At 33.3% G+C, this 70,816-nt stretch overlaps 8 protein-coding genes and 1 non-coding gene across 11 annotated transcripts; 1 reads left to right on the top strand and 8 right to left on the bottom strand.

The window, feature by feature from the left end:
- The first annotated feature begins 11,176 nt into the window (after positions 1-11,176).
- On the top strand, positions 11,177-13,222 carry LOC120075893 (uncharacterized protein At2g39795, mitochondrial-like). The gene is made up of 3 exons (XM_039029632.2): positions 11,177-11,506; positions 12,396-12,742; positions 12,875-13,222. The coding sequence occupies exons 1-3, from the start codon at positions 11,240-11,242 to the stop codon at positions 13,032-13,034; spliced, it is 774 nt and encodes a 257-aa protein (XP_038885560.1). The 5' UTR covers positions 11,177-11,239; the 3' UTR covers positions 13,035-13,222.
- A 782-nt stretch (positions 13,223-14,004) lies between these two features.
- On the bottom strand, positions 14,005-20,265 carry P5CS1 (delta1-pyrroline-5-carboxylate synthase 1). Its single transcript, XM_039030675.2, has 20 exons — positions 20,001-20,265; positions 19,611-19,682; positions 19,368-19,471; positions 19,126-19,228; positions 18,794-18,955; positions 18,336-18,613; positions 17,829-17,979; positions 17,599-17,763; positions 17,354-17,431; positions 17,030-17,119; positions 16,841-16,927; positions 16,677-16,763; positions 16,105-16,201; positions 15,887-15,990; positions 15,686-15,761; positions 15,180-15,330; positions 14,956-15,024; positions 14,722-14,788; positions 14,570-14,640; positions 14,005-14,451 (listed from the first exon to the last, which is right to left on the bottom strand). The coding sequence occupies exons 1-20, from the start codon at positions 20,058-20,060 to the stop codon at positions 14,358-14,360; spliced, it is 2,166 nt and encodes a 721-aa protein (XP_038886603.1). The 5' UTR covers positions 20,061-20,265; the 3' UTR covers positions 14,005-14,357.
- A 5,584-nt stretch (positions 20,266-25,849) lies between these two features.
- On the bottom strand, positions 25,850-30,147 carry LOC120076741 (Integral membrane Yip1 family protein). Its single transcript, XM_039030642.2, has 6 exons — positions 29,825-30,147; positions 28,619-28,664; positions 28,390-28,473; positions 27,327-27,489; positions 26,830-27,103; positions 25,850-26,466 (listed from the first exon to the last, which is right to left on the bottom strand). Exons 1-6 carry the CDS (start codon positions 29,876-29,878, stop codon positions 26,275-26,277), a joined length of 813 nt encoding a protein of 270 aa, XP_038886570.1. The 5' UTR covers positions 29,879-30,147; the 3' UTR covers positions 25,850-26,274.
- A 129-nt stretch (positions 30,148-30,276) lies between these two features.
- On the bottom strand, positions 30,277-30,350 carry TRNAV-CAC (transfer RNA valine (anticodon CAC)). Its single transcript has one exon. It is a non-coding gene; the product is annotated as a tRNA-Val (tRNA).
- A 942-nt stretch (positions 30,351-31,292) lies between these two features.
- Positions 31,293-36,998, bottom strand: NEDD1 (Transducin/WD40 repeat-like superfamily protein). Its single transcript, XM_039030370.2, has 10 exons — positions 36,452-36,998; positions 36,078-36,190; positions 35,614-35,874; positions 35,408-35,512; positions 34,737-34,802; positions 34,371-34,592; positions 33,479-34,033; positions 32,204-32,827; positions 31,825-32,001; positions 31,293-31,728 (listed from the first exon to the last, which is right to left on the bottom strand). The coding sequence occupies exons 1-10, from the start codon at positions 36,615-36,617 to the stop codon at positions 31,615-31,617; spliced, it is 2,403 nt and encodes an 800-aa protein (XP_038886298.1). The 5' UTR covers positions 36,618-36,998; the 3' UTR covers positions 31,293-31,614.
- Positions 36,999-38,696: 1,698 nt separating this feature from the next.
- GIF3 (GRF1-interacting factor 3) lies at positions 38,697-42,598 on the bottom strand. 2 transcript variants are annotated; one of them, XM_039029383.2, is made up of 5 exons: positions 41,834-42,598; positions 41,202-41,309; positions 40,475-40,551; positions 39,595-39,679; positions 38,697-39,515 (listed from the first exon to the last, which is right to left on the bottom strand). In XM_039029383.2, the coding sequence occupies exons 2-5, from the start codon at positions 41,277-41,279 to the stop codon at positions 39,102-39,104; spliced, it is 654 nt and encodes a 217-aa protein (XP_038885311.1). In that variant the 5' UTR covers positions 41,280-41,309; positions 41,834-42,598; the 3' UTR covers positions 38,697-39,101. The 2 variants fall into 2 exon arrangements, with proteins under 2 accessions (XP_038885311.1, XP_090168850.1); XM_090312724.1 differs by having other exon boundaries at positions 41,202-41,313; positions 41,834-42,293.
- Positions 42,599-48,628: 6,030 nt separating this feature from the next.
- LOC120075682 (serine/threonine-protein phosphatase PP1 isozyme 4) lies at positions 48,629-52,440 on the bottom strand. Of its 2 annotated transcripts, XM_039029287.2 has the most exons (4): positions 51,831-52,440; positions 50,574-51,133; positions 50,288-50,482; positions 48,629-49,258 (listed from the first exon to the last, which is right to left on the bottom strand). In XM_039029287.2, the coding sequence occupies exons 1-3, from the start codon at positions 52,030-52,032 to the stop codon at positions 50,324-50,326; spliced, it is 921 nt and encodes a 306-aa protein (XP_038885215.1). In that variant the 5' UTR covers positions 52,033-52,440; the 3' UTR covers positions 48,629-49,258; positions 50,288-50,323. The 2 variants fall into 2 exon arrangements, with proteins under 2 accessions (XP_038885215.1, XP_090168849.1); XM_090312723.1 differs by having other exon boundaries at positions 48,629-50,482; positions 51,831-52,257.
- Positions 52,441-62,328: 9,888 nt separating this feature from the next.
- LOC120075209 (ras-related protein Rab2BV-like) lies at positions 62,329-64,197 on the bottom strand. The gene is made up of 2 exons (XM_090312722.1): positions 63,858-64,197; positions 62,329-63,126 (listed from the first exon to the last, which is right to left on the bottom strand). The coding sequence occupies exons 1-2, from the start codon at positions 64,020-64,022 to the stop codon at positions 62,641-62,643; spliced, it is 651 nt and encodes a 216-aa protein (XP_090168848.1). The 5' UTR covers positions 64,023-64,197; the 3' UTR covers positions 62,329-62,640.
- Positions 64,198-66,468: 2,271 nt separating this feature from the next.
- LOC120076581 (Bifunctional inhibitor/lipid-transfer protein/seed storage 2S albumin superfamily protein) lies at positions 66,469-68,536 on the bottom strand. The gene is made up of 2 exons (XM_039030452.2): positions 68,136-68,536; positions 66,469-67,901 (listed from the first exon to the last, which is right to left on the bottom strand). Exons 1-2 carry the CDS (start codon positions 68,479-68,481, stop codon positions 67,885-67,887), a joined length of 363 nt encoding a protein of 120 aa, XP_038886380.1. The 5' UTR covers positions 68,482-68,536; the 3' UTR covers positions 66,469-67,884.
- Positions 68,537-70,816: the final 2,280 nt, after the last annotated feature.

Below are 70,816 nucleotides of genomic sequence, written 5' to 3'. Positions count from 1 at the left end.
TGAGGCTTGTGATGGGCCTCATTGAAGGTTAATTTACATTACAACGAGCGACTAGATATGCTTCCAAGCACCCAAGGTAAGGCGTTGAGGGAGGCTGCCAAACACACTAAGGACAACCTAGGCACTGAATTAAATGATTGTTGGTGTGTGGTGCGATGAGTAACTAGCCAAAGGATTTGTGCTTGCAAGGGTTAAACTGAAGGAACTGGTTTTACAGAGAACCTATGAGCGGAAGTGGATCGTCCAAATGCCATTTCGATTGAATATAAACTTTTAGAGTAAAACATATAGATTATGCATCATAACATAAATTACAATATGCTTTTGAATAAGAAATAGAGTTCAAGTGATTATACCTGTGAAGAACTCTTCTTTACAAAAATTCCTCGAACAGCAACGAACTCTCCTCGAACAAACAGCAATCAAAACACTCGAACCAAAAGTGAAGGACACTACAACTTGATGACTTGGTATTCTCAGGGTGAGAACCCAAGAGTGGTGGGCTCTGGCTATTTTGGTTAGGAGGGAGCTTATGAGTTTGGAGGAGGAAGACGATTGAAGAAGAACTCACTATCACATAGAGAATTGTTTCAATCATGTAGAGGACAAAGTCTATTGCATAGGCTCTGAACAAATCGTGTAGATTGCTTGCTAATCGTGTAACTTGTCATTGGAATAATAAAATCATATTTTATTTATTCCATTTTGCCATAAAAATAGCTTAACTTCCCACTAAGGTGGTTAGAAAGAAAAGGGGAATTAATTATCAAATAATTAATAATATAAATAAATATGATAACTAACTTATCATATTATATTTATAACCTATAGTTTTAATATTGCATCATATACAATATAAACTATAGTTCTTTTTCTCTATTTTATGGTATTTAATATAAATCATATTTATATTAAATTTAATAACTATGAATCTTATTCATAGAAAATATATTTGAATCATACTCAAATATTTGTTCCTCCAATTAAACTATAATGTATCATATACATTATGTCAATTATATCATATATAATTAAATTTATTTAAATATATCAAATATAATTAATTCCCTCTTATTAATTTGAACATTTCAAATTAACCCAAAAATTGATTCTCAACTAAATTCTTTTGAGCTACCAAAGGGATTTTATGGACCTGTTGCTTAAAGCTCCAACGGTACGTGAATAATTAATTAAACTTTTTAATCACATTATCCACCATCCGTTAGCTGTCGGGTACTCCACTAAAAATCGACAGTTGCACTCTTCTTACTATAGATATATTTCTGTGTCAATTGGATATAACCAATCAATAGTACGATGACCCTTCACAAATTGCTCGTAAGTATAGTTGGGTCAAATTACCGTTTTGCCCCTGTAGTTACATCTAACTCCTTAAGTACCACCGATCCCTCTAATGAATAATAGATCATAGTCCCACTATGACTAAACCCCTCTCGGGCCAGGAGAGGGTGGGGCGCCATATTGTCCAAGACCCGGAATCAATCCTTAAGGGAGCAATTTATCTACTTACCCCTGTTTCGAGGAAGGAGTGAATTTCATCTTGTGTAGTTGAGTTCTCAACTCCCCAATTAGACGAATCCCCAAAAAGGTAGGCTTGTTGAGTCGGCAATTAGACCACTCTCATCCATACAAATCAAAAGACCGCCTTCATAGGCAGGAGTTCACAACATATTCAGGATTAAGGCCATGTTACCTATAGTCATCCTAGTGAAATGAAAATCTCTATTATGAGCGGCATTATATAATGAGACTAAGCATTTCATGGTCTAATCTTATACAAACTCCTTTGTATAGAATATCCCCACTCGCATGTTTAATACATGATGATCAAGACCATATCATTTGTATCACTTTACAACATTTGTAACACCTACAAAGCGGATCATACTCGTAGTGTTACCAGGATAAGGTACCTAGTCTTATCCATATACTACAGACCATTTAGGTTATCATTTAAACATGATCCACTTGTATGTCTCCACATGTTTAAGTTACAACGATAACCTTGGATGTTAGTTTATTGGTTTGTAGTTGATGTAACTAAAATATCATATATTTCATAGACAAAGTGAATAAAATATCAAATATTATTAATCACAGAAATGTTTGTTCATACAAGGTTTACAAACTATAGAACCCTATGAGATTTAAGGCATCAACCCCAATATAAACCTCCTCATACATTGAAGAGTTAATAAATAATTTATTAAGCCTAATTAGTGGGCTAATTGGCAGTATTAGTGAAAGAACTTATATGAGAGAACCTTGAGCGGAAGCGGATCGACCAAATTCCATAAATTATTGAATATAAAGTTTACAGTAAACAAACAACTAGATATGCATTTAAAACTAAATTACAACTTGTTTTACGAGAAAAGCTTTCAAAAAATATCACTTTTGTAAAACCTTTTCTTCACGATTCTCCCTTGAACAAACACAAAAAACTTGAAAACATTTTTCAAGATAACATCGAACCAAAAACCCGGACACTACCATAATAGAAACCTTGGTATTCTCGGGGTGAGAACCCAAGGGTGGTAGGCTCTGACTATTTTGGTTAAGAGGGAAAGTTTTAGGGTGGAGGAAGAAGAAGATTAAGAACTTTCACAAGAACACTCAAAGCTACAGAACACTTCTATCTTTTCTTAATCGTTCGAAACCAACAGTAACGTCAAGAACAAGAAGAAAACAATTTTCCTTTATTCTCTTTTTGCCAAATAAAATAACCACCCTAATGTGGGTGGAGAGAAAAGATGAGGAAGAGACTTGTAACTCCCTTCCTTATTATCAAAATAATAATAATAATATAAATATAAATATGATAACTAACTTATCATATTATATATATAAAACTATATGTTATATCAAATATAAAATATAATAGTTTTAATATTGTATCAAATACAATATAAACTATAGTTTCTTTTCTCTATAATATGGCATTTAATATAAATCACATTTATATTAAGTTTAACAACTATGAATCTCATTCAAAGAAAATATATTTGAATCTCATTCAAATATTTATTTCCTCCCATTAAGCTATAATGTATCAAATACATTATGAAAATTATATCACATATAATTGAAATAATTTAATTATATCATATATAATTAAATCCCTCTATTAATTTGAACAATTCAAATTAATCCAAAAATTGATTTTCAACTAAATCCTATTGAGTTACTAATGGGACCTCATGGACCTATAGCTTAAAGCTCCAACGGTACATGAATAATTAATTAAACTCTTTAATTACATTATTCAACATCCGTTAACTGTCGGGCACTCCACTAAAGATCGAAGCTGTACTCCTCGCACTACAGATATATTTCTGTGTCCATTGGATATAACCAATCAACAGTACGATGACCCTTCACAAATAGCACGTAAGTACAACTAGGCCAAAATACCGTTTTTCCCATGTAGTTACATCTAACTCCTTAAGTACCACTGATCCCTCTAATGAACAGTAGATCATAGTCCTACTATGACTAAACCCCTCTCAGGCCAGGAGAAGGTGTGGCGCCATATTGTTCAAGACCCGGAATCAGCTCTTAAGGGAGCAATTTATCTACTTACCCCTGCTTCGGGGAAAGAGTGAATTCCATCTTGTGTAGTTGTGTTCTCAGCTCCTCAATCAGACGAATCCCCAAAATGGTAGGCTTGTTGAGTCGGCGATCTCGCCACTCTCACCCATACAAATCAAAGGACCGCCCTCATAGACAGGAATTCACAACTCACTCAGAATTCAGGTCATGTTACCTATGGTCATCCTGGTGAAATATAAGTCTTTATTATCAACGGCGTTATATAATGAGACTAAACATTTTGTATAGAATATTCGCACTCGCATGTTTATACATAAGTGATCAGGATCAGATCATTTGTAGCATCTAACAACAATTATAACACCTATAAAACGGGCCATAATCGTATGTCACCAGGATAAGGTACTCAGCCTTATCCATCTACTACAGACCATTTAGGTTATCACTTAAACATGATCCACCCGTATGTCTCTGTTGAGGTTGATGCCCTAAATCGCGTAAGGTCCTGTAGTTTGTAAACACGTTATGAACAAACATTTGTGATGTAATAATATGAGATATTTTCTTCACTATTATCTATGAAATATGAAATATTTTGGTTGCATTAACCACAAACCAATAAACTAAGATCCTTGGATATCGTTGTAACTTAAGCATGCATGTGGAGACATACAAGTGGATCATGCCTTAAGTGATAATCTAAATGGTCTGTAGTATATGAATAAAGAAGGGAAACCTTACCCTGGTGACACTACGAATATGGCCCACTTTATAGATGTTATAAGTTTTGTAAAGTGCTACAAATGGTCTAATACAGATCATTCTTATGAAGACATGCGAGCGGGGGTATTTTATAAAAAGGAGTTTGTATAAGATCGGACCACGAAATATTTAGTCTCATTATATAACGTCGTTCATGATAGAAACTTTCATTTCACTAGGATGACCATAGGTAACATGACCTTAATCCTGAGTGAGTTGAGAACTCCTGATATGAGGGTGGTCCTTTAATTTGCATGGGTGCGAGTGGCAAGATTGCTGACTCAAACCTACCACTTTGAGGATTCGTCTAATTAGGGAGCTGGAAACTCAGCTACACAAGACGGAATTCACTCATTTCCCAAAGCAGGGGTAAGTAGATAGATTGCTCCCTTAAGGGCTGATTCTGGGGCTTGAACAATGTGGCGCCACACCTTCTCATGGCCCGAAAAGTATTCACTCATAGTAGTACTATGATATATTGTTCATTAGAGGATTCAGTGGTACTTAAAGAGTTAGATATAACTACAGGGAAAAAAGGGTAAATTAGTCCAACTGTACTTACGAGAAATTTGTGAATGGTCATCGTACTGTTAATTGGTTATATCCAATAGACACAAAAATATATCTGTAGTGCGAAGAGTGCAGCTGTCAGTCTGTAGTGGAGTGTCTGGTAGTTAATGGATGGTGGATATCATGATTAAAGAGTTTAGTCAGTTATTCACGTACCGTTGGAGCTTCAAGCTACAAGTCCATAAGGTCTCCTTGGTAGCTCAATGGATTCAAGTTGAGAATCAGTTTTTGGGTTAGTTTGAAGTGTTCAAATTAAAAGAACAAAGTGCTAGCGCTATCTCAAACATCATATATTGACAAGATGTTGATCAAGTACTCGATGCAAAACTCCAAAAGGGGCATACTGCCTTTTCGGCATGGAGTTACATTATCTAAGGAACAGTGTCCTAAGACACCTCAAGAGGTTGAGAAAATGAGACGGGTCCCTTATGCATCTGTCATTGACAGTTTGATGTATGCAATGTTATGTACTAGACCTAACATCTACTACGTTGTGGAGATAGTAAGTAGATATCAGTCTAAGCCAGGACAGGGTCACTGGACTGCCATTAAGAACATCCTCAAGTATCTTCAGAGAACGAGGGACTACATGCTTATGTATGGATATAAAAATTTGATCCTTACTGGATACACGGACTCTGATTTTCAGACTGATAAGGATTCTCGAAAATCCACTTCAGGATTAGTGTTCACTTTTAATGGAGGGGTTGTAGTATGAAAAAGCACTAAGCAGGGGTGCATCACTGACTTCGCCATGGAGGCCGAGTATGTAGCGGCTTATGAAGCTGCTACGGAGGTCATTTGGCTCAGGAAGTTTCTGACTGATCTGGAAGTTGTTCTAGACATGTCTAAGCCATCATCCTTTATGGTGATAATAGTGGTATTGTGGCGAATTCCAGGGAGCCTAGGAGTCACATGCGCGGCAAGCATATAGAGTGGAAATACCATCTCATCTGCGAGATTATGCATCAAGGGGACGTGATAGTCACGAAGATAGCTTTGGAGCACAAAGTTGTTGATCCATTTAGGAAGGCTCTCACGGCTACAATATTTGAGGGTCACCTACAGCATGGGTCTATGGGACCGTTCGCAGATGGACTAGGGCAAGCGGGAGATTTTGTACTAGGCCTTAGTGCCCTAGTTTATCGTTTTGTACTTGTATTTATCTTGTATACCCCACTAGCTTTAAGACAAGTGGGAAATTGTTGGGTTAATGCCCTAAATCTCGTAGGGTCCTGTAGTTTATAAACACATGTATGAACAAACATTTATGATGTAATAATATGAGATATTTTCTTCAATATTGTTTATGAAATATAAGATATTTTAGATGCATTAACCACAAACCAATAAACTAAGATCCCCGATCGTTGTAACTTAAGCATGTATGTGGAGACATACAAGTGGATCATATCTTAAATAATAACCTAAATGGTCTGTAGTATATGGATAAAGGAGGAAAACCTTATCCTGGTAACACTAAGGTACAGCCCGCTTTGTAGATGTTACAAGTGTTGTAAAGTGCTACAAATAGTCTGATCCTGATTATTCATATGGAGACATGTGAGCGGGGGTATCCTATACAAAATAGTTTGTATAAGATCGGACCACGAAATGTTTAATCTCGTTATATAACACCGTTCATGACATATACTTTCATTTCACTAGGATGACCATAGATAACATGACCTTAATCCTGAGTGAGTTGGAAACTCCTGCCTATGAGGGCGGTCCTTTAATTTGCATGGGTGCGAGTGGCCAGATCGCCGATTCAAACCTACCACTTTGGGGATTCGTCTGATTGGGGAGCTGGGAACTCAGCTACACAAGACAGAATTCACTCCTTCCTCGAAGCAGAGGTAAGTAGATAGATTGCTCCCTTAAGGGCTGATTCCGGGGCTTGAACAATGTGGCGCCACATCTTCTCATGGCCCGAAAAGTATTCACTCATAGTAGTACTATGATATATTGTTCATTAGAGGATTCAGTGATACTTAAGGAGTTAGATATGACTACAGGGGCAAAACGGTAAATTGGCCGAACTGTACTTACGAGCGATTTGTGAATGGTCATCGTACTGTTAATTGTTTATATCCAATGGACACAGAAATATATCTGTAGTGCAAAGAGTGTAGCTGTCGGTCTATAGTGGAGTGTCTGGCAGTTAACGGATAGTGGATATCGTGATTAAAGAGTTTAGTCATTTATTCACGTATCGTTGGATCTTCAAGCTACAAGTCCATAAGGTCCCCTTGGTAGCTCAATGGATTCAAGTTGAGAATCAGTTTTTGGGTTAGTTTGAAGTGTACAAATTAACAAGAAGGAATTTGATTATATATGATATAATTAAATTGTTTCAATTATATGTGATATAATTGATTTGATGTATTAGATACATTAATTGGAGAAATTAATATAAATATGATTTATATTAAATGTCATAAAGGAGAAAAGAACTATGGTTTAAATATTACATATGATGTGATATTAAAACTATAGGTTATAAATATAATATGATAAATTAGTTATTATATTCATTTATAATAAAACAATTATTGGATAATTGTTGGTAGTTATTTGTTTCTATTTTAACCGATTGAGTGGGAAGTTAATATCAGTTTTAATAACTGAAGAATAAAAGTGAAAAGAGTTTTCATTTTTTAGAATGACAAGAAATTCAATCGGGTGAAAAGAAAAGCTATACGATAGCCTTTGAAAGAGTAAACGACCAGGCTTCTCGTTACCAGACGATTGCTCTTCGTTTGCTAGGCGATCAAGTATCCAACTCTATATGATAGAGTTTTCTCTTTCTTTCACTTACTCGATCGTATACCTCCTTCTTCCCTCTACCAAATCCACACAAAGCCTACACCTTCTGGATTCTCACACCGAGAATACCAAGGCAACCGAGTGATAGTGTCAAGTGTTGTTGTTCGAGGGTCGAGGATCGAGTCTTACTCGATTGGGTTCGAGGTTCTGATAGTTCGTAAGTTTCACTGGTTGTTCAATGCGTTTGTGCTCGTGATCGAGTTTGTCGGGACGTGTGACTAGTGTAGATCGAGGGAATACTTGAAGAAGTGTTATTCAAAGGTATGTCACTCGATTCTCTTTGTTTTTAATTGAAAGTATGTTGTAGTTTACTCGATGATGCATACCTATGGTTGTATGTTTGCAAATGCTTTATTCTTTCACATTGGTTTGGAACGATCTTGCTTCCACTCAATGGTTCTCTTGAACAAGAGTTCCTACAATCTTCACATACATGTTTAAGTTACAGAGATAACCTTGGATGTTAGTTTATTGGTTTGGAGTTAATGCAACTAAAATATCACATATTTTATAGACAATGAATAAAATATCAAATATTTTATTAAATACATAAAAAGTCTGTTCACAATATTTACAAACTATAGGACCCTACGAGATTTAGGGCATCAACCACAACAATTAAGAGCTTTAAACAAAGGTTAATAGCCTAGGTGTCACTTAATTAAATATTCTAAGCATGCAAGGGCAAGTATAAATAAGAGTTTGAGAAGTTGGAATCTATTTTGCCATTTTTTCTCGTGCCAATTAAGAAGACTTGTAGCCACGGTGAAATTCAAATAGTTAGGAAGGTGATGTGGGTTGCTAGGAGGAAATTCCCATGAGTTGATGCTGAAATCTTGAAGGAATTAAAGAGTATCTTGATTTCTAGACCAACCCGAGAAAGCTGTGAAGATCGGTCGATTTTGAGCTCTTTAAGAGGAATTTGAAGCTCAAAATTTTAGATAAGGAAGCTAAGAGGCTATGTAAGAAATTTATAGAAGGAAATTCGTGTTTTGATAAATAGATTTTGAGTTATACGTTCTAGAATTTAAATCTAGAATTTCATGTTGATGAATAAGCTGGAAGTTGCAATGGTTGAAAAAGCAAGCAACTAATTAGGTAGCCTGAAGGTGGGCATTGAGTAGCGTCGGGGCGTGTGTACACCTCCGCATAGGCAAGACGTAGGAGGTTTGAGTGACAGAGGAATTGTCCAATGCCTAAAGGTGTGTGGCGTGCATTACGTGAGGACAAGGCCCATTGCCTACCCCAACGTTGACGCCTAAGTCAAGTGAGCGGGCGCCTATCCTAAGTGTGTGTCGTGTGCCATTTACACGCATAGTGTATTCAGCCCACCAAAGATTGGCATTTTCACCAAGTCTTGGAAACTAAGTTTTGGTAAGTTAAGTGAAGTCTTTAAGAGAGTGTTAAGTTTAATTGATATTAAGGGTGGACGCAAAAAGAGGCTTAAAGTACTAGGTTAGATAAAGTAAGTAAGCTCAAAAGGGAGCCAATGTTGTTAACCAGAGGTTGTTTATTTATTTGACAGGCCAAACAGAGATAGGAAGGGCCTACAAGCCCTTATGAGCTAGCAAAAACAGTGAGTGACAAAGTTTTACAATGTTTTCTTATCATGTTTCCAACGTATATGCTTTGTGTTTGGTTACTCAAATATTTCCAAGTATGTTTATGTTAAATGCATGAGTCTTAAGCATATTTTCCATATGTTGTTTTCAACGCAAGTTTTACCTAAAGTAAATGCATGTCAAACGCATGGTTCACCTTAAAGGCAAAGTTTTCTCACAACTGACAAAGCATGCATTTACCCCTAATGTAGGCGATGTGCTTCAATGTTTTCAAAAGCCTATGATAATCAATAATAGTTTTAAAGGAGAATTTGTAAACCATGAAGCTATGCAACGCCTAAAGCATGTTTTATTTAATGAAGCATTCCTAAAGTGATATTAATTTCTCATGTCATTCAATGTTAAGTTTTCTAAGGAATGCTTAAATATTTAAATGCCTTATAAGTTTAGTATGAACTTGATTTTAGTAGTCTAATAATGGAACCCGATACTCAAGGAGATAAGGTATCCAGGTCCCCTGATACTAAAGGAGATGAAGATGTCCAGGGCATACATTATGTTTATGTTTACATTAGCCTTTGGGGTATATCTACGTGCACATATGATTATTATCGACGTTGTTTATATCGAGATCCCTCTATAAAAGCTAAGGTTTATTATTATTGATGTTGATTGTATTGAGACTTCTTTACATTAGCTAAGGTCAACGACGGTGAGCGAATGAGCAAAAAGGGCTCTTCCTCAACTAAGACATAAGAGTACAAATAAAGTATGAAGGTAGTATTTAATATACTTCAGGGTTTTCTATCAAAATGAAATGTTTAAAGTGCCAGTATCCATATTTAAGTTGAACCTGTTTTTTCTAACCCTGAAATAAGGAAGTATATTTATGTGTTTGAAGTTTGTGATTTATCCAATATATTCTTATTCGAGTTTTAACAGTTAGTCACTCACTAAGAAATTTAAAGCTCACTCTTTTCCAATGTGGTAGCGGTCGATTTTTCGGAGCCTAGCTTACGACTACTAGTCTGCCACAAGTTTATAGACCCTTATAGACTGGAAGCTTCTTAGGTGGTTATCATGTTTTGTTTAGACTTGAAAACTCATGTACATATAATGGGAAGGGTAGAATTCCTAAGTATGTATAGGTGGACGTACTTAAGTTGAAGTAAACCTATATAAGTTGTGCTTGTATCATATACCATAAATGAGTTATGAGTGCCTACAACATTATATATGAGAATATGTTATTAAGATATTATATTTATAAATTGCTTATCATGTTAAACAGGAGCGAGGAAATAAGTTACAGGTACTAGTTAGACATTAGGTGACATAAGAGGGTTGACATATGCTGTTTTCACATCCCTTCTTGGGTTAAGAGGGTAGCCTGGGTGTGTGACAATGCTATATTTAATATAGGGAAATTTTCACAGATAGAAAAAATGTCAAACTATTTACAGAAATAACAAAAAAAAAACTGATAAATACTGATAGACTTGTATCAATTTCTATCACTATAGTATCAATGATAGATTCCAATCAATTTCTATTACTGATAGACTTGTATCAATTTCTATTGCATCTATATGTGGTAGTCATTAATAACAATTCTATCACAACTATCTAAAAGCAACCAGACTCAAATTTAACATCCAACAAATCTATCCCCTTTTAATATAGTACATTCGCAGCTCTCAACATAACTTCATTGATTTTGGTAATTACTTTAGACCAAAATAAGAGATTTGAATCTCATTTCAAAGGTAGAAAAACATCTTGTCCCTTTTAAAGTTTTTATTTTATTAAAAAAAAAAAAAAAAAATCATTTGCATTTCCCATTTTAGCCCATATATTTAGACGACACAGTTAAAACCCTTTCTTAAACCCTAAAACCCAAAACCCTGTTGTTATTCCTCTCTTCCCACCTTTGCATAGAAAAAATGGCTCTTACATCCACCATCAGAAAATCCGCCTACTCACTTTGCCCCTTAGCGGGTCGTCTCTTTCGGGGCCAACGACTTTACAGTACTTCCATCTTCAATTCCTCGAACAATCGCTTCAATCTATGTTCCCGGCCGTTTTTGGGTACCTCGGTGAGTTATTTCCGAGATTTTTCGTCGTTGAAGCGCCCAAGTTCCGATGAGTCTCTCATTCGGGTCATTGACTCCGAGATCAAATGCGCCTTGGAGACTGACGACCACAATCGGGTGAGTTTCACTTTTTTCCCCCCTTCACCTGAGACAACTTCTTCATTCCTCGTATGGTTTAGGAAGTGTTTTGTTTACAAGAATCAGTCATAACGAAAGAAACGGGGATCCAAGAACAGGACCAGTCGAATTATTAAATCAGGTTTTTATTATAGAAAAATTAACCGCCATTACTGAGATATACGAGAGCTCCATTAGATATTACTGGCTTTTCTCTGCGTCTGCATATTCAAAATGTCCGAATATTACTTATCTGAGCACCGCTGCTGCACCGGTACTGTAACTTGTATGATTTTTTTTTTTCTTTTTACAGCTTACGCAGACCTCGACTAATATCTTATGGCCACTGACATACTAACCTCTTAAGAAACTAAATCTGTTAAATTCTAGTTAGGTGGCCACCATTGATGGATACTACAACTTGTAAGGTAATTAAATTGGCCAAGCCACTATTTTGAGAGATAATAATTAAGTGCATCACAATATTTTGAAAGAATTATAATTTTTTTTAGGATTGTACTATATCTATAAATTTAAATTTTGCTATATGCAAAATCGTATGGATCGTACTATATCTACAAAAAAAATTTTGCTATATTGCTATATTTGCGCAGTTAACGTGTATGATTTTGAACCAAGCTTGGAGGTAATTATCTTGGCTCTATTAGCATGGAGAGTTTTCCATCTCCATTTTTCAAAAAAAAAAAAAAAAAATCTTGAGCTAGCAATTGATTTATTCCTTTGAGTCTGATAGGTCTGAGCTGCTTCGACATGAGCACTCTTTTATTGCTCTTGATTATGATATATACACATTTATCATAAGCTGTTTATGTTGCCAAACTATATACATAAATCTCATGTTTCAGTAAATGGGGGTTGTAATCTACAGGTTGAAGAGGTGCCCCAGGGATTCCCATTTGAGATTCAAGATAACCCTGGTTTGCAAACTATAACTTTGAAAAGAACATATCAAGATGAAGTCATTAGTGTTGAAGTTCACATGCCTGATTTGGTTACTGGTCAAAGTGCTGACGACGACGACGACGACAATGAAGATGGTGGTAGTAAGGCAAACCAGTCTAGTATCCCATTGGTCGTTAGTGTCTCTAAGAAAACCGGACCTTCCCTAGAGTTTAGTTGCAGCGCTTACCCTGATGAGATTTCCATTGAGAGCTTGATTGTTAAACATCCAGAGCATTCTGAGGATCAAATAACCTATGAAGGCCCTGATTTCCAGTAAGCATCTTGCACTCTGAGTAGATGGTTATTTGAAATTTCTAGTTTTTTTTTTTTTTTTTCCAAGTTGTTTAATCTTTCATTGGGATATGATGATGGTGGTCATATCTGTCCTGCCATTTTTCTTTTCAGTGATTTGGATGAGAATCTCCAGACGGCTTTCCATAAGTACTTGGAGATTAGAGGTATTAAACCGAGCACAACAAACTTTTTGCACGAGTACATGATCAACAAAGACAGCAAAGAGTATTTGATATGGCTGACGAAACTCAAGAGCTTTGTTGAAGCGTAAGCGTAAACTTCTATAGCCAATGGATCAGTTCCTCTCTTTGTTCAAGTGTGATACAACTTTCAACTTCAATTGCTTGTTTCTTTTCTGCCAGAATGAACATTTGTCATGTAATTTTTCTGTACTTTATAGGAAAGTAGGCTATTATTCTAGTATTTCATATTTTTAATGAATATCGCAATTTTGAAATATAAGACTTGTTCTAACTTCTATCTTCTACCCAATATTTAAAATATGTGGAAATATCAATGCCTTAATTTTACAAAAATTTCGACAGAAATATCGATAAAATTTCAATATCGATAGATACTTTTGAAAAAATTATATAAACAAAAAAATTTCAAAAATAAATTTAAAGTAGTAAATAGATATTTTTAGATTTCTAAACAAGTTATTATGTCTATTATTTATTATTTACATTAGTGATATTTTGTTACTTAATTATTGTGTTCTGTAAATTTTTTTTACGATATAATAGAAATATCGATTCATCTCTTATGTTAATATCAAATCCATGAAAATTTGAAAATATCGACATATTGATGAAAAATTAATATTATACTTCTACCACTCCCCAATTGGTCAAAAATCCCCAACTCATTAGGATTGACAAAATTCTATAGTTTTTAATTTAGTTAGAAAAAAAGAAAAAGAAAAAGTCTCGAGAATCCCCATGAGTACAGGAATGGGGTAAATTCTCCCATCGGGGACGAGGAACTCCACCCACCCCACCCTAACCTTGTTGCCAATCCTACTTACCATATTCTATATTCTATAGGGGTTTATTTTTGTCATAATATTTTCAATAAATCTTAAAATTAGTTCTTACTATTAGTTTATTATTTTATTTTTCGAAGAAGAAAAAACTTCTCAATCTATGAATTTTTAATGTTAAAAGTTAACAATAGCATAATCTTTAATCCTTGTGTTATCAATTTCTAACATCTCACATATTGTAGGAAAAAAACAAAGCTTTAACTTGCAAATTAGCAATAATTGTGAGATTTATTGGAAGCACATAAACAAAATGAGTTTCAAACTACATGGATACCTAATCTATTGAAATGGTAGGTATCCATATGGCCATACTTCGAGATTTACGACCTATGAGCTACGACTAAACTCTGGATTTCCAGTCCTTAAAAGATTTCTAAGCTACTAAATAGAAATGGCCAGTATTATAGGAAAATTAGCCCCTTCTTAAATCTAATTATTCTTAAATCTAATTAAATCTTGTTTCTGAAAGTATCACACTGAAATTCCAAGGGAGAAGACAATAACACTTATTTTATACATAAATAGCCAGCACGAATTCTTGGGCTGGAATCAGTTGAGTAGTTGAGGCTCGATCTTAATGTCCCTGTGTGTGTAAACAACCCCTTTATCACCATCCACGACTTGCCCACTTCCCCTAAGAATCCTGCATATATCAAACGCAAATTCAAATAAATTGCTGATATAATACTTGCATATATATCGACATTTCACAATACATTATATGCTATTGAACCGCTCAGAAGACTATGATTTGTTCGTACCATCTGGTCGTTAATAATCCTTCAACTCCTACTGGACCCCTAGCATGGATCCGACTTGTGCTAATCCCAACCTGTTACAAACAATGGACATGTGAAAACCAAGCAACAAACCTAACGGATTGATATCGGACAATTATAGGAGCATTTCATACCTCAGCACCCAGACCGAATCGAGCCCCATCACTAAATCTTGTGCTCGCATTATGGAAAACAGCAGCACTGTCATTAAGAACATAGAAAACAGCAAAAATAAGCTATCCAGGAGAAGGCACCATTATTCAATACAATCTGTCTCACACGCACAAGTGCTAATACAACGGAAAGGTTATAAAAGAATGGAGGAGGAAGCTGGAAGATTAATAAATAAAGTTAATAGTTACCCTTACCTGTCAACTTGACGTAAGAAAACTTCAGCAACTTCATGATCTTCCGTAACAATACAATCAGTGTGTGCACTGTCAGTTCACGGAGAAACCCTTTTGTGAGCAAAGGATACAACATATGAAGTACTAATTAATAGACAAAATGCATGCTCCCCCCTTCAAACATAGATGTGAATACAGATAATAAGCAATTTGAAATGCTCTTTCATCGAGAAATATTAGCATGCCTTCCATGTTGATGTATATGATCGATGGCAGCAAAAACATCATCCACAATTTCAAGAGTGCAAGCCAATGAGTTGTATTCATGATGAAATGTCCGTGCCTCAGGGATATTCAACAGAGAGCTCGCCCTTGGTCCACCATTCAAAATAACACCTGGCAAAGAGACAATTAGCCATTTTAATTTTGAGTAACAGGGTAAAAATGATCTGTAGATGTTGAACTTATGCCATCTATTATCATCATTAATCTCATTTTAGCACTTTTTTTTCTTAAAAAGAAGTGTTATTTAGGATTGTGCTCTAATAACTTTTTGGTTTAACAACTTCCCTTTCTTACATAAAAATAGTTATAATTAAAAATAAATAAATAAATAAACTTCATTCTTGTGGTGGAATTAGTGACCAAAAGCATAAAAAAGTATGCACAGAAGAAATTGCAGCAAGGCTAGACAATTATCCATTCACTGTGGTAATGCTTGCATTTTGAGGAAGAAGGGGCCAAGTTAGACCTTCAATGCGGAGATTTACAACAAGCTCATTCAGCCCACCCAACTGGACTAAGTCTTTGTGAACAAGAAGCGTTTCCTGCATTAAAGAAATAAGAGAATCATCCAAATCAGAAATATGAAGAAAAAATGCTTCAATTAGGGACAAGATAATCAGCCAATGAAGTGGAGAAGGAACAAAATAAAGTTTGATGAATGATATACCATTGCATTACAGGCTGCTGGATAATCTACTTTAGCATCCAGTACAATTCTCTTTGCCATTTCTAGATCAGCAGACTTATCAACATAAACATGGCAGATTCCATCTGCATAGCATATAGCACATGTTTTTACGACCATTATGGTTTGTTTCATGAAAACCAAAAAGAATCAAAGAGACTAAGATGTTGAAATAGAGTTGTTGAGTCCATCCACATTACCAGCGTGACCAAGAACAGGAATTTTGGTGGAATTCTTAATTTGAGAGACCAGTTTGTTGCTGCCTCTTGGGATCACCAAATCAATAACGTCATCCAGCTGCCATCATTGACAATTAATCATTTCAACTGAAGTATATTATTTAATTACATTTTTATTCCTATTGAATTGAAGTATATTATTTACTTATCTTTGTATTTCTAATAAACTGAAGTATAGTATTATCACATAATCCACATTAATAATAGGGAAGAAACATTTTTGACAATTGTTTCATCTTCACTTTCAGGACTCTTTTCTTACTTACCAAAATTAGTATTTTGATTTTGAATTATATTTATCAAATGATTCCTATATTAATTTTTAATTATTTTTTCTATGATAATACACAACACAAAGGAAAAAAAAATCAATGCTTTACGATAATAAATCATGTGACAATTGAAAAATAAAGGATTTATGAAATTAAAAGAAAACTATCATGTGCGCCCTCTTTTCATTGATCCATTGACCACTAGCCCAACCCATGGTAACAAAAACTAAGAATTCAAGAAAGATTTTCAACCCAATGCACCTTTAGTAGATCAGGTATTTCCTCCCTTGAAGTTACAAGTCCAATAAGGGTCCCACCAACACTTTCTGGAATGGCTTCCGTGATAACCTATACATAGCACAAATGAAAGTTAGCCGATGCATCAAAAATGTCATTGTCGTTTGTCCATGAAAGAAATAGGATACCTTATGCAATATTGCATTTGATCGCCTTGCTTCCTTTCCCCCTTTTAAGAGAAGACCATTACCGCTCCGGATTGCTAATGAAGCTATCTACATAAATCACAAATCAAAGGCACATTAAAGGAAAAAATCAGCATCGTAAACACCCTATTGAAATAATACTTTGATTCTCCACAAACAATTTCTGCTAACCTGTACCAAAGCATCTGGACGAGACTCAAACACGATCAATAGAACACCCAATGGAGATGACGTTTTCTCAAGAATTAGTCTATCTGAAACCTGAGTGCAACAACCATTGTCTCAAGTTGAGGAAAAATTGAATGCCGGAAAGAAATCCAGGCATCCTGAGTTATTCAAAGGATTATATCAATCATTTAATTACAAATTAGTCAAAAGAATATTTTCCAATACTTTGAATCAGAATTACCATCAGAAAAGGTTCAATTCAGTCCACCTGAAAAAGTTATATTGTTGCATTATTTATCAATTAACATAAAGTCCATAATTTGTTACCTCGGTCCTCTTCAAAACATGACCGATTGGATCTTCCATGTTTGCAAGTGTACGGATGGAGTTGGCAAGGCTGGATATCTGTTCATATACAATTAGCATCACTATTCACCAAGACAAGATAGGCATTGATACTTTATAAGACAGTATCTGATGCTATATATTTGAGTAGTGTAATCAGTGCTATGGAAATTGTATAAATAAAAAATCAGGGAATCAGGAAGAATTAAAGAGATCTCATGTCTTGCCTTTCCAGGTTTCAGTGCCAACCGTGATACTAGGGCCTTTTCATATCCACTCTGTTGAGCTTCAGCAACATCAGCTTCATTTTCAGTACTGATCAGTTTTTCATTTGCTTCAAGGGCATCAGCTATATCCAGCAAAATTTTTCTCCTCTCTTGAGAAGAAATTGCCTATGGAATGTAAACTGCGTATAAAAAATCATGCTAACGTTGCATACAAAGCAATGGGCAATTACCTGCAGCCTTCTCGAACTTTCCCTTGCTGCAACAGCCATATCACGAGCACCAACATCCTTTTGCGGGGCCCACAAATGAGCATCTTGATGGAACAGGGTACCAATTCGATCTCCTTTGAGGACCTTAAGGATATTACCAGGAGCATATCCACTGCAAATAAACATGGAAAAAAAATCCGTTTTAAATTGTATCAACATTCATATTATATAAAAGAAAATGAAATTTGAATGGAAAACCCATTCATCCTAGGCTACATTCAGTTTCAAAGAAGCACGATTTTGTAAACTAGGAACATTTCATCCCTTTTTGCAGGAGCATGTGATATAACATTTTTTATTTTGTATACCACCTTCTAAAGTAACCTGCCGCTGTCTTGATTCATGGGGTGGATAAAATCTTGCAGTTCCCTAATTTCGTGGTATAGTGCATGATATTTATGAAACAATTATTAATAGATATACAGAAAGGGGAAGGAGATTCCTGAGGCACTCAGAAGCGAAGCATACCTAGTGATAACAACAGGAATGCCAGCATATGCAGCACCAGTAGCAGCTTTAACTTTAGCAGTCATACCGCCTCTTCCCACCCTAGACTTGTCCCCAAAGGTAATTTCACCTTGATGGCGTTCCTTAACATATGTATGGATTAACTTTGAGTGAGGATCACTTGGTGGCCCGCTATATAGACCGTCAACATCGCTTAACAAAACAAGGAGATCAGCTTTTAGCTCCAAAGCTAAAAGTGCTGCCAAACTGTCGTTGTCCCAAAATATACCAGAAGAATCCTGAGAATAGTTGTCCAAAACATATAGTGTGAGAAAAGTGAAGAAGAAGTTGAAAAGCAAAGAAATAAATTCATTTTGTTTGGAAAAATAAGAGAGGTTTTCAATTATTTGTCACAATCACAAAGAAAGTCTTATTCAAAACTACAAATCCCAAAGAAGATCAAAAAGCAAGTATCAAACCTCATAGGGAGCTTTCCTGGTACTGACTGCATCATTCTCATTGAAGATGGGAATAACCTTAAGAGAGAGTAATGATTTCACAGTATCGCTAAGTTGCCTTCTAAAATCTTTATCCCTAAAATCATTATCAGTAACCAGAAGCTGAGCAGACGTAACATCCAGCTGCCAAAAAATTAAAAAGAACATGTCAAACAAAAATCCATTTATTGACAAGTCTTAAAATTAGCTATCTGGCCAGAGGCAAACAAATAAAGTTACTGAACTAGAAGCAATTCTTGAGTTAAAAAATTGAAAGAAAAAAAAAAAGAAACTGAATTAAGAGTGGTCATCACCTGGCTAAATAATGTGTCATAGAGAGCCATGAGACTATTTTGACCAACAGCTGCGCATGCCTTCCCATCAAGATCAACTTGTGGTTTTTGAAGGTCAGCAAAACTACATTATTCATAGTACAGTCTTAGTTCAAGCAAAAGTTTCATATAAGTAGATCAAAACTTGAATTGATTTCAGGACTCTATCGAATTTCATTGCCCTCATAACCGATTTAGTTGCAACTTATCTAACATATCATTACCTGCTATTAACGAGCTTCCTATATCGGAGCCTTTGACGACCAATGCCAACAGCACCAGATGAAACCAAAATAACCTCGTATTCTTGAGAGTTCAATTCCTTGATCTGCATTTCAAATCCAAATCTTAATATTCGAATAAAATAAACAAATAAAGCCACTCAAACCAGAAGCTTTAAAAAAAAAAAAAAAAGATCTATCACTATAAACTTGTAGAAGACTTGACTTATGATGCAATGTAAATACCTGCTCACACAATGCTCCTAGTCTGCCCAAGGCTAATCTTCCATCACTTCGCGTTACGACCGCCGTCCCAACCTTCAGTGACAAAAACAGATTAAATTATCAATGGTTTCATGATCCAAAATTGAGATTAATCTGCATGTACTGTTCCGGTAGGAAGGAAGGATTGAGAAGACGAATGGATTGCACAAATATGGAGTATTCGTCCAAATCGAATCAAAATGCATGAAACAAAAGATATCAGAATAGAAAACTATGGCATCAACAATCTCCATCCAATTGCAATCAGAAAGGTGAAATTGGAAAAAGAAGAATAAAAACACGAAGTTCCAAAAACAAAGAGAAGCAACATTTAGTAGAGAAATATGAAAATGCTGTATGAAATGGAGGTACCTTGATAACGAGGCGCTTGACATCCCGAAGGAAAGCTCGGGAGCGATCCATGGAGTCCATGAAGAAGAGAGGGGTGAGTCAACTCGACCGAAACACAGAACAACTCAGCAAAGTTAGCGAGGGTTTGTTGAAATAGTGATATTTAAGAGAGTGAGGACATTTATATAGGAGGAGAAAAATCGGAAATGGTAGGCGGAGGTGAAAAATGGGAACAAGGGTTTTTACTTAATTTCAATTGTTTGTATTTTAATTTTGTATTCTATTGTGAATAATTTTTCAGTGGTAACCAATGCAAATCCACGGCCATAATATTCTTTATTGGCTGCATGTTTCTCCCTCAATGGATGAGGATTGACTAAGGCCCACCTTGTCAGTTTTTGTAGTGCTTCTATTTTTTTATTTTTTTTTTGTTTCTTTTTAAATAACAATAATATTTTTAAAATTTATAAATAAATAATTCTAAACAATAATTTTTTAAAAAAAAATTCAAGGACTATGAAAGGTAATTTTAAAATTTATTGGAATTACAAAAACTAAAAAGTACACCCACAAAAATTGTTGTATCTAATAAGGAGATAAACCTAATGTTAAGATTTATAGAGTTTTTTTTGTTAAGAGTAAAATAAGATAAAACAGTGATTTAACATTATAATTTCACTTCTCAATAAATGTGGTGGTGAATAATCTATTTTTAACTTTTTCGTTTAAATACATGATTTACAATAAAAGCTATTAATTACCTAGATCTAAAATAGATTCTCTCACAATCAAACATCAGAAATTTTATGACTTCATGAATCGATTATTGCAAATTTTAATTTTTTTTTTTTATCATCCATCCATGTGTGTTTGAGCCAGTTTAGGTACAAGTCTCACCCATGTTTTGCTATTAAATTCTAGTGGATGACCACAATAAATTTGAACTCATTATTTTCTTATTTTTTTTTATTAAACTAATGATATAGTTCGTCATTATAGTTATTTGGGCATTTTTTAAAAATATTTGTTTAATTTTTTTTTTCTAATTTTCAATCTAAATTTACATCTTATAACCTATATTTAAAAATATATATATGCATATAACTCATTTTAAATAGGTTCATTTACAATCAAATTTATCAAAGGTAAAAAAGAGAAATTTTAATATTTCAAAATCAATCACAATGTGTTTGATTTTTTAAAATGATTTTGAAATAATTGAAATCGGACTCGTCAAATTTAAAATAACTTCAAAACATATCTTTAATTTTCAAAATCAAGTATAATTTTATATTTTAAAAACTTGATTTTTGTAACCCTAGGTCTAAAAATAATAAAAAGGACATTAGTTATTTGAAAATCATTGCAAGCATGTGTTAAATGATAGGTTGAAATATGAATTCAAAGTAAAAAAAATGATATTTAATATTTTTTCGATTTAATACTCAAAATAAATTAGCTAAACAACGTCAATAGCATTCCATCTAAAGTGTTCTTAAAAATCTTTAATGTTAGGCACCAAAAAAAATCCATCTTTTCAAACGATTTTTATTCAAAAAGTTACCCTCTATTATTCCTTCTTAAGTAAATTTGAAAGTGGTTTTGAAATAACTAAAATCATCGTAACATATTTAAAATTATTTTTTTTTCTAAAATTATAATATTTGACCATTATGAAAATTTTGAAGTGTGACTTCAAGTGATTTTTCTGGACTGGTTGTAAGTAATTTTATTTTAAAATGTATTATATTTTAATACTAAAAAAATCTTTTCATATTTCACTTTATTTTGTTCTATAATTTTTAGAAAAATTATATATTTCTTTTTAATTCTATTTTCCATTTGTCTTCATTTCTCTATAATTTTTACACTCTCCTAATTTTCTATAAGTTTTACCTCTTATTTTATTTTATTTTTTTAATGTAATTTTCTCACTTTTTCTCACTTCAATGGTTTTTAACTCTCTTTTGAGTTTTTTTTTACCCTCTAATTTCTTTCACCTCTTACTCAATTTTTTTCTTCACTCTTAAATTTTTTTATTAAATTATACAACATATCCCTAAATTTTATACTCTTGCATCAAAAATACCTTTGAACTTTCAAAACTTTCAAAAAGTACCCTTAAACTTCAAAAATGAGTTAAAAATGTCCGTTATTTTTTGGTGAAAACCCTTAAATGTTGTGTCAAAAATGTTAAAAAAATCAAAGTTTATTCATATTTATTTTATTTTCCATTATTATTTCTTTGTTGGTATTTTCCATTTATGTATTTTCTTTATTGGTTTATTGATGTCTATTTATTCACCTTATATATGGTTGATTATGTACTCTAAGTAGCATGATTTATTCTCTAATATACTATTAGAGCCTTAGGGTTTTGGTCTCATTGAAATCTAGTCGTTACAGTCAAATTCGTTCTCTATCTCTGTCGATCGTTCGACGGAGGTAGACCCATCGTCCGTTACCAAAGGGTTTAGTTTTGTCTTCTTCCTAAAAGTATGTTGTTCGCAAACGCATAGATTAATCTTCGATCCACAGTCTAGCTTTATTTCTGCTTGTCACACAACCTCTATAGCTTTGTTATTCCATTATCCACTAACAAGTCTGTACTGTTGCCGTTCGTTTGCGCCTGCCACTATCCAGCTCAAATTCATCCGTTTGCATCCACGTCGGGTTGCTCCCAGATGCGCCGCCTCCCAACTGCTCTACCCTTCTTCGTTCGTGTCACATCGTCATCTGTTTATACACTACTCTTGTTCGTGTGAATCACATATGTTGCGTGATTTAAGGACCCAGTGCCCCTTATAATTTTTTTAAAAATCTTGGTTTAATTAATTGGTTCACTTGGTTCGTCCAGGCAGACTGCTTTGATTCAACCCTCTTAGATTGGTTCGGTTAGTTTAATTTGTCATTGCAAACTCGAGTTGTTCGCCAATCTAGCACATTGAATTTGAGGAAGGGTATTAAAAGGAAAATAGGGTTTATTCCATTATTATTTATTTTTTATATTTTTCACTTATGTATTTTCCTTTATTAGTTTATTGATGTTTATCTCTTCACTTTGTGGAAGGTTGATTATGTCCTCTAAATTATCCTGATTTATTCGATAATATATAAATTTAACAAAAAATATCTTTGAACCATTAATAGCGTCTTACTTCTCTATTTTTCATTTGTTTTTCTCTCGTAATTTCTTCAACACCCTCTTACCCTAGGGTTGGCAATGGGGATTTTATCCCATCCGAAACGGGTCCAGGGACCATTCAATTATCTTTGGTTTGGGCTTGGACACTTTAGTTGGGCTTAGATTGGGCTAAGCTAAAAACCAAACTAAATGTAAAAAGTTAAATACCTAATATATATAGAGAAAATATTTAAAAATCTAATTATATATATAGAAAAATATTTAAAAACCTAATCAAGATGGGGTCAGGGTTAGGGACGGGGCGGGGACACCTTCCCATCCTGATTTGATCCCATCCCCAATCAAACTGGGGATTCCCAGTCTCGATTGGGGCAGGTCCCTGTGGTAAATTTTGTCAACCCTATCTTACTCCCTCTTTGTTGAACATTTGACATTTGTTTATCTAAAATAAGTAAATTAATAAAATTGCATACTTCATTTAAAGTACAAAGACTATAATAAGAAGAAATATAAAAAAGGAAGCACCAAGAGATTTTATTTAACAAAGTTGTACCTTAGTTGTTTAATGTGTTAATAGCTAAATACATTTTTTTAATATTTACCGTTTTGGTATGTTTTAAGGAGAGATTTTGATTTTAGAATTATGTGAGATTTTGTGTGATTTTATGTTTTCACTTAAAATTTTGGTTCTTGAGATTTTTTTTTTTTTTTTGCAAAGGAGTTCTTGAGAAAATTGATGCAAGCTAAGAATTGAAAATTTAAGGAAATTAAGAGAAAAATGAAGTACCCACATGAAAAAAAATGAAGATATATGTATAACTTGTTTTAAAATCGATTATTTTCAAACTTAAGAAATTTTCAAACAAATTGATCAGTGCATTAACGGTAGAGCATTTTCAAACTTTTTTTTTTCAATATTCAAGTTACTTTTGCAATGTAGTATTAATGATTTTTGTTCATATACTAATGGTGTAAATATTTTTAAACTTTTTTTAAAGCTAAGGATATCTTGAAACTTTTCAAAGTCATGAGTATTTTTTGAACAAAATTTTAATAGTTTCTATCTAAAGCTAAAGACAATTGTATTTTTTAACACTTATAGTTTAATGATATATTTTTCTGAATTTCTCCTATGTTTCGAAAAATTTCTCTTTCAAAATTCTCTTTGGCTCTCTGTTTTTTCTCTCTTACAGTTTTTGTTTCTCTCTATATAATTGTCCTTATTTATTTATTTTTTAATCTTAAATATAATTTTTGTTTAGTAATTTGATATCCTAAAATTACCTTTGAAAACTAGGTTAAAACTTTTAATTAATTGAAGTCTTGTAGCTAACCTTTTGAGAAAAAAAATGTAATTAAGTTGTGCCTTTCATTTGCACAATGTATATCCATCTGAAGAGTCTCTAAAATTTGGAAACCATGAGAAAAAGTTAATGAATGAGAGTTATTGGATATATTATACCTTCTAAGTTTCCACTATAAATTAGTCTACATAAATACTATTGAACTCTATTTATTGCTTGCCATATAAAAGTTATTGGATACCACTTCTATTTATTATTTGTCATATAAAGAAATGTTAAGAATGATGTGAAATAGATATTTATAAATTAATAATATGTGAAATAATCAATAGAGATAAGTATATAATATCAAAGCGGTAGAAATTTGTTCGAAAATTGTGCAAACGTATAGAAAAAAATGCCTGAATGAATAAATTGAAAATTACTATTACCGAAACTCGTAATTAACCACCAAGGGAGAAATAGCACAATGCAAATTGTAACTGAACCGATTAAAACAAAGTGGAATATTGGGAAGGGGAAGAAGTATTTAACTTTTATTGAAGTCTGGACAACATTTGGCGACTAGTTATTCAATTTTGAAACGGCGGCAAGAAGCCTCGGACCCTATAGGATTCCACGCTTCTCAGAATATGCCGACTCACAGTGGTGGAGGCTCACAATCCAAAATTAAAAGTCAATAAATAACACAAAAGGATTCTTAAATTAATGACAAATTGCAGAAACCGCCCTTCAAGTATTTTATTATTGAAATCGAGTCCCCCCACCTTATGTAAAAATTATAACCATATTATAATTTTGAGAATCCAAATTTGTCATTTTAGGATTCAACTTGTATAATTATTTGAAGTTTCAAGCTTCAATTTTACAATTAAAACTTGGTAGTATAATTACAACTACCCTCCTACATCTTTATTTATTTATTTATTATTTTTTTTTTTTTATATATAATTTAGCCTTAAATTAATATGTTGAATGAGAATGAAAGAGCAAAGATTCAATGGATCGTTCCAAAGAAAAGGCAAGGGGCCCAGTTCCAGGCTGCTGACGCTGGGACTTGTAAAGACAATAAAGAATTAAGTCTCTTCTCTGTAAAGGGCCACAATCTTTTAGATCCATTTGAACATATTTTATTTTGACCCTGTTTTTGAGAATATTTTCAAATGGTTTCTGAATTTTTTTTTCCTTTTTTTTTTTTTTTTTGTCAGGTGCTCGTTAACAGAAATCTGGCCAATCCACAGCAAAAATCTTATTCAATGGTTAGCTATCAAACGATTCTTGTTTTTGTACATCCCATCAAATTTTCCAATCATAAATTGTCATATAAAAAATTCTTCCTACTTCTTTTCTAAAATATTTTAATTCTTTTTTCTTTTATGTGAGTTAGATGTATAGAGATGATGTTGCCCAGATACACCTAATTATTAAGATAGGCTAAAGTTTTTTTCAATCACATCACATCAATGTTCAAAGTACATACTTCAACAACTATTTACAATGACATCCATGTTTTGAGTGGAATATACTACTATGAAAATTTATAATCAAAAGGGAAAAACAGATTTCACTCTCCTCAAACAATGGGAGGCCATCTGAGCGCTCTGCAAAACAATACCGTAGGCATGTTAGTGATTGTTGTTGTGATAAAATCATCACTTCCAATCATTAAAACTATCGACTGTCGACGTTTTTCTTCTGTCGATCCTCAGTGATTCATCACACAATTTACAGGGACCAAGAACTTCCAACACCAACCAAGAGGAAATCATTCTTTAGTTAAGAGGTCAGCACTCAGAAACAAAGCTAAGATATAGTTCGAAGACGGCAAAAGACGGAGTGAGCTTGCTCAAGGAAAGAACCACGCTTTGATGAAGATTGCCAAAGCCATTTGCAAGAAAAATGCAGCAACTATCAGAACCGAAAGATCATTTCCGTTGATATAGGACCTCAGGTTCAAAGCAACAAAACTTGCTGAGGCGGCACCAGAAAGGAGTATAATGAACCATCGTAGAAATTCTACCGGGATGAGCAACAGAAACTAGAAAAGAAAAAGAGATGAATAAATCATGCAGTTATATATATTGCCCATCGAAATGGCTCTTTGCTGAATAAAACTCATGCAAGTCTTCCTGAAAATGAAAATTGAAAACATCCTGTCTGGGCAACAGTATTCTTTAGGAGTCGATTCTTTATTCTATATGCTCATTGCAATATCCACTGAGCTAAGAAAGCCAGAAATTCAAAATATATGAAAGTACATGAAATAAAAAAGAAACTAAAGTACCAAAATAAGGAAATGGTAAACATATTAAAAAAGCCAAATTATGCAAATCATGTATGGAATTATGTCTAATGGATTAAAAAAGAGAACAAAACTGCAGTAGAGATTCCAGAAGCTTACAGATGCCAGAATAAAAATGAACAGAGAGTATCCCCACAAGCACCAAAATTTTATGAGGCTAGAATCTGACCCCAAGTATTGAAGTGAAAAGTAAAATGCCATGGGCACCACAATCGCATAACCATAGACACACCCAGCAGCCACATTCATATAGCTGACATCAAAACTCCATGCAGCACCCTGATCACTGCGCTTTTGCATGAGAAAGGTCGCACAGTTTCCAAGTGCCGAAAGGACAAATACTAATGTAGTGGTGATCCACACAAGCCCATATCTAAGTCATGGCAAAATCCAACAAAATGAGATTGATAATCCATTTAGTTTCAAAAACAAGATCAACATCAACATCCATATAAATGCTTGAATGATCAGGCAGGGAGGCACATAAATTTAAAAAAGAAAAAAGACACGATTTAGGCATTGAAAAGTTCACAGATGATTCCATAGCCATCAGAGAGTAAAATTATTAAGGTTAAGAGAGAAAACAAAAATCTCACAGATCAGGGTTTGCATCGATCTTGCTAGAAAAGTCCCCACCAATGGGATACAAGGAACTAATCAATCTATTCATGACAATGTCTGTATCCACATTGAAATATTGAGTGTAAGATGATACACTAAACACCCCCTTCCAGTCATTTGATGGTTGCTGCTGAGAATCTGCACATAAGCGAATGGAGTCAATTGTATGGTTCAAACCATAAGAAAAGAATCAAGCACATGTAAAAATGCATGCTTGACACAAATCTGATCTTCAGGATGTGGCAGTCCATTTTCTGGAACAGGTTGTACTTTCTAATATCCAAAAACCTGCTATTTTTTCTGTCTAGGGGTTTGAAACTAGAAAGGTGTCTTCAATCTTCCATATCCAAGGATTCTACAAACCGCTTGGGTGGTTCAAGTGCCTTGTACCACAATACTAAATAAATATCAAAACATCTGGTAGTCCTGATACACAACATTTTCAACATTGATGGTCAAAAGATACTAAAAAAGGAAAATCCTTTTTTTCTTTTGACTTCCACGAGTATTCGTACCAGCTTGCACGCACCTCGACTTATCTCACATGACAACCCAAATGACCTTATAATATTTGGGTACTAAGAAAATTTGTAGGATATTAAATCCTACGCAGATGACCACCTTGGACTGAACTCATTCCCTTTACATTCTTTATTATACCTATTGCCCTTATTGGCCACAGGCCAACTCATGATAGTTACAACAAAGGAAAATCTCAAACACAAAGGCAATGATTAATTAGTTGAACTTGAAACAAACACATCTCCATCCCATATAACATGTTTTGCTTTTAGTATTTCCAAAACTAGAAGAATAAAGTAATCAGATTAAAAGAAAAAACAGAAACCACATGTACGCGGGAAAAATTTAATATTAAATTGTTAAAAGATCTATAAATGTAAAGTAAAAACCCCTAGTTGAGAAAAGCAAAGGAAAATTAAACGAATAATCCCTAATCATTATTTTCACCAATTGCACTACTATCATAACAGACTGTTCTATAGACTATAACCTAGAGGGAGCACAGGACCAACATACCACTTGGACTTTCAAGAGTTTGGTAACCTCTCCGTCTTTCCCCCCCACTAGCTGGGGGGAATGTCTGCATGCTTGCTTCTGGTGCTGCATATAATTAAGAAGCCATTCCTTAGAAATGAGTTCATGTGAAATTAAATAGTGAAGTAGAATAAATTTTTAGGTGCGACTAATTATTGAACACAAAATGAAATAAGATTACTAAGAGGAAGATACTGGAATCTGTTCTTACTTTCATGGTCTGTGCCACTTTTCTCAATCTCATCATTGATTATGGCCTATCGATCCACAAAAAAAAAGGGATAATATAAATATATGCAGACAAAGCTTGAAAAACGAAGAGAGGGTTAAAGAAGGCCATAAATTTAAAAACTAAATTAACCAGAACACGATAATATTTAAACACACAAGGATTCAAGGCTCAACCAAGAAATAATAAGATATGCAAAATCCAACAAAAGAAACAGCAGTTAAAACTTGTATTACTGTATTAGGGTACTATCGTTGGTTTTTTTTAATAGAAACAATTTTCATTGAGAGAAAAGAAAAAAAAAAAAAAAAAAGAAAAAAGAATACAAGGCATACAAAAACCAAACCTACAAAAACCCACTAAAGAGATGATTTCCAACTTTGCCTAGGGCATAATTACAAAAGGTCTTCAAAGCAAAATCCAAAGAGAGACATGAAACCTCGTCCGGGTCCCTCTCACACACCACGAAACACTCTATTGTTAAAGTATTATCTTGGTTATAAAGTATATCAGGGCCTAGGGGTGAAATTCAATGCAAACATGCTAAAATACCAGATCCCCTCAATGATATAGTAACATTGAATCTCCCTCCCCACCAAAATGCATTTTTAAGCTTCTAAACCCAGAAGGGAATAAAAACTAGCCAGCTCTTTATATTTCAAGCTCTCAAGAAATCGAGCCCAGCAAAACTACAAACAAACACGCCAACTGCCAATATATTGCAAGAGGCATCCTTCAGAAGACACAACCGGAAGCATCAAACTTATTTCCCTGTTAAATAGCAAAGATACTGCTCTCGTATTCAACAATCCTTCATGGATGTTCTTTTTATACGTGCCACCAAAGAAAAAAATCGAGAAGAGAAGGAAAAAAAAAAAGTCTCAAAATCAACAATAATGTCCTGAATTAACTCCAAACTAATAAGCAAAGAAAAATCTCGGTGGCCTCAAAAGAATAGTACTCCGTTTTCCTTTTACTTACGATTAATTCTCAAAAACAGCATAATATACAAAGAAGCCACCAAACAAAGCAAATTTAACACACACAAAACAATGTAATGACGAAATCGAAACCCATCACATTACGAAGCAGATCAATCATCGCGAAGAATGACACAGAAATCAGAGGTAAACTTAAGAAGTAGATAAAATAAAAGAAGCAAGCAAAGGCGTCTGGAAAAGTGCGTACAGGGACTGAGCCAAGCAAATGGCTAGTAGGGAGATTTGTGTAGGTTTCGTCCATGAAGAAAACAATCAAGCACCAAAAGGAGAAAAGGGCGAAACCCCGAAAAGGAAGAGGAAAAGTGAAACTATACGATGGGCTCAGAAATTCATCGGAGGTAGGAATCGACGAGCGATTGACTGAGATGGAATTCTTTGGCTTTGAGCCCTAATGTTGATCGTTCTCTTCGCATGGAAGGGACAGCTCACGGAGGACAGTGACGACGTTGAATTGAAGCTGAGTTTCCACAGTGGAGGCCATCATGCATAACCCACGTGCCTCAACCGATTAGGCGCGCACGTCTGAGAACCTTTACACACGTGCTGAAACAAATGGGCTGGAAAAGGCCCATATGGGCCTTGAGAGAAGGACAAATTTACCCCTTAAGAATTGAAATACAAAAGTAATGACTGAAAAAATGTCTGAGCCCGGGTTCGAACCGGGGACCTCTAGTGTGTGAGACTAGCGTGATAACCAACTACACCACCCAGACGACTTGACGATTGAATTAAATACTTTAAAAATAAGGTGCTTGAAAAGTTGTTGAACTTTATTCGATATTTTATTTAAAATAGTAATTAATAATTAAAACAGCATGGGCACTTCCACTTTTTTTCTAACCCGTTGGAGAAATCTTTAATAACAAATTGCCTCCTACTCAAAAATAAATATCTAACAATTAAAATGTATAACAGACGAATAAAATACCAACTTAGCAACACGAACCTTTTTCTTGTTGGAGTTCAACAATAATGAAGGTGAAAGATTAACAACTAAAATCTTTAAGATGCTAGTAAATATATTGTCCGTTAAATTATGTTTGGATTGATATTTTTTATATATATTTTAAATTAAGTGCAAAGAATCTCCTTTATTCATCCTTTAAGCTTGAGCTATCTTGAATATCAAATAATTTATCAGGAGCTAGCTAGAGAACAAGTCTTTGTCAGTGTAAGCATAGTTCAACATTAATTAGCATGTTCTCCTTTTCTTGAAATTAAAAGTTCAAATCTCAACACCTATACTTGTTATACTACAAAAATATTGGTAAATCTATGACAATGATTTGGTAACTCCCAAAAGAACTAAAGTGCCACATCGAAATGAAATTCTGATGTAATTGAGAATTTAAACAAAAAAATCCTTTGGAACAAGAGTGATTAGTTGAGATTCTGAAGCAAAGGTGATGGAGTTCCTGGTTGACATGTGAACTTCCACCTACTGCCTGCTGGGACTCCGTACGCTTTATGTAATCTAAAGACTAATTTCTTCTTATCCAGAGAGGTAATATAGTTTTTTTTTTTTTCCCACAAAAATGTAAATGTAAGTGTTTGCTTAGACGACAAAATGATATCAAAAGAAGCCTACAACTCAGCTTGGAAGCAAGATGACATATTCATGTTATGATTATACTCAATGAGAATGTTCAGATCTGTTGCACACATCCAATTAGTAAATTTTCATATTTCAGTGGTGGAGTGGATGGGGATGACAAAAAGGAAACTTGAACCGCACCCAAAAAAAAAAAAAAAACTCACAGAGATGCATCTACTATCTCTGCTAAATGAATACACTCAGGGGTTATATAGACCAAGAAATACAATATTCCTTTGATGAACTGATAATCATATTTCTGTACACGTTCAAAAAAAAAAAAAAGAAAGAAAGAAAACCATCCACCTGCGCAGGGAGCAACACAAAATGGCCAAGTGCACGCTGAAAGAAAGACAAATCCCAATTATAAACGACTAGAACTCCTACGATCCAAGCAAATCTCGAAGCTGCTGGTTTTCTTTCCTTAGAGACTTGACCTCTTTTATCAGCTCAGCTTGATTTTCCAAAATGGAACTCATCACACTTGACATTTCCATCTGTGTAAAGTTGTGGTACAAATGAGACAAAACTCAAGCAAAGGAAGTGTAAATGACAAAACCCTGTTTTGGTTTGTGGCATCAGAAATTAAGTACCTCCTGCATATGAAACTGTCTCAGAATCTCTAAATGAAGGTTCCTCATGTCGTCATGTATTGATCTCTGAAAGGAGTCCAGAGTTTCTTCCAAAGTGCGTTGAAAAAGCTGAAGTGTAAACGAATTGCCTTGCTGGGCATCTGACTGCAATGCCTTTTGTGGTTGCAACGATCCTCCCTGGTACAAATACTAAGATCAGAGACCAACATTTTCCATTTCGTGTTGACAGCATTCATGCAAGAAACCCCATAAAAATGTGCAGAATTAAAAAGCACTGGATGTAGACAACAAAGCAAGAAGTAAACTAAAAATGCCTAGAATCAGAAGTCCAAGTCACGCATCATAAAAAAAAGCATTTAATTGGGAAGAGTATTCTTACATTCATTGATGGAGGAATCCCAGCTTCCGTGACAGACAATGTATCAAACTTTGATAAGTTATTCAAAACCTCTTCCCTAGTCTCAGAACCCATTTTCTTTGTTTTCGGTGAGCCCATTGGAAGGCCATCACTGAAAGATGAAGTGGTGCTTAACCTCTCCGCATATGTAGAAAATCTACGAGGCAAGGTCATAGCTGTGGCCCTAGGTGAATCTGTGTTGCTCAATCCAATGTTTACTCTAGTACCAAGAGACAAAGATGAAGCAGTACTAGATAAGTGTTCAGGAATTGACAATGAAACATCCTGCGAGGTAACATCCTTTATGCGCAGATTTGGGTAGCTGAAATTCAAATTAGTCAAGGAAGTGATGCTGCTTTGGCTAACTGATGAGGACGGATCTTGTAATCCAGAAATCATTGAACTTGATGTCTGACTACTTGAACTTGAAGCCAACATCCCAAAACGTGATGGCAAAGTCATTGGCTGCCTCAGTTGGGCAAATTTTTCAGATAATTTCTCCCCACCCCAAGCTTCCGGAGGAGTAATGGATGAGTCTTCATTCTTAGAATTTAGAGCTGGAGCAGGAGTAGAGCCCAACTGTCCTGAAGAAGATCGGGAATCATCCTGCCAAAAAATCAAGTGTGTGATTAAAATCACCATTTCTCATGCTGTGCAGCTGTGATTCCAAAGGAAAGCTCTTGCCAGAATTTACTAGTTCAGTCGAAAGAGCCTGAAATCAGTAACCTCAAATGTGAAGATTAAACGTGTACTTCTCAATATTTGCTAACAAGTCACCATATTCGCTTTATACAACTAATGTTTAACACATGTTTATCGTGCTAAAAAGTGTCGAAGTGGCCAATACATGTTGGACAAGGACATGTTACCCAAATTAAAGGTGCTTCTTGAGACACTATTATCAATTAGTTTGAATCTATTATACCATGTAGGTCTTCTGTTAATTTTGTCTCGAACATTTGGCCTACCACCATTGAGATGAATGTGTGATCAAGAAATCTATGACATAATTTCTATCACTTGTGTGCGTAATAATATAGTAGAACCTAAGGTTGTACCTCAACAATCAGCACTATGAATATCTAGCTTCCATATCTCGGAACTAAAACCAATAGAGATTGTTGAAAGGTGAGCTAGGGTTCTGAGTATGACCATGCACAATGGGAATTTGTTATAGCACATGCACAGTACCAGGCATCTTGCACAAATAGATCTTTCTTTTATTAGATATGAAAAACAGTTAAGAGATTAGATCACCTGTTTGGAAGATGAAGATTTCCAATGATATATTGGATGATCACTTGCCCCATCCTCAATAGAAGAGAACCTCCTACTCGACGAAGGAAACAACATAGATAGAGGCTTCTTGTCAAATGGATTATCCTTCTTCGGTCCATTTGGATCATCCCACAGCTTATCCAGTGACGGTGTGATTGGCTGAACATCCACAAGAGGAGAAAAAACCTCCATATCATCCTTGAAGTTGTAACTGGAGCGAGGAGGATGTAATCTGGCTAAGGCTAAGCTTCCCCCAGGTCGCAAATGGCTGCGAAGTGGTGTTTCCTCTGCAGTTGAGAATGTGCTGGAAGTTTCGGTCAGTGAAGCTTCAAAAGTCGGACCTGAACGGCCAGGATTCCGAGAACTGGATATTGTTGTAGACAGAGGAACAGTTGATGTAGTCACAGATGGAAGTGGGTCAGGCATGAGAATTGAATCTTCAATGGCACCTCCCAAAAGAGCAACCTCAGCGGTGCAATTGCCTTCATTTACAATTACAGGTTTTAACCTCTGCCACGATAAACTTGTAACTGCCTGGATTGTACTGCAAATAATTAGTAAGGCTGGCATGCAATTATTACGGCGTACAATCAATAGTGATAATGAGCAAAAGAAATGAGATTGGGCCAGAGGGGTTGCACTTAATAAGCTCATGACCAAACGAAAACAATTTCAATGGCTATTTCCAATTTCTCTTAACACCATATGTATTGCACAAATAAAAATAAAAATAAAATGAGATTTGATGAACAAAGTTGATTCATGAGCCTACAGCGCGCAATGTAACATAACAGTAAAGAAAAAAGTATTCAACAAACCGGAACCAATTTAGAGAGCAGACAAGGATTCTGTAAGACACTGGGGGAAATACCTCTGAACTAGTATAAGCACGAAGAACAATGTAAGGCTCTGGTTTCCCACGGACATCATAGAAAACCACACGTCCATTGCTTGTTCCAGCAGCAAGTATCAAACCATCATCTCTGAAAGCCATTGATGAGAAGGGTGCCTCATAAGCAACGAAAGAAGATGGTCTCCTTGATCCTGAGTCGTAAGTGTACAACTTCTTATCCAGCCCAACGCTAGCCAAAGTCTGTAATCAGAAAAAATAATTTAAATGATTTTACTCGTACGGACAAACCTCTCACCCTAAGAAGTTGTTTCTCCCACTAATCATAAAATTCTTAAAATATACTTGAGCAAGATATCAAGGATCAATCATGAATAAGTATGAGACCTTATCATTAGATGGTGAGAAGCCAATACCAGCAGCTGGTGCAGAATGTTGTTTCTGCCAAGAAACCTAAACAAATGCAGAAGTATGCAACTCCATTATTGCAACATAACTCATGAAATAAAGGCTATTGTGAAACATAAAGCCCAAAGAACAGAACGAAACATAAAGTTCATATCATAAAATGTCAACACCAGAAAATAAGGTAGGCCAAATTAAATTAGAGCCATTGATTGGTTGGAGGAACATTAAAACAAAATATTTCATTTTGTACCAGAAGGCAAATACAACGATTTAAGAGGTTACTCATACTTCCAAGTACTGAAAGGAAAATTTCAAAATTCTGAGAAGTCATCCATTAACAAACGTCGCCAAACAGTCTAACCACACCCATGAAAAAAAAATCAAAGCAACGGAAATTTCATTTTTGGCCCCCTGATCCATCCAGGAGTTGGTCAGGTACATTTTAAAGATTCCCTGAAAATAATCCTTACCAATAGCAATAGAAATCATAATCCAAATGGAAAATATACGACATTATTGCAGACTGACAGCGGAAACCAAGGTAGTTCAAATGTCTTAAAACATGAAATGTCCTCCAAGTCAATTTATTATATTTTTGAATGATAAGTAACAAGCCTTGATATTCGTACAACAAGATAGTAGAGCCAAACCTTAGGGTTGCGTCCAGTTGTATCCCAGAGATGTACGGTTCCATCATCACCTGCAGTCACCAAAAGGTGTCTGCTAGTACGAGAATAGTCAAGCACCCTCAATACCTGGTCTTAACAGCCATCAGCAAAGACAATTAATTGGGAAATCAGATCATCTGACTCTATAAATCTTTAAAATTAACCAGGATGCAATAAACTTCGACAACCTGTTCATTGGGATCTTTAAGTTCAGCAGCCCTAGCACCTGATGCAAGATTGTGAAGTATAAGATCCCCACTAAGACTGATTGAAGCAAGGTGCTCATCTTTGCAATTGTACATAGCTCCTGTGATAGTATTGGTATGTCCTCTTAACCATTTTATACATCGTTTTCTTTGCAAATCCCATATTCTAACAACATGACCACTCCCTCCAGTACACATGTACCTGGATACCTTGTTGCTGAAACTTATAGAAAATATAGATTCCTGTAGAAAAGTTTAGCCATGTAAAGGTAAACAATTAAACATCACTTACCATACATCCTTGGAAAATAAAATAAATTTGTACAGCATTAATTACTCAACCATCAGTAAATATGCAAAAGAACATCCCAACATTTCCTTGAGCTCCTAATATCCAAATAAAAAAGAAACGAAATAAGACGTTACTGCATTAAAAAACAAATGACCTCTATGTTATCTCCACTATCAGTACCAGCAATTGGAATGGTTCCCATGCTCTGACCATTCTTACGCCACAAGGAGATCTTCTTATCATCTCCAGCACTGGCCACTACCAAATCTGCAAAAATGAAAACCCAATTGAATCGAGAGAGAAAACAGAACCACCATAATCTCGATGGTAAAATATCAAAACTTACGCTTGACGATAACAAAAACAACCGTCCACCACTCACTGAGGTCCTCAAAAACATAACAAAACTTCCATTTCTATTAAAACCCAAATGCATAACTCAAGAAAAGCAATGGGGATACAAGAAATGTTGGAAATTAGAAAAATACTCGATGATTCCAGAAGGGAGAAAGAATCTAAGCGACTCACTGGTATGATTCCATTTCACTGAATTAACTTGGAAACCCGGGGAAGGAGTGTAGCTCAAAGTGCAGGGATCGCCCAGATCGTTGGAATGAACAGAAACATCAAAAAGTTTGACAGTATCTCCAGCACTTGCAGCCAGTAATGCCATTGATGGATCCCCCAAATTCATGGCTTCTCTGTGCAAAACAAAGCTTTTGAAACAGAATCTAGAGGAGGCACCAACTCCCTCAATTACACTGAAAAATCACCGAGAATATAGAAGAAGACGGAAATTACTATTCTCGGAAGGGAGGGGATAGCCAATATGAAAAACAACGGATTAGCGAAATCGGAAGTGGATTTCACATTCTCTTCCTTTTTTTTTTTCACTCGACTCGACAAACCCTTTTTTCCATTCTTTTTTCTTCTTACTTTTTTTTTAAAAAATATTTTTTTTCTTTTTTCTTTTCCCTCTTTTTGCCCTTCTGGCGAAGGAGAAACCCTACTAGTAGACGCCGGGAAGAGAGAGGGATTGAAATTTAAATAAATGGATGAGTAATAAATGGGCGCCATTTTAATACATAAATAAATTGGGTATATAGCTTCTTTCTTGTTGCATATTTCACAAATGTCTAATTTTAAATATATTTTTAAATTTAGCCTTCTCCAATTTTAGAAGTAAGGTTTAAAATATTAACGTTGATAGAAATATTCATATCTTACTTCTATTGAAATATCGATGAAAATATCAAACAAATATCGAAGCGATTGATAGTTCTGAAAAAGTATAAAAATAATAAAATAAATTAATTTAAATTAATTAATTAATATTTTATAATTTTCTAAATAAATTAACGTGTCTTTTTTATATTATATTTACATTAGTGATATATTGTTGCTTATTTTTCAATATTTCATAAACTCTTCTACGGTATAATAGAAATATTGATTCATCCTTCACGTTAATAATGAACCCATGGAAACGTGGAAATATCGACGTGTCGACGAAAAACTAATACTATAGTTACAAGGTGTCTACTTTTTTTTATCAATTTATCTTCCCTTAAATTTCTCTCCTAATGATTTCTCAAAAAAAGGAAAAAAAAAATCCTAATGTCCACATTGTACAAGAAAAAAACCTCACATCTATTACCTCATTTTAATTTTCTTTCAAGTAAACATGTAATTGATGGTCTAGTTAATTAATCATATATGTAGTTTTTAAATATTATTTCTATATTGATTTTGTCTAATTAATACACAATGATCATTATGGATTAGTCTAGTGGTCAAAAAAATAAAATGAATTTTTTTAAAAAAAAAAAAAAAATTAACCAAGAATAGTCACTAACCTAAAATTTAATATCTTAAGAGTTCTATCGTCCACCCAAATATTGTAAAGTTGTCCCATAAAATTATCACAGTATGCTTAAGCTAGTATGAACACTCAAGGGTATAAAAAGTTATCAATAAAAAGTAATTAATGCATAATTTTTCTACTAAATACTTCAAGATATATATATATATCCCAGAGTTTATGCTGACTAATGGATATTACATAATTAATATCTGTTTAGTCAAAAGCAGTATTTCCATTTTCAATTTTACTAATATTTTGGTTTATTTATTATATTTTCTATACTTGATGTTGATGATGCTTTCCTATCAGCTATTTGTGTAACATAAATATGCTTTAATCTTGAGATTAGAATCCACGTATTGTCAAAAAAAAAAAAGAAAGAAAGAAATTTCATCTTATCCTTTCTCGTCAATTTTTTGTTTTAATCAAATGCAAATTTGTTCCATCGAAGACAAATAAACTTTTCAGAAATGAGAATAAGGAAACTATGCTGACTGCTAACTTCCCATGTCCACATATTGCTAAGGCTGTTGCTGGGATCCGTGTAAACATTTGTAATAATACAGATGCTGACATATATAATCTTCCTTCTCTTGTGATTGTAATATCTTGTGATTGATTCCCAGTGTTTGGAGGATCATGTACAAGTACACATTACAAAACATCATTCTCATACTTCGAGTATGAAGTTTTTTTTTAATATCCATGAGTGTCCAACCCGACTTACGCGCACCTCGACTAATCTCATATTAGAACCTAAGGCTATAAAAGATTACTATTTCAACTTGTGGATTTAACCTCAGTCATTTAGCTTTGGTTTGCCTGAAGACCTGGCCATAAGCAACTAGTCCAAACAAAGTTCTGACACAGAAATTTCAAACAGACCATACACCTTGTGCAAATGCAACATTGTTGGTAATTTTCCTTTGCATTCAAAAGTTTGAGGTCAGTTATAGAACCGACTGCTAGAAACCATTCAGTAGAATTATATTATAACTAATCCTACTGATCTTTCGCAAGTTGTTTACAAAATGAGATAAAAGTGAAAGTACTGATCGATCGAGACCAGTCTACTACTAACTCTCTTCAAACTCCGTCTGCCTAATATTGTCAAGCATGGAATTTAACTGCATACCAAGACTCTTACAACACATACACAACTTACCTAGATATTCTGCTTAAACTAAAACAATTGAGAGAACTTTGGTTTCTTTACTCAATCTACTAATATCACCACAGCATGGAAGCTCTACCGTACCAAGCACCTACTATTAACAAGCCACACATGGATGTGGAACCAGCCATAAGGCTATGTTACTTAGCTTCCTCACCATCACCACCACCGCCCCGACCACCAGCTGAGCTCCCCTGACCATCAGCACCTGCACCTCCCACATCAGCAGAGTCCTGTTTGCCACCTCCACGACCATCAGTTTGCCCTGAACCTCGAGGAGGGCCTCCAGCAGTAGCACCCACAAGGGTACTCTCAGTATGATGTGGGTGATGCATGCCATTGTTAGCCCCACCAATAGGTCTTAGTCCCATTTGCCCTTGCATTGCTTGCTGGTGTTGTTGGTGTAGTTGCTGCTGTGGATCTTGTAATTGATGGGGGTTGCCGAACTGCAATGGAACTTTTGGAGGGAAAAGTCCCGATTGCTGAGCCATAATAGCTGCCTGAGGGTGCTGCATATAATAACCCCCTTGCTGCATGGCAGGATGTGGGGCCATCTGACCATTCTAACATAGGTAAGACAGACTATAATACGTCATGAAATTAAAAGAAACTGCGGCCTAGTTATTAACCAACCTGTGGAGGCATAGCTGGTGCCTGTGGCTGCGCATCAGCAATTGCAGCTAAATACATCAAATTCTTCTGAAGTTGAGCTTGGTACCTATTTAAAGAACCGCATTAACTCAAGTACAATCTTATGCACACTAAAAGTACATAGGGATGAAATTGACCTTGAGTAAAATACATCCTATTGGGAAAAGTGAAAGCCACATATGAAAAATAGTTTTAGGAAATGTAACACTTCATGGGTCCATAAAATCACATGAGCACATATACACAAAAAAGGATGTAGATGATGTAACCCTTGACTCCAAATATTCACAAACATACTACATTGTATCAATTCTGAAATACCTACTTGATTTTATTTAAGAACAGAAATGCATAATAAATCCAGGTCTCTAATAATAAAACAAGCATTGGTAGCGAGATTCAACCTGCACCCATAGACGCCTCCAGCTCTTAAACTCCAAGATACACCATCCTCACTTTCAAATAACATGCATGGTAAATCAATAGTTTCTTTTTTTTTTTTTTTTTTTTGGGGGGGTGTTAAGAAACTGATCTTTCATTGAAAAAGTGGACATCCAACACTCACTGCACTACATAAAGGATTCTAGTCCAAAAGAACAAGATTGATGTTATAATTACAAAACGGTTTAGTGAAAAACTCTCAAACGGAAGCATTAAACCTCGCCAACTCCCAACCTTCTCTCTAGACTTATCCACATCGTAAAAAACCTACATTATTGGGAGTTAGGACTATACATTATGAGGACCACAGGCAATTAGATAAAAATCAATGCAACAACTTTGTGGACTCCATGGGGTTGGGATGTTACGTTTCAAGAATCAACCCCATACACAACAATGTGTAGAGAGAGGGGTAACTTACTGAGCACATTCAGCTAGTTTCCCCAGATTTTGGTTGTCCAGTATGGCCAATATCAACTTTTTGTTCTCATCAAGATACTGCATGCAGTAGAAACTATTCATTGTTGATAACTTTAACTCAAATGTCTAAACAAGGATCCATTATGAAGCATTTACTAAATCTAAATTCATATTAGTTTATTTCGATAAACTTCTAGACTTCAAATATCCAGAGATAAAAAGAACATAAAACAAAGTTCAAACCTTACGCGACAGAGGAAGCAAATATGAAGAAAAGCTCTCCAATCCACAATTAAAACAAAAGGAAAAATCTCCAAAATTTTAATCAACCACGGCATCTCCCAGCTCCAATATCAAATTTGCAACTAGCAGTCCAGCACATTAGTCCTCGAACCATGTTTCCAACAGAATACTACCTTGTCATTTTCAATTCTTAATTAAATACATCAATTCATCATTTCTTTTCTATGAATCACATTAATTCCCAGGGGCCTTCTTTATTTGGTTCTTTCCATCAGCAAACATTTAGTCATTCTAGGAGCCATTCATGTTGAAGCTATTAATTTATCAAGAACAAATGGGCATGTTTCTTTCAAATTCATATCCAAGGCCATAAACAAAGTTCTATAAAATCAAACACACCACCGAAGAGAGCAGTCACTTCAATACCATATGCAAAAAAAATAGGCGTTTGAGTAAGAAGTAAAGACGAAAGAGAAAGAGGGTACCTTTTGAATCTGCTCGGTGGTGATATTGGTGGGAGGAAATGAAGGCATCATGGGCATCATTTGCGGTGGTTGCTGCATCTTTGGGTTTCCTGAATATAAACCTTAGCCCTACCTCTTAGAAAAGTAATTTCCCAAGTCAGAAGAGATTGAGAAGATAGGCAAATAATAGTAGTAATAAGAATAACAATAATAATAAAGGAAGACCCAGAAGCAAGAAGAGAGAAAACCTGCAACATTAAAATAGGTTCCTGAGGTTTGCCCCCTGTTTGGAACCCCTGAATAGGTCAAATCCTGTTTCTAATTCTACCCCATAAGAGTTTATTTATTTATTTATTTATTTATACCTAGCCAATTCATATGCAATCGTCTACCTATGCTAGTTCATAAGCATCGATAGTTCAATCAAACTCAAACTCATGATCAATTTTCTATTTTGTTGATAAGAATGATATATTTTGTTCCTTTTTATTTATTAATTCAATCTGTTTTTCTCTCTAGTTTGTAAGGTATATATTCTTAGGATTACGTTTTCAGTTAGGGTGGTTGAACATCGATTGAAGAACAAATTAACAAAAAGAAAATATTATAGACCAACATAACCAAGCAAACAAAACAAAAACAGAAAATAAAACCTTGGGATCTGAAAAAGAAGTAGCGGCGGCGCGATCTCACTAGCGCGGTGAACCAATGTGTATGTGACAAATAATAAACGGTGATAAGTAACTCTGATTGCTCGGAGTCGAGAGAGTGTGAGAGGGAGGGAGCGGCTGCGATTTCGTGGGAAGGCTGAGACAGAGGCAGCTGCTGAGACGGCGTGTGGGGTGCGACGGGCGGCGAGCGGCGGGGCTGATAATGGGAGGAAGGGGGTGGCTGAACGTGAAATAGGGTTTAGAAAAAAAGGAAAGTTGTGATGTTAAAAAACAATTTAAAAGAAAAATAATTTAATCAGTGCTGCGTACGGAGAAGAAGGAAATGCAAGAAAGAGCCAAAGAGGACATAGAAAATAGAAAATTTCATGAAGGTTTCGTTTTTTTTTTTTTTTTTTTAATTTCAGGAGAAAAAAAATATTGGTTAGGTTTCATTTTTACGTTCACACTGAAATTTGATGGAAAAATAAATTTTATAGATAAGATTTATTTTTTAATATATAAACAACATATGGAAAAATAGGGAAAAATTATCATCTTGTTTAGATGAACTGATTTGAATCAATTTGTTTGTAAACCGAAATAAGGATCTAAGATTAATTTTTATGATATAATATGCTTGCTTAGAATTAAAATAGTTTCAGATGAGAAATGGCATAAAGAAAGAGGAATAAAGACAAAAAAGAAGAAAAGAAGAAAAAACCAAAGAAATAAGATTAAATAATAAATTAAAAAAAGAAAAATAAAAGTGTTTTTGTGTTTTCTTTTGGGAGTTTTCTTGTTTCACCAAACTCACGAAGACGACGACTAGATTTGATTTGCTCGCACGGTTCCACTCATCGCTTGGGCCGGACCCAATTCCCTTTATTTATTTATTTATTAAATTAAGATGTTGATTTTTTTTTTTATTTTTTTTTTTTTTTAAAAAAAAGAACGAACACAGTCAATCTACACACAACAACATCAAGAGACGAAAACAAAACAAAACACACCACTCTGATTAAGAGAAGAATGTTGGAAAAGAATTTCTCACTTCTACGGCAGAATTAAGCAAAGAAAATAAATAATTAAGAAATTAAAAGGAAGTCATAAAATTAGAAACAAAAGAGTTTAAGTGAAAAACTCCCAACTCGGAAAAAAAACCACGACCCACCAGGAAGAAGCCCACTATGTGAAAAAAATTTACAATCACACAGAACAATTTTCTCTCCCAATCTCAATTACAAGAACACCGTCTCAAAGTTTTTATGCTACTCATATCTTTTTTCCACTCTTAAACAAAAGAATACATAAAGAAATTTTAACTATAGTTAACAAACTCAAACTTATAGTGTTTCTAACTGAGACAACTAAAAACGAAATACCTTAACTCTTTACTAAATTTTTTCAATGTAGGACAAGCTTAAAACTTTCTTAAACTTTTTCAAGACAAGTTCATGGCTTTCCTAAATCTTTTTTATATGGAGTAACTGCAATTTTAATATTTTGCCAAAAACCCAACAATTTCCACATTTGCAAGATATTTGAAAAATTCACAGTTTCTGTAACATCCATTGTCTTCATCAACAATCATAATTCTCAAGTTGGAGAACTATAACGTACTCCACCATAAAAGTAGACCACTTGGAATGCCACCTTCCAAGATTTTTCTTTTTCATCACATGTCAATAAAACCTTGTTGATATTTATGGTGCAACTTCCACCTACTTGGCTTACTTGAAAGTTCTTCAGCCATCTACATAACTTCTACCACACACCTTGCATAACGGTCAAGTCAATTATTGTGTGCAAACTTGTGGAGCTTCTAACATCACATCTTCTATCATGGTAAAGCGAACATACCACAAGAGCGAGTATTATCTTACTTCAATATAAGAGATTGTCATCTTCCTTGACAACGGAGATAGTGTTAGCATTCGACTCGAAGCTTTTTGACGAACTTACTTTGTTAAGACAATCATTTTTCATTTTTCCAAACTATCCACATTCCCAATAAACCCCTCAAATAAAAATTTAATAATAATCTTGACAAAATCTAAAGTTTCTTTCTCATACATCAAGATTGATTTAATGTGTTCGTAAATAGAAGGAAGTGACCAAATGAGTTGGAGTGCCTTATCTTCATCTTCTATCTTCACTCCTATCACCTCCAACTTGGAAACAATGTCATTGAGAATACCCAGATGATCTAAGATTTTTGTACCTTCCACCATTCGCAATGTGTGTGACTGCTCCTTCAAGTACAACCGATTTAATATGCTACTCGCCTGATACATTGCTTCAAGTTTCTCCCAAGCTCTTTTGCTGTTGAAATTCATGCACATTTGCAAAAACTTTTTTGGCCAAATTTAGCTTGATTGCACTTTCAACTCTCAAATCCATTTCCTTCTAATCTTCATCACTCATGTTGTGTTTCTTAAAACCTTTATTGGAATCACCGTTGGATTCTCTTGGACTACTATCACTGCTTAACTCTTTAGAAGCACCATTACCTAGACTTCCCTTCAAGGCTTTGTGTAATCCAGCTTGTATTAGCACATCCTTGACTTGCACTTGCCACAAACCGAAGTTGATCCTTCCATCAAATTTCTCCACATCAAACTTTACTAAACTCATAGAGTGTGACATATCTGATTCTCTTCCTAGCAAAACAAAAAATAGTGAACAACTCACAGTATTCACAATATCGTAACCTACTTCAATAATTTTTTTTCCTGATGTGGAAGGTCAAACAATGCTACAACCACATAGCATACTTGGAATTCAAGAAACCACCAACCCGACGCTCTGATACTACTTGTTAGGAAAAAAATCTCCCTCTTCTATCGTAGAAATAAGTAGAAAAATAACTAAGAAATTAAAATAAAGCAATAAAATTTGAAACACAATAGTTTACGTAGAAAACTCCCAACTCAAAGAAAAACTAATGTGAAAAATTGTTACAATCACACAGAACAATTCTCTCTCGATCCCCATTACAAGAAAACTCTCTCAAAGTTTTTATACTACTCACACTATTTTCCCACTCATAAAGGGATTTTAACTAGAGTTCACATACTTTAGCTTAAAGTGTTTCAAACTGAGACAACTGAAAACCAAAAACATGGCCTTCTTTTATAGCCTTGGAGTCTATGACTTCCTAAACATTTTCACATTATGACAAACTCATGATTTTCCGAAACCTTCTCAATGTAGGACAATCCCATGACTTTCATAAATCTTTTTTATTTGGAACAACTATACTTCTAATATGTTGAAATGCCTTGAATCTGTTTGCTGATGCTTCGAACAACCTAGTACGGGGGTTTAGAGTAGGGTTTAGAGTAGTGCCCTTCGAACAACATATTTATTTATTTGCAGTTATTTACGATTTTGACCCTAGGGTTTAAAGTAGTGCACTATATAAACTCTCTAACCCTAGAGGCGCCGTCGATGTAATTTTGAAAACATTCTCTCAAATAATATTGTTCTCCCTCTTCCCGTTCCTTTTTGTGTTCTTTAATTATCGATTTCGCAACATAATATTTTGCCAAAAATCCAACAAAGAGAAAAAGAAAAGAATCATACTACTCCCATCCCACGCCCTCCTCACAAGGGAATGAGCTAAATAATCGAGGAACTGCGTCACATGAAAAAAAAAAAAAAAGAAAGAAAGAAAGAAAGAGAAACAACCCCCAAGTCATTTGCCATGGACTTAACGACTACAATTAAAGGAGAGCTCAGAAAAATGCGAAGACTTATCATTGAGTAGGTGAACGAGTTCAAACTCAAACATGGTGTGCATCACGTTCGTAGAGAGAATGCTCCAAACCATCATGGATAAGTTATAGCTTTAAGAATCTCGATCTCGCAGCACCTAAGAATGACCTTGAAACCAACCAAATGAACACGTCCCAAAGGGTCCCAAAAACCCAGCTCTCAACTTGTATGTCAGGACTCCATTAGTTTCAGCTTTAATTTCATAGTTTCTTAATACAATAAACGTATGGTTAAGGATTCAAATAATATGTTTTTAACAACCTTCATACTTCCATAATGGAGATTCTTGAGAAAGATTTTGTGGGTAAAATTTCAACTGAGCGCTCCTCTTATCCAACCTCCCATGACCTCAAATTTAGACCTGAGTTTAGCTCTTGGCAGTAGTAGGAAGGTTAAGAATGATAATTGGGATGAGCATAGTCAGATTTTAAAACCTTTTTAAAGGTTAACAATATTGACACAACATTTTAAATTTAAGGAGTATAATTGAAATGAAAAACCACCACCTTGTCATCTCTTTATGTTTTCACACCACTCCATGACTTCCCATTTTCAAGCTTCAAATTGATTCATGTTGCCCTTTTTTTTTGGTACAACTAAGTAGGAAAATTTGAATTATAAATCTTGTAATTATTAACAGAGCTCAGATGTCAATTGAGCCATGTTGCATCTAATAATGAGTGATGAATTTTCTTATCAATGATTTATATTACTGTTTTTATGTATTAATATTGCCTACTAACCGAATGTTAACTTTACTCTCAATTCTTACTCTTATAGTCTTTATACAACATGTACTTCGAAGTTATTAAAATTTATTAAAATGTTTATGTAATTATTAATAGGTCAAAAATACATTTTTATGATAGATTATCATTGTATTTGAGTGGTGAATTGTAACTAAGTTCTTCAAATTTCTTGATAACGTCTCGATCTACCTCGTAGATGTTAATAGGAGATTTTTTTTTCCTTCGTAGGTTAGAAACATAACAATATTTAAATGCATCTTAGACTACACTCATCTTTGTGCAACGCATTCTTATTACACTAAATAAAATTTAAAAAAAAAAAACTAAAAAATATTTTTAAAAAAATAAAAAAATATTTACTACTTAGAAAATCTTTATTGGACAATTGGGTGGGTTACATATAAATAGTAATTTTTATGAGATATATAGTTAGCTTTTTGTTTTCCGCATTCTCTAGTATAGAATATCCATGAAAAATAAGTACAATACCCTTATTTTATTGCCTTGTGGAGTTAGACATTGTTTATTTTCTTGTATAAATAACAAATTAATTCACAAATTTTTAGTGGGCACTCCTTAGTCTAGTGGTCAAGAGAGATGTGCACTGGGTGGGGATGAGGATAGAGAAGCCTATTTCATTCCCCGTTCTCAAAAAATTTTGTGGAGATTTCTCGTAGGAAAATTTGCAGAGATTGGATTCCCCACGGTAAAAATTTGTCATTTTTTTTTTTAATATATTCATTTTTAGATTTTTTTTTTAATTCTCAACCAAATAAAATTATATATATTAAATGAATTATTTCCAATACTTTTTTATTTAAAGAAAATATTATAAAATTTCCTAATAAAAACAATACTATCACACATGTAAAAGTATAATTTCTAAAAGTTAAAATTTAAATATTACAATATTGTAGTCTTCAATTTAAATAATACAACATTTATGGTTTAAGGTAGAAAATCTTAAATGTTAAAATAATTTTAAAATATATTAAAATACCAAAAAGTTGAAATAAAACTTAGAAAATAACTAATTTTTTATATATTGTAAACTGTAAAGTGTATATAGATAAAATAATAAAAATTACTATAATGATTATTATAATAAATTCATATTCTGTTTATAGCATTATTATTATTATATAAACATAAATATATATTATATTCGTCGGAGTGGGGCAGTACGGGACAGAGTGGAACCTAGAATATAATCCTTGTTCTTGTTTGGTCAATGAGAAAAAAATTATCCCTATTTCCTCATTCCCTATCCGAAGTAGATCCCCATAAGATATATAGACATCTCTTGTGATCAATAACAAGGGTCTATAAAAATACTAAAAATTGGTTGAAATAAAGTGATCAATGGACACCTAACTATTTATTATGCAATATTCTATCAATTTCTTTGTAATTAAATGTACTAAGGTTAGATAGTTTCTTTGTAAATCGGTACAAATTCTCACAAATATATATTTGGAAAAAAAATCAACATTCAAAGTTAATGTATGAGATTGTAGTTGTTTAATGATTTTGATGTAAGGCATTGAAGTTGGGATAACATTAATCTGAGTGGAATCCAGATTGTATCTTCTCATGATACAAAATACAAATTTTAATTTTGAAATTAAATTTGGTATAAGATAAAACAAAACAAAACAAAAACCAAATGAAAAACAACCATATAATATAAACTTGTGTTATAAAAGCTTCTACAAGTCCTTGCTGAAACAAGCTTCTACCATTCCATTTTAAGATTATTATATAAAATCCCATTATCACTCGAAATTTACAAACTTTTTTACAAAAGTATTGGATTGCTAAAAACTAAAAGGGGTAATGGACCTAACAAGACAATTTGAGGTAAAATGAAGTAAAGCACACCCCCTATTGGACCGTTGCAAAAGAAACCTCAAGCCACTTTATCATCATCATTATCTCAAATCAATGGTTTTATTAATTACTCATTACAAGTACATAAATTTTATTCTTTTTCAAGGAAGAACAAGAAATTAAAGAGCTGTCAAATCACTAGACACATCAGCAAAAATATATTCTATATTTATTTTGAGCTAGAACCGCCATTCTTTATGGAACAGCTCGAACATTTAATTAAACCCATCAGCTTCTTGTTGGGATCTATTCTTAATATCAATCAAATATATACATCCACGTTTCATCATCGACCTCAAGCTCAACATATTGATGGCACAAAAGCATACAACAAAGCTTCAATTAAAGAAGAATGAAAGAATTGAACTAGTTGATCATCAAATGCCAAGAAGAAACGAGAGACCAATAATTGAATTCGGTACCAACACCAATCTATAACTATAACATAAATACAGTATCCCTTTCTGTATAGAAACTCAAAAGACAGTCCCTTTCTGTATGGGAACCGTCTACTTCCAGAATTTTTTAAAAAAGAAAGGGCGAAAAAATAAAAGGCAAGAGAGATGGGAAAAACTCGGATGAACGATGCAAATCCAGTAGGATAATTGGCAAAGTTGGGAAAATGCTACTGTAGCTTGAGAAAACTGAGAAGAAATCCTGAGGAGATGATTGAACCAATATGTTGCACAAAGTGGGAAGTTGATCTATGGGTTGCCAAAGCAATTTTACACTACAATGTGCTGCCAATTAAGTACAACTGATGAGAAGAAAAGGTGAAAATATAGAAGTTTCTGCCTGTCTTTGGCCATCCACTCATTTTCAAGCAGTATTCTTTACTTTCCATTACGAATACCTCCCCCACACTCCAATTAACCATCAAAATGAAAATGGCAAAAACAAAAAAAGAAAAAAAAAACGCAGCACCATTGCTCTTCATTTCACAGATACAATAATGTGTTGAAGCTTTGCAATCTTCTACAACTACTTTTTCCAGAGAAAATGAGTCAAATGCCTGCATGAATAGTTTTTTTTAAAAATCAAATTCAGATTGCAAAGGAACAACTAGCACAGCATGAGCAATTAATGCTCATTTACCAAATCTAAAAAAATGCAGACCAAAGGCTTGAGAAAACTACAGAATCAGCAAGGCCAAGCCACTCATCTTCAAGGCACAAACAAGGTTCACCGACCTCTTAAACTTGTAATTCGTCAAGAAATGCTCCAGAAAGAAGCTAACATTCTAGAAGAGAGAGACTGAAAATAAAATTCTGAAGGGAAGTAGCATGAAGAAGTAATCTTCTATTGTTTAAAGTTTACTCTCTCTCTCTCTCTCACCCACACAATCTAAAACAAACACCCTTCTACCAGGACCAATAAAATGGAGGACAATGGTCAGGGGAATTAATAATTGCAGGTGAACCAGCAGGAGGCTAGAATTTATCGTCATCTGGTTTCAGCATAAATAAAAGTACAACCCACAGACAGTCGATATGAGAAAGCTATAAGTAGATATATGAATCAAATGTGTTCCTATCCTATATATTTGACAGCTGACGCAATGTTTTGTACATTTTCCCATGAATTTAACAAATTCTTTAGTGTCAGCAAAATAAGAATTCAAACTCACAAAGGCAAGGCATCCTATCCAAACAATTCCACAGTTAAAACACTGATAAATAAAAGATTTCATCGTAAGATCTAACTTCAAATAAGACAAATATATACCACTATCAGGCTTTTCCAGATTACTCAAGAAAAAAAAAAACATTTCTAATTGCAAGATAAACAGTTCAATCCAAACTAGCAATTCACTTTACTTACCAGACAAAAGCAGTGTATATTACGATATTTTGTTGGAATTCATGAGATAATTAAACAGAAACCAGGAAAGTCTTTTTACTTGAATGAATTCCATATCAAAATGTTGTATTAAGGTCAGGCTAAAGAAATGGCATAAGAAGACAAAACGTGTGTGAAGCAATTTGGAAAAACCACACAACAAATGCATTTATGAGGAGAAAGGTGAAATGTTTCAGCTGACCTTGGTTAAAGACTAATAACAATTAACCTGTAACCATCACCTATGCGAAGACATCAGAATCTGGAAAGAGCACATCAAGTTTTCATCAACGCTCATCATTGCACCAGCATTATCAAATTCACCGCAATAGTTGGGGGCTGAGAATATTGTGACAAGTTGCTTGTCAGCAAAAAATTCATAACCATCCTCCACAACCTAGGTAAAAAATCACATCAGAATGAGGACCAAGCAGCAATAAGTCATGAGAATAAACTATGAAATGAAAAGAGGGAGGGGATGGAGACACCTGATGAGCACGACATATGAGATCCAGGTCGTGCTTGGATAAAAATTCTTCCACCTTATCAGGACCAAAGGTGTAAGAGACTCCTCTATCATTCATCGCCCATCCTCGAACATCCCGACAAGGATCTGACCAAAGCAAATCACATAGCAAACCAGAGTCTGGGATAGGGGTTGGCCTGCCTAAGTTTCTTATTAGATCCAAATTTGTAAGATCCGGAGAGAGACCACCATGCATGCACAAAATTTTGTCATCGATAAGAGCAGCCACAGGAAGACAGTTAAAACAATCAGTAAACACCTTCCAGAGTCTCACATTAAACCGCCGCTTACATTCATCATAAAACCCATATATCCTATTAATTGAAGCACATTCATGATTTCCTCTTAAAAGGAAAAAGTTCTCAGGGTACTTGATCTTATAGGCAAGCAAGAGACATATTGTTTCTAAGCTCTGCTTGCCACGGTCCACATAGTCTCCTAAAAACAGATAATTGGCACTAGGAGGAAAACCTCCATACTCAAAAAGCCTTAGTAAATCACTATACTGCCCATGAATGTCACCTGAAAATTGAAACAGTACACAAGATTAGAAGAAAGCTCCATAACACTATGTAAGATCATCAAGAAAGATGAAACTAGTATTATACTCATAGCTCTGGGAAATAACATTTTGAAATTAGATGGTACGGGAATTACAAGAAAGTAAAACGCTGTAATTACACTTAAATTAAGGTGTCAAAGGGATTAGATGTCTATGCCATTTCAAAACACCATTTCTAGTATATTTTCCAGCAGTTAAGAACATCATAAAGTAGATTGTCACAAGTCACAACACAAGGTCTGACTGGCACCCCCGTTAGTGGGAGTGGCCAGAATTCTTCAGGCTAAATGAAAGAACATTACAACAAGAACAAAGAAAATCAAAGTAGGGAGAACGAGGAGACTGAGAAAGGTATCATAATGTTATTTTCTTACGCCGTCTTAAATCTGATGAGTTTAAGCCATTACACGATATTCCATCTGAAAATAATAAAATACAATTTTCATGTTCTCTTTCTAAAACTTAGATTGAGTTAGAATATTATCAAAATAATAATAATAAAACTGAAAACAAATTGAAAAATCAAATATTCGAACCAAGACAACAAAGAACAGGAATTTTACCCAAGGAAATAAAGAGCAGCCAAAACCGTACAAAGATTCAAACTTTCTAGCTAATCCCAGCATCAGTTAAATGATTAAAAAAAAAGCAGCATACCGCAAATTTTAACAGGGGCTTCAAGCTCGAGCAAATTGGGCTGCTGAATAAAAATCTCTCTCGAAGCAACACAAAGTTGTTTGATCTCATTCTCCGATAACTGAACTTGTTTCCCCGGCCGAGACGATCGAACTTCGGTGAGGCGCCTGATTATATCGTCCAGTACAGCGGGGTCAATAGTTGTTTGTCCTTGCGAGGCCATTAGGATTTAAGATTCTCGGATCCTCTTCCCAAAAGAAAACAGATAGAGATTGCAGAGAAACCCTAGTAATCGAAGAAACCCAAAAGCAGCAAGAACTCGATTAACACTTTTCTAATTTTTTTTTTCTCTCTTAAACATTCCTTTTATTTTTGTTTCCCGGTCGCCTCTTTGCGGACTTCTATCTTGCTATAATCTATATGTTTGTTCATTGTAATTTGCTTCTCTATTTTTTTCTCTCAAAATATAATAAATAAATACAATAATAATAATAATAATAAAAGACTTTTCTCGGAAAGAGAAAGATATTAAAATAATTTTTTTTATTCATGTCAATGTTTTTTTTTTTTTTTTTTAATATTATTATATTTATATGTCTACCTCCTAATGTGGTGGTGGAGCGGCAATGGCGTCGTGTCTTTAATTTAAAATGCATTGAATAAATAATTTCCCAAAAGCTAACGCACTGTATTGAAATTATTAACTTTTATATTGTGGTTTTCGTTCCATAATTCCTTTTTTTTCCATTTCTTAAACCATCACATAAACTTCATATAATTAAAAAAAAAAATAATTTCTCATCATTTCAAAGAGTTGGAATTTACAATACATCACACGATAATAATAATTACTTCATATCATCAAGTAAGATATTTTTTCTTTTACAATATGTAGAGTTAAAAAGCATGGTTTATCGTAGCGCACATACTTCTAATATAATTGAGCCATCGAAAAAAAAGTGCATCCTATTGATATAGATCGTAACTTTTCATATTCTCCAAATCCCTCTCATTCAGATATGGTCTCGTTTTATTCATATCTTTTCTGATTTTGATGTTATGTGCTCTTTTTGGAATTTTTGTCGTACTACCATTTTGATTTTTCTAGTAAAATTATAGGATTTAATCTGTATTACGGCAAAATTGAATTAATATTGTACTTTTTAAAACTAATTAGTCAAATATTGGAGTTTTAAAACTATTTAGAGAAATATGCTAGTTTTCCTATTTGTCTTGTACGTTTTTTTTTTTTATTATTTTTGTATGTCAAGACTTCAACACTCGACAAACGTTGATTTTTTTTAAAAAAATAAATGTATGTCGAGTATTGAAGTCTTGACCACCTTTTTTTAAAATCACACTGTTTATTTCTTTTTCTTTTCAACGCTGTTATTCTTTTACCTTGTATAAGGTATTATGTGCAATTATATTTCTTAATAATAACAAAAAGGATGTTCTTGTATTTATTAATAATAAATAAAATCTACCTCCTTAACTCTTAATTCTAAATGACATTGTAGAAAAGAATAAATTCTCAATCATTTTTTTTTCATAATTAGAATATTAAAAAAATGTAAATTAAAATGCTAAGATTATTACAACAATTTAATGTATCTCATTCATTTAAAAATAATGATAATAAATCAATGTGTCCCACAAGGTGGATGTCGTCGATTTCGAGCTGGTTGTCGTCGTCGACTTTGAACTTGAGGTTGCCCTGGTTCTTTTTGATGTTGCTTTTAGTTTCTCTTGATGTTGCTTTGATACCTCCGCAGGCGTTTCATAGTATAAATATTCATTAAGCTTTCCACGGTCGCGCCCATCCATGCAGATATGAAGAGATGGACCGGCCTCTGAATCATAATATATTAATCCAAATGTTGGCATCATCATCATCAGACTAACATAACCGGACTCTGCGCCTGCATCATATGAGCCAATTCTTCCACATGGAGGGCGACCTCATTAAACTCATTTTCTTCTACTCGAGTAGATTCCCTACGTCTATAACTGGTGGAGGAGCAATAGGTATATTATACATATAATGTATCTCTTCCATATAGCTCTCGTTATTACTGCATATAACAAGAACCTGGTTTGGATTATTTGCAACATCACGGAGGCTACTATTGCTCAATCCTCGTGAATTATAAAATGATTAGACAGTATTTAAAATAAATTTAAATTAAAAATAATTAGACAATATATATTTATGTATCATATGACCCACAACTGCTCCCAGACGAGTAACGTAGTGTCTTGTAATATTATTCCAATTGATGTAATTTTGAGTGACACCCTTATCAAATTGCCCAATAGAAACCCCATTGCAATAAACCTTGAAGGAAATTTTTAAAATGTTGGAAATGTCCTAGAACTCGCAGTTCGTGTTAAACATTCTATTTTATCAATAGTAGTGACTTGTTGATTTTGCATCTTATTATGAAAATCCAAGAAAATGCATCCTTGGCTATAGTCTGAATGCTAACTTTATATAGTGACATAAATAGGATCAAGTTGACAGTATATAGCCTAAATGGTCTAATAAATATATGGATGAAAATGGGTATCTCATCCTGATAACACTATTGGATGTGGCCCACTCTGTAGTTGTTACAAAAAGTTGTAAGGTGCTACAAACAATGTGATCCACAAATCGTTCATGTTGAGACATGAGAGTGGAGCATCATATGCAATGAGTTTGCATATAGACTGGACCACGAAAATAGTCACTTTTCTTTATAACGATCGTTTACTAATAAAACTGACTATTTCATTTATTATATAACCTAGGTTAACTCGATCTTAATCCTGAGCTAGCCATGAACTCTTGTTTGTTCGGGATTATCCTTTAATCTGCAAACAGTGAGAGTAATCCAACAATACTGCTTAATAAGCTTACCATTTTGGGGATAAGACCGGATGAATAGCTGGGGACATAGTCTTGCAAGATGGAATTCACTCCTACCCTATTTAGGATTAGCAAATAGGTTGTTCTCTTAAGTACTAGCTCCAGGTCTTGAACAATCGGGACCCCGCCTTCTCATGATAGAGAAAGGATTTGATTCATATAGATTATGAATCAAAATCATTCATTAGAGGATCAGTAGGAACTTAAGAAACAAGATGTAGTCACATGGGTAAAACAGTATTTTTGACCTAGCTGTGATTACGAACAACCTGTGAAGAATTAACTTACTGATTATGGTTATTAAGTGGACATAATATATCTACAATGAGGGGAGTTCATTTATAGGCTATAGTGGAGTGTCTCATTAGTTAACGAATGAGGGTTAGATCGAACTAATGAGTTTAGCCGATTAATCTCGAATCGTTGGAGCCCATGACCTGTAGGTCCGTGAAGTCCCCCTACTAGCTTGTAAATGGATAAGCTTTAGGGTAGCTTGAGAAATTAATTTGAAATGTTCAAATTAAACTGAAAAGAGAATACATATTTAAATATGATTTAAATATATAAAGATGATTATTGTGCAAAAATTAATTTAAGAAAATCAATTTTTGAATTAAAATGGTTAAAGTCATTTTATGTTTTAAAAAGAAAATGGAAATTCGTTTGCATTTTGCACAACATGGAAAATGGGTTTTCTCCATTACCATCATCTTTATGCTCACACAAAATGCATTATCTTCTTTAATTTGATTCTCCAAGCATGACCTGCAAGCCATGCACTCCATCTCTTTGCATGTTCATCTATTATATATAAAGAATAGTGGAGTTGTTGGAGAAGAAGATAATACATAATTTGAGAGAAAATTTTTCAGTCGGGCTGTTGTGAGTTTTTTCTGGTTTATTCACATCTTCAAATTGTTCTTGAGTTCCACAATTCTACCTAAAGCTCCAAGAGCATAGTAGGGAAGGTTTTGAGGTGGTTCACGTTGATAACAAAGTGAAGACAGCAGTTGAACAAACGTTTTCTTGGAGAGTTCATCAAAGGAATGTTCTGAAACCCACTTTTTTAGAAGAACATGCTTTAGTTTTTGCCAAAATTAGTGAATTAGAATGCTTATGAATCCTAGATACTTCCACTGCATGTGGTTTAACTCTTTCAAAAAAGAGATATCCATGAGCAGCGGAAGTGGATCATTCCAAATTCTAGTCAGAATGAACACAGACAATTACAGTCTTAAATGGAAACGAACAAATTATACATAAACAGAAATTACAACATGCTATAAGAGGAAACAAGGGATAGAGCATGCATACCTTTGAAGAATCATTCTTTAAGTATCCCTCAATCAGTCTCCAATGCATCCAACGATGCACTTGAATGCAATGAACGGAACACGGTCTCCACGAACGTCTGAATGAGGCTTGATCCCAATTGAGTCCAACTCAATCCACGAACTGAGCAGGAACACCACCACAAGTGTTACCTTGGTGTTCTCAGCGTGAGAATCCAGGAGTTGCGAGCTATGTATGATATTGAATTAAGGAATAAAAGAGGTATATAATCGAGTAAGTAGGAGATATGAAGACTGTCTATCATATAGACGATGTACTTGATCGTTTAGAAGATGAAGTCTATCATATAGACTTTGCCACTCGATCGTATAGCAACGATCAGCAAGTAACTATCGTATAGTCAACTCTTAACTCGATCGTTTAGACTCTCAATGGCTATCGCTTAATAAAAACTCTTTTTACTTGATAGCCTTTTTCCATGAGATTATTCTTAGTGAATCAACAACAAATTTTGGAAAACAATTTTCCTTTTTATCTCAGGTTACCATAAAACTTCCAATAACCTCCCACTCAATTCAGTTATTAGAAAAAAATAATTAATCATCATATAATTAATAAAGTATAAATAAATATGATAACCAACCTATCATATTATGTTTATAACCTATAGTTTTAATATTTAATCATATGAAATATATAAACCATAATTTTTTTCCTATCTTATGGTACTTAATATAAATCATATTTATATTAATTCCTTTAATTAATGTATCTAATACATCATATCAATTATATCACATATAATTGAATTTTCTCTTGTTAATTTGAGCACTTCAAACTAACCCAAAATCTAATTATCAACTGGAACCCATTTAACTACCAAGGGGACCTCATGAACCTGTAGTTTGAAGTTCCAACGGTACGTGAGTTACTGACTAACTCTTTAGTCACGAGATCCACCATCCGTTAACTATTGGTCACTCCACTAAAGACTGACAACTACACTCTTCTCATTACAGACATATTTCTGTGTCCATATAACCAATCAACAGTGCAATAACTCTTAACAAATCGCTCGTAAGTACAGTTGGACCAATTTACCGTTTTGCTCTTGTAGTTACATCTAACTCCTTAAGTACCACTGATTCCTCTAATGAACAATAAGCCATAGTCCTACTATGACTGAGTCATCTCTTCCAAAGAGAAGGTGTAGCCACTATGTTTAATACCTGGAATCAACCCTTACGGAACAATTTATCTATTTACCTCTACTTTGGGGAAGAAGTGAATTTCGTCTTGTGTATCTGAGTTCCTAACTCCCTAATCAGACGAATCCCCAAAAAGGTAGGTTTGTTGAGTTGGCAATCTGGCCACTCTCACTCATACTAATCAAAGGACCGCCCTCATAGGTAGGAGTTCCTAACTCACTTAGGATTAAGGTCATGTCACCTATGGTCATTTTAGTGAAATGTAAGTCTCATTTATCAACGGCGTTACATAAATGGACTAATCATCTCGTGGTCCGATCTTATATAAACTCTTTGTATAGGACACCCCCACTCGAATGTCTCTACATGAATGGTCAGAATCAGACCATTTGTAGCACTTTACAACACTTGTAAATATCTACAAAGCGGATCATATCCATAGTGCCACAAGGATAAAATATCCCTCTTTTATCCTTATACTACAGACCATTTATATTATTACTTAAGGCATAATTCACTTGTATGTCTCACATACATGTTTATGTTACATGAAATAATCATGGATATTAGTTTATTGGATTTGAGTAAATGCAAATAAAATAACACTTATTAATAGCACTTATTTTATTAATAACAATATGTACAAAAAGTTTACAAACTATGAGACCACCGAGAGAATTAAGACACCAATCCCAACAAACCTTCCACGATAGTGCCATTGCACTACCAAATGTGCAACTTTTTTAGACCAATTTCCAGTTCTTAAGTTGATTTCATGTAGTAGGGGTTCAATATTACAAGACGATGGGACATCTTACTGGAAACCACATTTTCATTACCCTGTCAGGAAGATGCTATTCACCAATGTGAAAATATATGAAAGGACTTATCGTCTACCATACGTTTTTATCGTTCGTACAGAAATTGGACAAAGTGTCAATGACAGCTTTGTAAGGCTCTCAAATAATCTGAAACATAAAATATTATATTAAAAATATTAAAGACAAATACATTAAAAATATGTATAAAAAAATTAATTTGGTTCAGTATTAATGTACCTGATAAGGTTGAAGCAGATTAAACATGTATCTGTACTGATCAACTACATGTGTAGTTGTCCTAGTCACATAAAATGTGTCTCTCCACCTATCTTATTAAATTAATATTTAAGATTTCAAATCAACTAGATTAGTCATATAAAATATATTTGTTAAATTAAACTCAATTAAAATAACATACCGAAAAGCGTAGACTCATTCAACTAATTGAGCGTCATCTATATATCGGAGCGGTGGAGCCATTGTTGGAAATAGTTCCCAAGCCCATAATTGCAAAAGTATCAGAGGCTCAATGATTTCACGATCTTCAGGTTTTATTTCTTTGCATAGTTGTCTATACAACCATGCCAAACATGCTCCACCCCAAGAATACCGTTCCGCATCATAGAGGTTAGCTAACAATGGTAGGAACATCGAGTGAATGAATTGACTTGATTTGTCAGAAAACAGACTTCCATCCATCATCTGTAGTATATATGCTCGCGTATATCTCATGACGGCTTCTTTGTCAGCATCATTAGCAAGCTCACAAAATTATGTACTTAACCATGTCAAACTTGATCTTTTAATTTTATCGGTGGGTAAGGTCACACCGAGTAACAGTTGACAAATATTCAACCAGTCATCATGCATTACTCCAGTAACTAGTTCGCCGTCGACAGGTAACCCGTACAACACTTCTATGTCATGTAAAGTGATAGTACACTCTCTAGTGGGCACATGAAATGTATGCGTCTTTGGCCTCCATCTCTTGATCATTATTGTGATGAAAGGCTAATCTAGCTGAATGAATCCCAATATGGAAACTCTATAAAATCCAGACATACGAAGTAATGGTAGTATTATAGGGTGGGGTGAGATAGTGCAATGAACAACTGCCTTTCGATATCTATAGGATATCTCACCAATGATACGATCTTCTCATACAACTGATGATTGATGAATTGATTGATCGTATAGAACATAGGATCAATCGATCCTGAATTTAACTCCATGATCTAAAAGAAAAAAAAATTATTTATTTCTCGAGTAAAACATGAAATAATGTAAAGCTTAATAAATTATAATGAAAAAATTAACTACACAATAGAAATATTATTTACACAATAAAAATAGTAAGTACACAACGAAGATAGTATTTACGCAGTATAGATAGTAACTACACAATAAAAATATTAATTACAAGATAAAAATATTTATAATAAAAATCTAACTCCTCAAATTCATTTTCTGTTTCTGTTCTAAAATTCGATTATTAGCCACCATATCTTAGTCACAAAGTGGTCCAACTGATTCAGGATTGGGGTCAATACATTGAGTCAGATCTTTAAACAGACTAACGGGTTGTGCATTTAAAATTTATATCCAACCCTACCCTACTCACATTAACATATAAATGTACTAAATTCGAGAGTGACATCGCGATTGAGAACATCAAGTTCATTGCTTGTTCATTAGGAATAGGGAATGATATAAAAGTTACGCCCGGATAGGTGATCAACGGAGACTAGTGCTTTTGCTGTTGTCTCTGCTGATCCTGATAGTTTCAGATTAGGATGTTTATATACTATTTCTAACTTATTTGCTCTCATATCTACACTAAGTGACATCCATACTATTTCAACTAATTGTACAAAAACAAGCTCACTATTCATATTTAGGCTTACCTACATGGTGGTTTATCATAATCAACTCCATCAACACCATCAATCAAATTAACATTTGTAAACAACATAAATCCCAAACATTTGTTCGTCATTTTCTAAAAAAAATGACAAACAATACATCACTAATTATTTTATTAATTATCAAACTTAAATACAAACAAAAACAAACAAAAATATAAACAAAATATTAAACATATTAAAAACTAATAAAAAAAACTCTACACGACTCTCCAACACAACCCATGGTGTATCCCGGGAGACAAAGTCAACATCAAACTTAAATACTAAAACAATCGAATATTATATATATATATATATATATTAGCCAAATTAGTAATTTTGTATTGAATAACAAAAAAATTACTAAAGTTTTTAAAATGCACTAATACTAAAAAAATATTAAAAAAACAAACAATACATCACTAATTATTTTCTAATTATCAAACTTAAATACAAAAAAAAAACAAAATATTAAAAATATTAAAAACTAATATAAAAAAAACTTTGAACATAAAAAATACTAAAACAATCGAATATTATAAGAAATACATATTAAATAACAAAAAAAATTTTTTTGTATTAAATAAAGAAACCTACTAAACTTTTTAAAATGTATTAATACTAAAAGAATAACACTGATACTAACAAAATCTAATATTATTTAAAATGTAAAAAAAAAAAAAAGGTAGGTCTAATATAATATAAATAAGATTATTAAAATATATAGAGAAAAAACTACTAACATCAATATGTAAATATTTTTTACTATTAAAAAAATTAACATGATAGATCTACTAACAATAATATATAAAGAATTAAAGTGGTATATCTAGAATAATATAAATATAAAAAAACTAGTGATAAATAAATTATAAACTCACAAATTCAATAACGGTTTTACGTTTTTTTCCTCAAAGTGGCAATGATCCCTCTTTTCTTTGTTATTTGTTATTCAACAACAAAAACTACGAAAAAAATAGAATATTGTGAGAATATTGATCTATAATTTATTTTTAATTTAAAAAATTAAGAATTTGGTTGAGTGAACATGACATCTTTTTGGGTTTTTGTTTTCCAAACAACAAAAACTTAAAAAAATATAATAGCATGAGAATATGAACAAAATCTATAATTATTTAAAAAAAAATTTGAAATTTAGTAGAGTAAATTTACAAACCTCACAATTTGATGGACAAGGGTGGAGAAGAAGATGATTTAGTAATAATTTATGGAAGAATGAGAATGAAAAAGATGATATGAGAGACAAAGAGCCAGAAAGGGTGAGCGATTCTTCTAGAAGTTTTCGAAAGAGAAGAAGAGACAGACAGAGAGCAAAATTTTGAGAAGTTTTTAAAAGAGAATAAGACGGGTAAAGAACAATGGCACAAAGAAGGCAGAGGCAAATTATGATTTGGAAAGTTTGTGGTGGGTTAAAAAGATGTAGGTTGAGTGCTGAAAACTCGACCTACGGATTAATGCTACAGGTGAGCGTGGGGAAGGAATAAAGGTGAATGAGTGGATAGTCAAAAGTGGTATGACGGATGGGACAAAACGTTGCGCAATTTGTCAAATGTTTAGATTCGAGTTTTCAACACCTGACTTCACCCTAAATTTGAGGGCTTCCATAGGTTAAGTTTTGAAAACTCAACTTAAATTTCTCACTCATTCCTCGATCTTGTACAAAAGAAGCCAAACTACAATAAATCTTTAAATACTTTTAAAACTACCATAAAACTACTATATTTCGACAATGAACTATGTTAAAAATGAGAAGTAATAATGACTTGTAGGATGGCAACGGGATCGGGGCGGGGCGGGGATGCACTCCCCATCCCCGTCCTCGTGGGGATTTTTAGTCCCCGTCCCCACTCCATTCCCCGTTTTGGGGAGTCGGGGTCGAAAATCCACGTTCGGGGATTTGGGTATCCGCAAGAAAAAACCCCCGCTTTTTATTTTATTATCAGTATTACTTAAAATTAACTAAATTTAATATTTATATTGAAATTGGAAACTTTATATAGGAAATTACTATTATTATTACATATAGTTGTTTAAATTAAATATTACATATTTTTTTATTATAAATTTAATAAAAATTAAATTTATTATATTAGATTTTTAAAATTAAAAAATAAAAAGGACTATTTCAGTTATTATTATTATTATTATATATATATATTAACAATTAAAAAAAAAAAAATTGATCGGGGACAGGGCAAGATCCCCTCCCCGTCCCCGATCGGGAACCCAATTTAAATTTTCGATTTTAATTTTAGTCAGTCTCTCGATGGTGGGGCCTCTAATAATATCACTGGAAAGAAACACAAGTATGAATTAAGAATTTATTGGAAAAGAAATTAAAAAAGACAAAGACAAAAAGAATTAAAAAGAATGACAATGATGATGATATTAATAATAATAATAAAAGAAGCTACATCCTGGATGAAAAATGTCCCATTTTCCAGAGAAACAAACAGAATTAGTTCAGATAGAAAGAAATGGAAGAAGCAGTCTGAGTTACGTTCATTCTCTCTCTCGTCTCTTTTTCCATCTATGAAAAAAAAAAAATACTGAAAAGGGTATCTCTCTATTCATCTTGCCTTTTACAACAAAAACATTTTTTTTCACTATTTCTCTCTCTCTCTCTCTTTTTTTTGGTTGATCCTCTCCCCCAAAATCATCGTATCACATTGATCAATTAGAGCAACAACTTCTCTTGTTGTAATTGCCTGAGAGATTAGCGACGTTGATGGTCGTGCCGTGAGGGAGGCCGGGGGTGGCAGCGGCTTCCTGAGCAGCCAAAGCTTTCTTGCTAATGATATGATAAATGTCAAGCAAAATGGTCTGAAAAGCCTTCTCAACATTCAAAGCTTCCAAAGCTGAGGTCTCGAGAAATGACAGCCCTTCTTTCTCTGCCAAAAGCTGAGCATCTTCGGCCGAAACTGCCCGGAGATGGTTCAGATCCGCCTTGTTTCCGGCCATCATGATCACGATATTGGAATCAGCATGGTCTCTCAGTTCACGTAGCCATCTTTGGACATTGTCAAAGGTTTGTCTCTTGGTTATATCATATACCAAAAGTGCACCCACTGCTCCCCTGTAATAAGCACTCGTAATGGCTCGGTATCTCTCTTGCCCTGCTGTATCCCATATTTGAGCCTTCACCGTCTTCCCTTCTACCTGTCTCAAACCAAATCTCAACAATTATCTACTTGAATATGTTTAAACTATTCGATGTAATATTCTTCACTCTTAAACTTTTAGACCAATCACTACAAAGTATAAGGTTCTTATATTTAAATTCCTACCATGTTATTTCCGGTTATCAGTTGTTAGATTTTTTACAAAATTTTCAAACCTAAATTTGATGGAAGTGTTAAAAGTGTTAAAATCTCTAAGCCCCCAATTAACATGGTCTCTCACATCTTGACACTCTTCCTCATATGTAAAACTTGTACAAGATTCCCAAAAACATTCAACTAGTCTGAACACAGTACTTCATGGACTACCTACTTGCTCTTCCCAAAAGCTAAAATCCATAGTTGAAGCTAAATTTAATATTATATCATTTATTATTCTTAATTAAATCAGTTCATAAACAATTGAAAGGGAAGAAATATGCGAGTCAATATTCATATCCTTCCTAGTCAGATTCAAACTTGGAAAAAATGATCAATTCAGGCCTATTGCTACAATTACAATATCAATCTTCTAGTTTAAATGAAATTTCCTGATATAAGATTCTCATCCATAAGAATCAAACTCCTAGAATTGTTAATTACGTAACGTAAAATTGCGATCAACAATCTAAAAATCGAGGATAATACTTAATACTGATAGGGATATGACTTTGGTTGGAATGAAGAATTAAAGAAAAAAAGAATATAAAAAATGGAGGTAGCGTAGACAACCTGCAGAGTCCGCGTAGCGAATTCAACTCCAATGGTGGACTTGGATTCCAAACAAAACTCGTTGCGCGTAAACCTGGAGAGAATATTGGACTTTCCAACGCCAGAATCACCGATCAAGACAATCTTGAAGAGATAATCGTATTCATGATCCACCTTGTAAGCCATTTGATCAAATTCCTAATCAAATTCCGAGCCTAACACCTGCCAGATCCAACAACATAACGATTAAGAACAAAAAAAGGCACTAGCAATTGCATATTGCGAAGGAAATGGTTAGGATTGAAGAGGATTAAAGAGAAGAAAAACAAGAAAAGAGAATGAAGAATTTAGAACTAACCATAAAATAAAAAAAAAAATAATGGTGAATGGATTGGGGGAAGGGAGAGTGGTAATTGGATTAGGAATTTTTTGAAATTTCTTGGAAATTTTATTAGCGAGTTTTAAGGAAAAAGGGAAAGAAAAAATGAGGGATTTTACGGAACCAATGAAACAAAAACGGAATAACGGAGGGAAAGGCACCGATGGCGGCCCTTCATGTGGCACATAATTCAGAATGCCTATAAAAATTCATTTTTAACTTTTTCTTAAGTAAACGCCGTTACAATTTTTTGCAAAATCTTTATTTTCCATAAACAAACATTATAAATGCCAAAGGTGACATCTGTTTTTTTTTTTATTATTATTATCATTTACGTCTCGTTTTGTTTTTTGTTTTCTAGTTTTTTATTTTTGAATTTTGTTTTTGTTTTTTCCTAAATTTCTTGTTATATTTCTCACAGTTTTTTCGAATGAATACTTGTTATTAATCAAATTATAAAATGGAAAACAAATTTTTTGAATTATATTCGACAATTATTTGATTTTTATTTAAAATTAAACTTATACGTGATTTTTATGTAATCACAATCGAGTGTTTTCAAGATTAAAGTCAATTTTAGAAAATTTAAAAATTAACTTTTAAAAAATAGTTTTTTTTTAAAAAAATTGACTAAAAACTCAAATGTTTATGTGACAAATATGAAAACCATCAGTAAGATATGGTGAGGAAACAAGTTTAATTTTCAAAATGTAAAAAGCAAAATTCAAATAGTTGTTAGATGAAACCTTAATTTTTAAAATTTGACTTGAGTTTTATAAAACAATAGTGGAAAATGAACAACAAAATAGAGAAATGGATTGTTTATAAGTTAAATTTTCACACACACACACAAAAAAGATTATCAAATAGAGTCAAATAGAACTAACCGATTTTGACATATATCTTTAACCAAAAGTTAAGGTCTCTTTGATAATTATTTGATTATCTATTATTTGTTTCTAAAAATGAAGTTTGACAATATTTTAACCTCCAAATTTCTTAATTTGTTATTACTTTGCACTAATAATTTAAAAAATCAAGTTAAGTTTTGAAATTTTAAAAAATAATTTAAAATTTAACTAAAAATACAATCAATATACTAAAAGAAAAATACAAAATCATGGTAAAAATAAAAAGAAAATAGATTTATTATTATTATTTTTTTAAAAAAAACGAAATGGTTATGGGAGTTAAATTTCACTCCATTGACCATTTGTTTACAGAGGCAAACCCATGCACCGAAGTTTTTTTTTTTTTTTTTCTCTTTAAAAAAAAAAATCGTTTCAGAAATAGCATTTTAATTCACGCGTTTGAAAAATAATCTTGAATGGGTTTTCTTTTTTTCAAGATATATTTTGAAAACCAATTTTAGATAATTTCTCACTCAAAACATTGATATTAACTTAATCTAATTATTTAAACTACCTTCTATTTATTAGAGAAAAATACTTTTGTCCATCTAAATTTATTCCAATCGAGTTGTTTTAAACATACCTTCAATTATTAATTTTCAGACCGTGGCTTACGAAAATTTTGATTCTGTCTGGAATTGATTTTTTTTTTTAATATTTTAGAAAAAAACATATTTTTCCTATTTTTTTAATCTAATTTTCATTTAGTTCATAGATTTCAAAATATTACGCTTGGGTCCTTAAATTTTGAGATATGACTTAATTTTGTTTTTACTTTGAAGTTTTGTTTCAATTTCAATATTTACATTTTTAACCTCATTTTTTCATTAAATGCTAACTTTTAATCTTTGACCCCGATATCTATTAAGTAACTTAGAATAACCTTATGAATTAAATTTCAAAACAATTGATATGAATGCACGAAAACATGAGATGGGTTTTTTTTGGGCATTTTTAAATTTAAAAAATATTTAAAACTATTTACCCTTTATAAAAGTTACAACTAAAAGTAACACATTTGTAACTTTTTTGCTCCCATCTTTTAAGGAAAACGTGTGATTGAATTAATAACTTAATCTCAATAATTGTAAGGAAAAATTTGAGTATAGTCATACGTTGCATTCAATTAAAAATTGTCAAGTGATAATTTATTTTTTAAAAAAATAAATTTGAGTATAATCATTTATTACATTCAATTACAAATTGTCCAGTGATAATTTATTTTTTTAAAAAAATATAAAAAAATGATGTTGCATTTAAGTATGGCTCTAATGGTAATATTCTCTTGATTTCGTGGTTTTATATTGTTGAGAGATGTTGCTAAATAAATTCAAGCTCAAACTCTTCCCAAGAGAGCATTACTCCAAATATTGGAATACTACTTCTTAATTTATTTCCATTTACAAATTGAGATAACAATGAATAAATTGTACTTTTGAAACTTTTGACTATAAAATATAAATATTTTTAGGATTTTTTTTTATTTATAAAAATTTCCCCATATTATATAGGTTCAACACAATTTTAATTGATGTACTGTAATAGAAAAAATATAATTCTTTTTTATTAACATAATATTATAATTTCCCACTTTGTTTGGATTTGGCCAAGTCCAATAAAATTACTATATAGCCCTTTACTACTTCAAGGAGTCTGTCCATTATAATTGAGCGTTGAAGCGCGTAGTGGACACAATTGGTAAAGTGGGTAAGTGGGTAAAGAGATGGAAAAAAGCATGTCATTTTTTAAGTTCATCGCGAAGAGATTTCAATCGCATACCTCTTATTCTAAATATATGTTTTAGGTAAATTGAGTTCGAGTAAAAATCTCTTAAAATTTAGAACGAAAATTAAGATTTGCATTTTAGATCATTGTCATAATATTGTAAATCCAAATTTTTATTTAAAATTCTAAAGAATTTGTACTCAAAAGTATGCCATTTTTGAAATGTTTATAAAAGATCAAAGATAATATTGTAATATTTTAAAAACATTAATTACTTTTTAAGCAAATAGTAAAATTCATTTACTAGCGAGAATAAAAATAACAAAACCAAGAAAATAACTAGATTTGGCGTGAAAGTGCTATGTAAGGTCAAGTTCAAGGTCAAGGTTGAGGCCGATCTAACAAAATACCTAATGGATATTTCCTGTGTATGTCCCCACCTAAAGGATCACCCCAACCAAAATGGGTGTAAGAGAAGATGCTTAGACTTGATCGAGATCGACCTTAACAAAATGTCAATCAGGACACATCCTTCATATGCCCCAAACCGATGGGTTAAAGGAGAATCCCTATAAATACATCATAATAGCTTTAGGGAGAGGTAAATCCATTTTGATACTCAAATTCTCAATTGCACTTATGAACTTTTTTGTTTAAGCATAAGAGTTTGTGTGATAGATAAGTACCACACACTAGTGCGTAGTTTTTTTAAAAAAATTTTTGATCACTTTTTTCTCCAAATTATAAATTTACCGTCGTTATCATTTGACAGTCAGATGCATTTTCTCCCGTCCAAATTTTGATATCAATATTATTATTACTTTTATCATCATTGTAATTTAACCTTAAATTATAATATTTAGTATTAAGAAAAACTTTTTTTTTTCTTTTTTATGAACAACAAACACGATATTTTTATTCATTACTTAAGTGACTGAACGTCACTATAGATTTTTACAAGAAACACAAATTTTCTCCCTTTAAGCTTCCCACGTAATGGTGCCTATAGAATGCACCTTACTTTTTTCTTCGATCAAGGTAGTATGTATCCTGCAAATTTTAGATTGTAAATAAATGATTAAATGATTAAAAAAAAGAATTAGAATGTAAAATTTTTATTAATTTTAATAGCAATAAAAAAATTAATAAAAATTCTATAACAAAAGGTGAGTATTTAGAGTGTAATATTAAAAATATATGGAGAAAATCATAATAAAAGTAAAAAAAAAAAATCAATGGGATAAGTAAAATATATTGTGGAGAAAAAAGGTTAGAAATAAAAACCTCCACAGTTGTAGCCAACAGGGCGTTCAAGAATGTTGCAACGCTTAGGAATAGTAATAGCAATTTCAGGCTTAGATCCAACCAATTCAGCAGTTTTAGACAGCATAACAGCACAAAGACAGCTTGTGCTTTGTCCTAATTTCCTCACTTGATCACAACATCTTTGAGAAACTGGATAGTTTTCATCTTTTGAAGCTCCCATACATGGCATCATTTTGAATGCTTCTCTTTCAGGGTTTGATGGAGCACATTCACCCCTTGATTGAACATGCCCACTTTTTGTACCAACAATAAACATTGCAATAAATAGCACAACCCAACTGTATTTTGATCTTGAACACTCCATTATTCTCTTCTTCTTCAATACAACAACCTTCTTGTCATGAATTATGCCTTCCCAAACCCCTCTTTTATACTACAAACACTTGGCTTTTGTGTGTGTGTGAAATGAAATCCACGACATTAAGTGGATATGCCACTAAATCATTTATTTACATGATCACATTTTTTAATATTACATCTATGTACTATCATTTCTCATATGTACACCATTTTACATATATAGCAAATAAAAATTGGGCGCAATCCATCTATCATGTCGTTCAAACTACATCCAGTAAAAATATGTCACATTGCATAAAAAAGAACTGCACAAAGATTATAGGCAGCCTAGACGGCACCTAATCACTCCCTTATAAATAATATGTTAGAAAGAAAATCAATCTTGACTATAAATTAAAGTTAGATTGTATCAGTTTGGACCCAAATTTTTAATTTTTTTAATTCAACTTTAAACCGAAGTAAGACTAGAGTAAAAATGTTTACTCGTTCTACAACTTTTGCTAAATTTTAACAAAATAAAAATAGAGTGTAAGATTAATTTCGAGAAATTTAAGTTTGTGCATAAAAATAAGACTGATGAATAAACAAATTGGCTATCAAATAAATTTGTAAAAATTAATCTTAAAATGAAACAGAAATAAATAAATAAAGCTTTCATGTTGTTTTTCTCCAAAGATTTAAAAATTTGATGTTTGTACATATGTTTTGTAATTCATTTATTAGTGGGTTAAAATTGGTAACAATTTGATTTAGTGGTATGAATAGTTGATTATATACGAGTGGATTTGAATAAAAAGATGAATTCAGTTAGATGACTAATTTAAGTCCACAAATGTAGCTTAATTAGTTTATTTTCATAAATTGTAGGTGAAACCCACTTAGTAAAGTGAAGATATGAGTTAGGGAAATGAAATAAATAAATTTAGAGGAGCACTACCTCCACTTGATGATGAAGCAATTTTATTTTGGGCCCAAAGGGAATTCCACTCTCAAACCGACTAACCACATTCCAATTCCATTACCTCTCACTTGGATTTATCTGCTTTTTCCATCTTTCATTAACTTCTTTATATTATTAAAACAAAAAATAAAGCTCACAATCGTGATTGTTGTTACCGGACCCAATTCAATTCAATTTAGTTAATAGTATAGTGATATATGATTTTAGCTTTCTTTTTCTACATCCATACGAAACATCATTTATTTATACTCATTTCATAATTATTTTGTTTTTTTTTTTTAATCTGAAATTTATGGGTAAGTGTAGTTGCTAAAATGTATCTTTGAATTAGGCTATTTTGCTTTTTCGTCACTATTGTTGACTTTTTTACTATTAATCTTAAATTAATTTATTAAAGTTTTGACCATAACAATCTGAATTAATTTACTGATAATTTTAGTATGTGTCTATCGTGTAGAGATCGAAATAATGAATCAATACATTTTAAATCATGCAAATCAGAGCTCAAAAGAATAAGATATAGTCGAAACAAGTTTGATGAAAAAATATCCAAAGTGATGACATGGTGACTTATTCATCAAAATGGATCCAATTGTAAGGTGACATATAGACCAATGAAGAAGTGGCATATGGTGGGCTTTTGAGTTTTTATTTGATTTTAAAAGAAAATATTTTTTTTAAAAAATATTCTTATGTTATAATATGTTTGTGTGCTAATTGATTTAAGAAAAAAAATTGAGCACATGGAATAGTTTCTTATCTGTATACTTTTTTTTTTAAAATTATTATTATTATTATTACTACTACTTTTAAATATCCACCATTGATTTGAATGTCCCAAATTGAATTTGGTTTTTACCTATTTTCCTTTCTTTTTAAACTCTTCATCTTCTCCAAATTTTCCAACAATTTCACTTTTTTACAATCCTCACATTTCATTAAGCCTCAATTGTTGCTCTCTCCAAGCTTTAGTTTTCATTTTTTTCATCTTGTTAGGGAGTTTGTTTCTGCAGAATATTTGGTTGATTTTATTACAAGCAAAACTTGAACAATTTGGTTCTATAACATGTTCCGTGTTGTGCTGATTTTGCCTAGAGATTGATTTCTTAGATATTGATATGTGTAGTTCATATTTATTGGGTGACTTCGTATCCTTTACATCATGTCTTAAAAAATGCTGGGACATTATCAAGAATATTGTAATGTGATAAACAAAAAATTCTACATAAATTTTTTTCCTTATCTGTCAAGATTTTTACGCAGATTTCGTGACCTATTGTATTTTGTCCTCAAGAGATGATTTATTTCACACGCACACACTATTTTTTCCTCATGCACGCACGCGTACACGCACACGCACACACGCACGCACGCACAT

This window comes from Benincasa hispida, chromosome 4 (assembly GCF_027475165.1).
Source record: "Benincasa hispida cultivar pf3 chromosome 4, pf3_genome.v1.1, whole genome shotgun sequence".
Taxonomy (NCBI): domain Eukaryota; kingdom Viridiplantae; phylum Streptophyta; class Magnoliopsida; order Cucurbitales; family Cucurbitaceae; genus Benincasa; species Benincasa hispida.
The sequence above is the reverse complement of the archived record's forward strand: the minus strand, read 5'-3'. Positions and strand labels throughout refer to the sequence as shown.

Bases quoted from the DNA above. Each gene is read 5' to 3' on its own strand.
- LOC120075893 (XM_039029632.2), top strand. From the start codon at position 11,240: ATGGCTCTTACATCCACCATCAGAAAATCCGCCTACTCACTTTGCCCC. The intron at 11,507-12,395 runs GTGAGTTTCACT...TGTAATCTACAG, and splicing joins AGACTGACGACCACAATCGG to GTTGAAGAGGTGCCCCAGGG. The intron at 12,743-12,874 runs GTAAGCATCTTG...TTTTCTTTTCAG, and splicing joins TATGAAGGCCCTGATTTCCA to TGATTTGGATGAGAATCTCC.
- P5CS1 (XM_039030675.2), bottom strand. From the start codon at position 20,060: ATGGACTCCATGGATCGCTCCCGAGCTTTCCTTCGGGATGTCAAGCGC. The intron at 15,991-16,104 runs GTAATGTGGATG...TATGCTATGCAG, and splicing joins TCCTGTTCTTGGTCACGCTG to ATGGAATCTGCCATGTTTAT. The intron at 15,762-15,886 runs GTATATCATTCA...TCTTTAATGCAG, and splicing joins CAGCAGCCTGTAATGCAATG to GAAACGCTTCTTGTTCACAA.
- LOC120076741 (XM_039030642.2), bottom strand. From the start codon at position 29,878: ATGGACGAAACCTACACAAATCTCCCTACTAGCCATTTGCTTGGCTCA. The intron at 27,490-28,389 runs GTATGTTGGTCC...GCTTATGTGCAG, and splicing joins AACTCTTGAAAGTCCAAGTG to ATTCTCAGCAGCAACCATCA. The intron at 26,467-26,829 runs GTAAGCTTCTGG...TTTCTTTTCTAG, and splicing joins TCATTTTTATTCTGGCATCT to TTTCTGTTGCTCATCCCGGT.
- NEDD1 (XM_039030370.2), bottom strand. From the start codon at position 36,617: ATGAATTTGGGGGATCCATCAATGGCATTACTGGCTGCAAGTGCTGGA. The intron at 35,875-36,077 runs GTCATTTGTTTT...ACTTTTCTACAG, and splicing joins ATAGTGGAGATAACATAGAG to GAATCTATATTTTCTATAAG. The intron at 35,513-35,613 runs GTTGTCGAAGTT...TGTTAAGACCAG, and splicing joins TTAAAGATCCCAATGAACAG to GTATTGAGGGTGCTTGACTA.
- GIF3 (XM_039029383.2), bottom strand. From the start codon at position 41,279: ATGCAGCAACCACCGCAAATGATGCCCATGATGCCTTCATTTCCTCCC. The intron at 39,680-40,474 runs GTAAGTTACCCC...TTCTTTAAATAG, and splicing joins AAACTAGCTGAATGTGCTCA to GTACCAAGCTCAACTTCAGA. The intron at 39,516-39,594 runs GTTGGTTAATAA...TAGAATGGTCAG, and splicing joins CACCAGCTATGCCTCCACAG to ATGGCCCCACATCCTGCCAT.
- LOC120075682 (XM_039029287.2), bottom strand. From the start codon at position 52,032: ATGGCCTCGCAAGGACAAACAACTATTGACCCCGCTGTACTGGACGAT. The intron at 51,134-51,830 runs GTATGCTGCTTT...TTCAATTTTCAG, and splicing joins AGCCCCTGTTAAAATTTGCG to GTGACATTCATGGGCAGTAT. The intron at 50,483-50,573 runs GTGTCTCCATCC...TTTTTTACCTAG, and splicing joins TCATATGTCGTGCTCATCAG to GTTGTGGAGGATGGTTATGA.
- LOC120075209 (XM_090312722.1), bottom strand. From the start codon at position 64,022: ATGGCTTACAAGGTGGATCATGAATACGATTATCTCTTCAAGATTGTC. The intron at 63,127-63,857 runs GTTGTCTACGCT...GGTTTGAGACAG, and splicing joins TCGCTACGCGGACTCTGCAG to GTAGAAGGGAAGACGGTGAA.
- LOC120076581 (XM_039030452.2), bottom strand. From the start codon at position 68,481: ATGGAGTGTTCAAGATCAAAATACAGTTGGGTTGTGCTATTTATTGCA.